The sequence below is a fragment of the Eptesicus fuscus genome, chromosome 2 (genome assembly GCF_027574615.1).
Source record: "Eptesicus fuscus isolate TK198812 chromosome 2, DD_ASM_mEF_20220401, whole genome shotgun sequence".
Lineage (NCBI taxonomy): Eukaryota > Metazoa > Chordata > Mammalia > Chiroptera > Vespertilionidae > Eptesicus > Eptesicus fuscus.
Window position 1 is genome coordinate 91,389,837 of NC_072474.1, and position 60,948 is coordinate 91,450,784.

General features: G+C 46.1%; 1 protein-coding gene across 2 annotated transcripts; it reads left to right on the top strand.

Annotated features, from left to right (window-relative positions):
* Nucleotides 1–21,082: 21,082 nt before the first annotated feature.
* BEND4 (BEN domain containing 4) lies at nucleotides 21,083–54,691 on the top strand. 2 transcript variants are annotated; one of them, XM_008140260.3, is made up of 5 exons: nucleotides 21,083–21,554; nucleotides 29,532–30,101; nucleotides 43,543–43,634; nucleotides 49,889–50,129; nucleotides 54,245–54,691. In XM_008140260.3, the coding sequence occupies exons 1-5, from the start codon at nucleotides 21,083–21,085 to the stop codon at nucleotides 54,460–54,462; spliced, it is 1,593 nt and encodes a 530-aa protein (XP_008138482.2). In that variant the 3' UTR covers nucleotides 54,463–54,691. The 2 variants fall into 2 exon arrangements, with proteins under 2 accessions (XP_008138482.2, XP_027999526.2); XM_028143725.2 differs by having other exon boundaries at nucleotides 49,889–50,058; nucleotides 54,245–54,323.
* Nucleotides 54,692–60,948: the final 6,257 nt, after the last annotated feature.

Genomic DNA, 60,948 nt, shown 5'->3' on the forward strand with positions numbered 1-60,948 from the left:
ACACAAGCACTGAATGAAAGAAGCTCTCTTTGCAGGGTACTCCACTGAGATTGAGGGTAGCTGTGTGCTCTGACAGGTAGACAGAGTGGATCTTCAGTAGGAGAGAATGAGGACAACACAAAGAGAAACTGATGGAAGCAGGGATAAAGAGTGGGTGGGAAGGAAGAAGTCCTGCCAGCACTGAGAACTTGGTTCCAGTCGCCACAGCCTTGACTTCCATAGTTGTAGGAAGCGGTTATAGGGTTAAGCCTCGGACTGACCTGCTGGCAAAGTCACAAACAAGTCCCAGCTTGGAGGGCACAGTCCTCTAAGCATAATTAAGCTTGATCTTGTGACTGCTCCCTAGTTCTTTCCTGGGTAGCTAGTGGGCTGTGGGAGGGGCAGCAAGTGCTGCCAAAACAAGTGAAACTTACAAGAACATTGTAGATTACCTTGTTTACCCCTGACTATAAATAAAGCATCAGCTTTGCAGTCTGGATCTATTCTGTGGCCTCAGCCAGGCACAGAAGATCCACCTAGACCCAGCTTATTCTCTTTGTCTTTTTCTTCATCCTTCACCAGCCCTCCCTCAGGCTCGCCGAACCCTTGGCTGTGCTGGCGTGGCACACATAGTGACTCTGTTACCTCTGTAACCTTCCCAGGAAGTCAGTCAACATAGCCCTTTGCTCCTTCAATGGCCTGAGTTGGGTTTATTGATGACACTTCTACCCAAGCATTCAGCTACAATAACTATTACCAAAGAGACACTGGATCCAAACCGAGGTTTCTTTGTCATAAAAGAAGCCTAATTAGTTTATCTTTCATTCAAATCCATGTTGATCTTCCACAGTTTCCTGTTCTTCGTCTACCTTCAATTGGTGTTAAAAGGCCTCAGGATTACAATGACACATCAAATAGAGAATGTAAACATTTTGTCATCAGGCCAACCATTTCAACATTTCTCACAGCAACAATTGTTGAGATAGACTCACGTTACCTCTGTGGAATTCCCTGGTAACTGAGCATAAATAAAGAAATCAGCCATGGGAAGGGGGCATTGTGGGCAGCTGGGGTGGGGAGGGATGGAGCTCAAAGCTCCTATGAGAACAGTGTTTAATGTGTTACCTCAAATACTCGGGACCTAACAGGAGTGCAACCTTGACAAATATGCAGAGTGTAGTCTCTCACCAAAGGAATTACCAAAGAAGCTAAAAGCAGAAACATGCGCTGCATAATCTCTAACCTCAGGGGACAACGAAAACAGAGAATTGCTGTGTCAATCCCATTTCCTTGTTAGCTGCATCATCATAAGTGCAGGCCTTTCTTTCTGAACAGACACACTTCCCTAACATTTACCAGACTCTGCTTTCTGACATATTAAATTCCATAGTAATTTTATTTTTTGCTTTTGATATTTACTGCTTTGCTCATTTATCCATAAACATGAGCTATTGAACTGAGTTTAAATTAAATAGTTAAAGTTAAAACATGAGGCCACCAGATACCACTAAGCCAGTAGCCCAAGAAAGGAATTCACTATTGAAGTGGGTAATAATAAATAACTAAAATGTCCTATCTTTGGATACCTCCATGTTAGATTATTTTATGACAATCAATGTCTTGATTTATCTTGATGTTCTAATAAATCAAGAGGAAGGGAAGGGAAGAGATGTATATGGCTTAAGGATTTTCCTGGGTATGGATAGTAAGAGTTCTCATGATGTGAATTTTATAAATCCTCCTTTTTTGTCAAAACGCTCTTATAGGATGGTTCTGTAAAAGGAAAATTGCTAGGACTACTCTGCAAAACAGAACTTGTATCACTTGACGAACTTTAAAAGTAGCTTATCCAACCAATTCTGGCAACCGAACTATTTTCTGAAATCCAGAATAGCAAAAACTTGAAAGCAAGAAAGGTACAAAATGGGAGATTATTAAAAACAAATCACAATGCATTTTAGGGTATCTTCCGTCTATTGAAACATTACCAGTGGGGGGAGAAAAGAGAGGCTGAAGTGTAACTAAGCCGATGGTTGCTCATGGGTGCTGCGCCTGGGGCAGCTGGTAAACGTGGTCTCTTTGATCTGCCCACTCAGCAGAGACGTGAGGTCAGTGTCATTATCTTGGTTTCCCAACGGGACTCAGAATTGTACTGTTTTTGGAGAAATGTGTGGATGGCCTTTCTCTGTTGCTAGTGGGAGTGGGGTACTTGGGGTACTAGTGGAATAAGAATTTCTGGACGCCTTCATGAGGTGATGAGATGTTGTAGAAAGCTTTATTTGCATGGAATTATATCCTTGGGTTTCCAGAGTTCCACTTCCTTTAATCCAGTCCTGGAAGATATGCGGCTAGAGATTTAGGAGAGCTCGAAGCAAAGCCAGTGTCCAAAGTCTCCTTTCCATGTGGAATTGGGTCCAGTTTAGCATTAGGCTAATTGTGGTCCATCAGTCATTGCATGGCATCCACAAGGCTGTGGGCGGTGCAGGTGAATGCAGGAGCGTGAGAGCCCCTGCATGCCAGGAGTCAAGCATACTAGAGCACAGGAGGCAAGAGAGTGAACTCCTTTGTTTAGGAGCTTAAGTATCTCAAATTTTCCCACCCTTACAGTGGCCACACCTACTCTGGCCAAGGACCTGCTCCCAGGTGTGACTGACAGACAAGTACCTTCTCTAGTTCACTCAGACTTTACTGGGCATGCCCATAATACTTGGTCTTCCCTTTGTTTCTTTCCAGTTACTCATAACTGGGTTAATTATTCCCTCCTGAGACAAAAGGAACCTCTTGTAATCTTACAAAGGAGAAACAGAAGAAGGTCTCTGTCTTCTTGTAACTGCTTCAAGCTGTCAGAAGGGCGTAGACCTGCCTATTCCAAGGTTCGGAGGTTCTCCCTGTCTAGAAGAGGAAGGGGAAGCAAAAAGGAAAAGGAGTCGCATGTAGGGGAGAGGGATTCTGCACAGTCCAGGTCAGTCTTGTGTTCCTGGGAGGTGATATGGGTGATGTCCAGGGGAATGATGCGGTGGAAAAGCTGTCGTCCTTGTTGTAGTCTGGAAATGACCAACTTGAGAAGAAAGTTAAAAAGCATAATTCAAAAGTGAGGAGACTCATAACAACTAAAGGTCTAGTGAGAGGTAAACACCCACGTGATAAATGGAAAGACTAACTTACAGTGTCCCCGATTAGGTTGGAAGAGTGGCTTCCTTGGTGACAGGTGTGTCACACCTGTCTGAAGCCCTTATGTCCACCATACTTAATCTAAATTAAATTAAGGTAAATATCCTCAGATTTCCCCCATGAGAAACTGTGGGCCTTTTTGGTCTGACCCAGAAAAGGGAAAGCAGTTCATTACAATGGTACCAGTACAACGTGTCCACCATCTCAGAGCCAACAAGTGGTGGAGCCTACATTTGGGTCCAGGGCTGCTGGTTCCAAGGTCTGTGCTCTTCACATGGCTTACAGTGAGGCCAGGAGAGGAGCCTAAGCTAAAGATCCCTCTCCTGGGCCACTGTTCACTTGGAATTAAGATATACACAAAGGATTTCATTTAATGATCTAAAGACGAGGAAGACAATGATAAGCGTTAAACGTTATGGAGTGCTTTTCGTGCACCAGGTTCTGTCTGTGTGGCACGTATTCATTTCTTTCACCCTCAGAACAATGCTGCCAAGAGGGCACTATTCTTATCCCATTCGACAGATGGGGAAACCAGATACTGAGAGCTAAGCAACTAGTGCAAGGACACATAGCTGCGAAGTGGAATGGCCAACATAAAACCCACGGGACTGGCTCCAGAGCTCACGCTCCTAACTTCTATGCTCTCCTGCTTCTCAGACACACAGATAACGGTTAGTTAGCACAGCCTCCAACTGCATAATTCCACACTGTGCCACTCAGACTTTAATTCAGAATAACACTCATGCTACCCTTCAACTGGCAAAAGTGAGACACTTGGGGACATAGAGCAGCTTACATGCTTTGAAGAAAAAAATAGGTTCTCTTTCAACTTCACTCCATAGAAAAACAAACCTATACTTGAAGAAAAACAAATCTATCTTTGAGCTCCCCAAAGCAGGGCTCACACCCAGAACACCTGTGATAGTTTCAAAGGCTGAAACCACATTGCCCCCACAGGTTCAAGATGGAGGCTCCACAAGGCAGGACTCACATCCATGTGTTTGTTTATATCTTCCGAATTTGTGGGTGACCTTTCTTATGAAGCCTGGAGTCCCACTTGGAGAAAAAACAGCAACAAACAAACAAAAAAACCACTAGGTTCTTTCATTAAAAGGAAAGTAACCCAAGTAACAGACGTTGTCATACGCATTACAGAAAATACAGTACTTGCTTTCCAGAGCAGAATGTGTCCAGAGTAAGTCCAGTTTGAATAGGTGTATCTGTCTATGAACAAACATCTGATGTCCAGATCAATCCTCTTAACTTTCACCAACTAGAAAAGAGATAGCAAAGCATAAAACCATCTGACCCTTGCTTTTGACATTCAACAATGTCTTCCTTTGCCATTTCATTTTTCCCTTACAATTCCAAAGGCTTTTTCCTTGATTTAAGGACCATGTTTATCCCACAGTGGTTTTTGTTCAAGGTTGAAAGAGAAGCTTGCTAGTTCATGCTCCAAGATGCAGTAGAGAGCAGTTGCTTCTGTCTACCTAGCATCCTTTCCTTAGGGAACCACTCCCCCATGTGGTACCAGTGGGTGGCCCTGGGACCCAGGCCTCGCTCATAACAGCACGCTCTCTCCCAAGCAATAAAGATTGGTCCAAGGTCCTAGGGTTTGGCTCAGGGGATAGAGCGCCAGCCTGCTGACTGAAGGGTCCCAGGTTTAATTCCGGTCAAGAGCATGTACCTCGGTTGCAAGCTAGATCCTCAGCCCTGGTCGGGGTGCGTGCACGAGGCAACCAATGGATGTCTCTCTCTCACATCGATGTTTCTCTCTCTCTCCCTTCCACTATCTCTAAAAATCGATGGGAAAATGTCCTCAGGTGAGGATTAACAACAACAACAACAAATTGGTCCAAGGATAGCACAGGACAGCTGTCTGTCTACTGTGGATTTTAAGCTGGCAAGATGACACTTTGTGTCTACTGGCCATCTTTCCTCCAACATGGAGAGAGGAGAGTTAGATGGACAGAGAAAATCCTGGAACCAGTGAGTCCCTTTTTCTCTAATTCTTGCAGTCCTTTTTCCTTCCCATGAGATACCTTAGCAACCTTCTGAGTTGAATGAGCCAATAAATTTCCCTTTGTACTTAACCTGGTTTGAGTTGGATTTCTGTCTCTTGCAACAATAAATTGAAGTTTAAATAGAAGTTTAAATCGCTGCCTTGACCACTCACAGCAGGTGTCCACCTGAGCTGAAGGTATTTCCCTCTCACAAAAGACTGAGTTTTGTACACAACAAACTTGTCATCTTGCTAGTCTCCATCATCTTCTGCATTCAATCCATTTCTTTCTCTTTCACTCCTCACTTAGCCTGGACTTCAAGCGGATGTGATTGTTCTCTAATTGCAGTAACTTAGTCTGTCTTTGAGGAGACTGGGAGATACCCTATTTTGCTCATAAACAGCAAAATGCTCAGACATCCCAAAGTGGACTGCTCTTCCAAGTGGTTGTTACCTTGATACCATGATGTGTTTATTCCAGTCACACTGCCATTACTTCAAGCAGTGGTGTTCAAGAGAGCTATATATTCAGATCACCCAGAGATTTTAAAAACACCAATGAAAGGTCTCACCCCAGAGATTCTATTTTCTTTTTTTAAAAAAATAAATCTTTATTGTTCAGATTATTACAGTTGTTCTTTTTTTCCCCCATAGCTCCCCTCCACCTGGTTCCCACCCCACCCTCTCCCCTTACCCGCCTCCCCACTGTCCTCATCCATAGGTGTACGATTTTTGTCCAGTCTCTTCCCACACCCCCCACACCCCTTACCCCTGAGAATTGTCAGTCCACTCCCTTTCTATGCCCCTGAATCTATTATATTCACCAGTTTATTCTGTTCATCTGATTTTTTATTCAATTGATTTTTAGATTCACTTGTTGATAGATATGTATTTGTTGTTCATAGTTTTTATCTTTACCTTTTTCTTCTTCTTCCTCTTCTTAAAGAATACCTTTCAGCATTTCATATAATACTGGTTTGGCAGTGATGAACTCTTTTAGCTTTTTCTTATCCGTGAAGCTCTTTGTCTGACCTTCAGTTCTGAATGATAGCTTTGGTGGGTAGAGTAATCTTGGTTGTAGGTTCTTGCTATTCATCACTTTTAATATTTCTTGCCACTCCCATCTGGCCTGCATAGTTTCTGTTGAGAAATCAGCTGACAATAGTATGGGTACTCGCTTGTAGGTAACTAACTGTTTTTCTCTTGCTGCTTTTAATATTCTCTCTTTGTCTTTTGCTCTTCACATTTTAATTATGATGTGTCTTGGTGTGGTCCTCTTTGGATTCCTTTTGTTTGGGGTTCTCTGCGCTTCCTGGACTTGTAAGTCTATTTCTTTCACCAGGTGGGGGAAATTTTCTGTCATTATTTCTTCAAATAGGTTTTCAGCATCTTGCTCTCTCTCTTCTTCTGGCACCCCCATAATTTGGATGTTGGTACACTTGAAGATGTCCCAGAGACTCCTTATACTATCTTCATATTTTTGGATTCTTTTTTCTTTTTGCTTTTCCGATTGGGTGTTTTTTGCTTCTTCGTATTTCAAATTTTTGACTTGATTTTTGCAATCCTCTAGTCTGCTGTTGGATCTCTGTATATTATTCTTTATTTCAGTCAGTGTATACTTAATTTCTAGTTGGTCCTTTTTCATATCCTCAAGGGTCTCACTAAATTTCTCAGAGGTTTCTAGAAGATTCTTGAAAAACCTTATAACCGTGGTTTTGAACTCTATATCCAGTAGTTCGCTTTCCTCCATTTCTGTCATTTGTGACCTGTTTCTTTGTCTCCTCATTTTGGCTGCTTCCCTGTGTTGATAGAGTGGCTTTGTGTGCTAGGTGTCCTATAGGGCCCAGTGGCTCAGCCTCCCCAATTACCTGAGGTGGACACTCTTGGTGCACCCTTTTGTGGGCTGTGTGCACAGTCTTGTTGTAGTTAAGTCTTGATTGTTGTTGGTATCACTGGGAGGAATTGACCTCCAGGCCAATTGGCTGTAATGATCAGCTGTGTCTACGATGGGAGAACATCTGTGCTGGAGACACCCTTATGGGGCAAGACTTGCTTCAGTGGGGCTTTGGTACTCACTGAGTCTGCCCCCTGAGTGTGTCCCTTATTGATGTCAGGAGTTGTAATCTGGATGGTCCCACTCTGACCACTGGGTACACTGGCTCTTGGATCTCCAAGGAGGTGCTAATTTCGCCTTTGCTTGAGGCCATCCAGCAGGAGCTACAGAAAGATCTTCAGATTCCTCTTCTTTGTTTGGGGTTTGGAGGTGCCCAGATTAGGCCCAGCTGTGAAGCAATGCAAGCTGCCGTGGGGCCTTGGGCCTTCCTCTGGAAGTTCTGGGGCTCTCTGACCCAGCTACAGTTGGTTAGGTAATTTTAGATTGCAAAGGTCCAGGCCATTCATATGCAAGCACCTCTGAGAGAAAGCTGCCCTCAAGTTCCACCAATTTCAGGTGTTTACCTATGCCGCCATCTTGGTTTCTCCCAGAGATTCTGTTTACGCTGGTCTGGGGAAGGACCTGGGTATCAACATTTTCCAAACTTCACCCTGCCAAGGTTAAGTCAGCAAAGATTAAGATTGGCTGGCTAAAAATATACTTATCCACATTTTAAGTAATTTTTATGTTTGATTCAACCAGAATAACTTGTTGTCTAACCATAATTTGGGGTTAGGGGGGCTGGAGAAGGCATGGAGGTGTTACCCTTATGTAACTTTCCTTCAGCATTTCCTGGGCTATGCTTGAATTCATTAAAGCATATTGGATATCTCCAAGGGTGTGATGTAAATTATCTAAAGTCCCTGTTCTTAACAATCACTTACAAATTGGCTTTGTGGTCTGTAGCCTCATGAGAACCCACTGTTTGTGCCCAAGAGTGTCTATCTGTTGTGTGCATTTAAGTCTCTGTCTATACATACTAATCCATACAATTCTGGCAGACTTGTTTTTAAAATATCAAATACTTGACCTTTATGACATAACACATTTTGGTTCATAGAAATTATCTAACCTACCTCTATGGCATATGTACCAGTTTGCTAGGGCTACAGTAAGAAAGTACCACAAAGAAAAATTTGGACACATAGGCAGGTACACAGGGAGAACACCATGTGAAGATGAAGGCAGAGGTGTGGATGATACTTCTATAAGCCAAGGAACCCCAGAGATTTCCAGCAAACCAACCACCAAAAGCCGGGGAGAGTCATGAAACAGATGCTTCCTCACAGCCCTCAGAAGGAACCAATCTGGCTGACATATTGATCTCTGACTTCTAGCCACCAGAACCACGAGACAATACATTTCTGTGCTGTAAGCCACCCAGTTTGCCATACTTTGTTATAACAGCTCTAGGAAACTAATACAGACCCTTACAGAAAAGTCTATGATTCATTAATCATTTACCTTTGATGCTTGTCTGTAGTGTTGGGGAGAAGACCCAAAAGTTTGAATAACCTGAACAAGTTAAAGGGTCACTGCTGATCATCATGCAACACATGAAGTTTATCACCAGCTGCTTTTTAAATACAAAAAAGAGAAAAATAACAAAACTTTCCTCTTCCTAGCCTAGAAAACAAAACCCAAAAAGCCCAGCTGCCTAGACATTATAGCAGTTAGAAAATTGTCACAATTCTTGCAGCAAAAACATATGTCTATTGGTTTTCAAAAATGGGTATTCACAGCAGCTTTGTTAGCAAACCATGAAATCCTCCAGGCACCAGACAAATCCAGTTGCTTTCTTGGTTGGGTACCTATAGGGTGGATTAATCTGTAAAAATTCCAGTAAAGCATATAGTATGTGATCTTACAAAATCTCAAGTTGCCAATATTTAAGATTGTGTTTCACTGGCTCAATTCAGAACCTTCTCCGTGGAAGCTGGTCCTCCTGTGGTTCAATGGAATAAAATGATGGCTTAGTCACTAATTAACATTATGGACTGATCATTTCCTATTGCAATATAATAATCATAGAGAAAAAGTTATTGAGGGCAGAATGGAAATTGATCCTGCTGGTGGAGACTGCATACTCTTCTTAGAAACTGAATCACCCACAGTTTGACTTGTTACTACATTTCCTCAACTTTCTCTGAATTATTTCCCCCCTCCAACTTTATATTCAACTTTATTCTCATAAACATCTAAAGCATATTCTGTCTAGGATGCTTTCAGCTCTATGGGAGAAATATTCTTTTAGAAATTGAAGGAAAGGAAAAAAAATAAGAAAAGTAAAGTGAAGAAAATTAAAAAATAGAGAATAAAATATTAAGTTTACTAAGTTTGACAAAGAATATTTCTTGATGTGAGTTCGATTTTCTTCAATTCCTTTTTTTTAAAGTTCTTTTAGGGTTGCCCAGCTGGTGTGGCTCAGTGCTTGAGCATTGACCTATGAACCAGGAGGTCATGGTTCAATTTCAGGTCAGGGCACATACCTGAGTTGCAGACTCAATCCTCAGTGTGAGGCGTGCAGGAGGCAGCCAATGAATGATTCTCTCTCATCATTGATGTTTCTATCTCTCTCTTCCCCTCCCTTCCTCTCTAAAATCAATAAAAATGTATTTTTTTAAAGTTCTTTTAGCTTTAAGGGAAACAGTCCCAACATCATAACACTGGAAGGGTCAATGAACAAATAAACTAATCCATTATCAAGAGCCAATTAGTCAATGATGGTCAATTCTGGTGCTTTTACTGGAGCTGATAGGAAAGAGGTATTCCATTTTGACAGAGGTGGCAAACTGCTGGTGGCCAGGTGAGTACCACAAAGGAAGAGCCTGCCAGAGAATGAATGAATACAAAGAAAATTGGTGACAAGAAATGGAGAAAGGTGGATTCCTAATAACACCATGAGCCTCCATAGCTGCTCTACACCAGATACACTTCTAGTCTTCAGGGTCCTGTGAGCTATAAGCACCTTTATGCTTAATTCATTTGTGCTGTGTTACTGTCACGTGCTATTAAAAGAGTTCTAATGAATATAGAACCCTATTAGTGAGATAAATAGTAATTAATCAAAGATGACTGTCCTTTTCTACTCTTTGAAAGGATGTATCCATTCCAAAAATGTTCTAGAAACCATCACTGGAAGGGAAGAAAAAACTTGTAGATTTATTCTGAAAAGAGGCTGGGGAAGGGGATTAAACTTCTTCTGAATAGCCGCAAGGGTCAAGAGTTGGGAAGCAAAGAAGCCAATTTGGGTTTAAGGCAAGGAAAATCTTTCCACTGTTGAGAGCTGTATGAAATGGAATGGACCGAAGGGGAAATGGAATGGACCACCTCTTGAATACATTCTACATAATGTCTACTTTCTTCCATTGTCACTATAGCTACACTGGTCTAAGCAGGCCCAGTTCTACTGTGATCTACCAGAGCCTCCTAAAATCATTCATGCTTTCAACAAATGTTTGTTAGCCTTTACTCTTCCCCAGGCACTATTCGAAATGCTGAGGACTCATAGGGTACAGAACAGACAAAAATCCCTGCCCTCAAGTAATGTACATTCTGCCCTAGCCGGTTTGGCTCAGGGGATAGAGCATTGGCTTGTGGACTGAAGAGTCTCAAGTTCAATTCCGGTCAAGGGCATGTACCTTGGTTGCAGGCTTGATCCTCAGCCCGGGATCAAGCCTACAACCAATAGCTGTATCTCTCTCACATCAATGTTTCTCTCTCTCTTTCTGTCTCTCCCTTTCACTCTCTCAAAAAAAAAATCAATGGAAAAATATCCTTGGGTGAGGATTAACAAACAAACAAAAAGAAATGTAAATTCTAGTCAAACAAACAATAAACAAGTACAATGTACAGCATGACAGATGGTGACACGTGCCAGATAGGAAAGGAGAAGGGAGTACCACATGGATAGGTCCTTGGAAACTGTGACTTTAAGCAAAATGATGTACAAGGAAACCAATTCTACCATAGACTAATATAGACGAGAACGACTGTAGACTATTTCTGGTCACAAAAGCATCATCAAACTTCTAAATAAAGAACCAAAACACTTCTAATATTATACATTAAGATAAATGTAAGCTATACAAATATTTAAGAATGATAAAAACAAGTAAAATCATTATTTTCCACCCCACTTATTCCAGTTCAGGGTTGCAAATGGCTGGAGCCTCCCCCAGCAGCTCAGGGAGCAAGGCTGGCACACACCCTGGACAGCAGGATGCCCTTCTATTACAAGGTCTCTCTCTCTCTCTCTCTCTCTCTCTCTCTCTCTCTCTCTCTCTCTCTCTCTCTCTCTCTCTCTCTCACACACACACACACACACACACACACACACACTCAGACTGAAACAATGCCGACACTCAAGTTAACCTCATGTGCACATCTTTAGGATGTGGGAAGACAAGGAGTACCCCGAGAAAACCCACACAGAGATGGGGAACATGCAAACTCTACACAACAGGGCCCCCTCCCCTCATCTTTTCCCCTCATCAACGCTATAATGAAATGAGGTTGAATGACTTGCTGTATGGGACGGTGGAGTGCAGCTGTACATAGAGTAATCAGTGAAGACCTCACGGAAAAAAAAGATACTACACCTAAGAATGGAAGGAGATAAAGTAGGAAGTTACACAGACAACTGGGGAAAGAACATTTTAAGCAGAAGGAATACTGAGAGTAAGAATCCTGAGGCAGTACATTTGGGACCTGTTCAAGACCAGAGAGGCTGGAGTGGAGTGAGGAGGGAGGGGGTGGGAGGAATGAGCTCCCAGAGGCAGGGGTGGTGGTAGATCATGAGGGGCCTGCAGTAAGCAATTGTATGAACTCTGGATTTTACTCTAAGGACGAGGGAGACAATGGAGCACCATGGAGAGACATGATTATATTTTATTTTTTTATGTCCATTTATGTCAAAGCAGTAATAATTTAAAATTATAAAAACCTCCCCACTGTTGAGCATGTAGAAGGTGAGGTTAGAGACAAATGGGACAGGATGGGGGAGGCTGGGGACATGGGGCTCAGGGTGGGGGCAGCGGGACACGTGCCCAGCGCCCCTCTGTGCCCAACCTCTCTAAGGATGTCCCTGGGAGAGGGCCTCGCTTCCTCCAAATCCTAGAGGCAGTGGCTCCTCCTTGTCTCTGCCCACAGCAGGGGGCACAGCCAGTGGCACCAGAGTCTGGAGTCCGTGGGAGTCAAGGGGTGGGAACGTAAGAGACGTAATGATATTTTGAAAGGGTCACTCAGTTACTAGAAAATAAATGGTCTCTCTGCTAACTATCTGATCCTCTGCAGTCCATTCGTTGTCCACAAAGCCGAATGAGTCTTTTAAAACACCATAGAACAGCCCAGCAATCTACCCCTGGACCTTTACCTGGTACTTCCAGACAAACAAAACACAACCACACAAATACAGGTTCGCAACTGTTCAGAGCAGCCTTACTTGTCATAGCCCCAAACTGAAAACCACAAAATGTCCTACAATAGGTGAATGGTCAAGCAAACTGTGGGACACCCATACCATGGAATACTATTCAGCAATAAAAAGGAATAAACTATTGATACACACAATATGGATGGATCTCAGGGGCATTAAACTAAGTGGGAAAGCTCAAACGATCACATATTGCATGATTCCATTTATATAACTAGTAGGGGCCCAGTGCACAAATTCGTGCATCTTGAAAGGAACTGTGGGCAGCGAGACTGCGGTGGGCACAGGGAAGGATCTCAGCCCATCCTCCTCACCCCTGCCTGGCCCCTGCTGCCATGGCCCCCAGTCCCCTGTCTGCTGGCAGCTCCGCTCCGGCCACCGCTGCTCACACCCACTGACGGCGTGGAGCAATTGGGGCCGGCACCAGCAGTGGGTGTGAGCGGGGCCTGTGCTGTCAGCAGGTGTGAGCAGTGGCTGCTGCCCCTTGGGAGCAGGGGGAGGTGGAGAAGCCCTGAGGGGCGATTGGGGCCAGCAGCTATTGCAAGTACCTGCTGATGGCACTGAGCAATCAGGCCCAGCCTGCACCCTTTCCAATCTGGGACTTCCCTCTCACAATCCAGAACTGCTGGCTCCCAACTGCTCACCTGCCTGCCTGCCTGATTGCCCCTAACTGCTTCTGCCTGCCAGCCTGATCACCCCCTAACCACTCCCCTGATCGACGCTTAACTGCTCCCCTGCTGGCCCAATTGTCCCTAACTTCCCTCCCCTGCCAGCCCAGTCACCTCTAACTGCTCTCCCCTGCTGGCCTAGTTGCCTCCAACTGCCCTCCCCTAAAGGCCTTGTCCCCCCAAATTGTCCTCCCCTGCAGGCCTGGTCGCCCCCCTGCAACTGCCCTCCCCTTCAGGCCTGGTCCCTCCTAACTACCCTCCCCTGCAGGCCTGGTCGCCCCCAACTGCCCTCCCTTACAGGCCTGGTCCCCCCAAACTGCCCTCCTCTGCAGGCCTGGTCGCCCCCCCCCCCAACTGCCCTCCCCTTCAGGCCTGGTCACCCTCAACTGCCCTCCCCTTCAGGCCTGGTCCCTTACAACTGCCCTCCCCTGCTGGCCTGATCACCCACAACTGCCCTCCCCTGCAGGCCTGGTCACCCTCAACTGCCCTCCCCTGAAGGCCTGGTCCATTCCAACTGCCCTCCCCTGGTGGCCTGATCGCCCACAATTGCCCTCCCCTGAAGGCCTGGTCCCTTACAACTGCCCTCCCCTGCTGGCCTGATCACCCACAAATGCCCTCCCCTGCTGACCATCTGGTGTCCACATGGGGGGCAGCCAACTTGTGTGTTGGAGTGACAATCAATTTGTATATTACCTCTTTATTATATAGGCTAGATAGTTACCAAAAAAATGGACCCATTGGAGAAAATGGATGAAAGGTAATGGGAACTCTCTGCACTATGTAATTTCCTGTGAATCTGTAGTTATCTACACTAATAAAAGAGAAGTATGCAAATTACCATCACTCTGCTACACTACCAGCCAATCAGAGTGAGTATGCAAATTAACATGAAAACATGGAGGCAACTCCACCCAACCCCTACTGCTCTGGGCCTGTGGGTGTCGGAGAAGTCAGGCCCCAGCGCCTGAGGCTGGCTGCAGCCAGAGAGACAAAGAAGCTGCCTGCCCCCTGATCCCAGGCTGCAGCCCAAAGCAGAAGCCTCAAGTCCGCCTGCCCCAAGTCCTGGGGAAGACAGAGAAACCAGGCCCCAGCACCTGAGGCTGGGTGCAGCCCAGGAGACAAAGAAACCGCCTGCCCCATGATCCTAGGCTGCAGTCAGCCGGAGAAGTCACCCACACTGCATCCCAGGGAAGATGGACAAGCCGCCCGCGTACAGTCCAGGCACCAGCACCTGCAGCTGGCTACAGCCTGGTAGACAGAGAAGCCACCCACCCCGCGGTCCCGGGCACCAGTACCTGCTGCTGGCTGTGACCCAGGAGATGGAGAAGCCACCCACCCACGGTCTCAGGTGCCAGCACTTGCGGCTGCAGCCCAGGTGAAGCCACCAGCCCACCATCCCCTGTGGCTGCAGCTGGCCTGGGTATTAATGGCTGACCAGAGGGAGGGAAGCCTGGATCCCAGGTGCCTGTGGTTGGCTGGAGGAGGGAATCCTGTGTCCCGGATGCGGGGCCGAGGCAGAGGTGGTTAGGGGCAATCAAGCCAGCAGGGGAGCAGTTAGGGACGATCAGGCTGGCAGGCAGAAGAAGTTAGGGGCAATCAGGCAGGTTAGCAGTTAGGAGCCAGCAGTTCTGGATTGTGAGAGGGATGTCCGACTGCCGGTTATCCCCTGAGGGGTCCAGATTGGAGAGGGTGCAGGCCAGGCTGAGGGACACCCTCCCCCACACACACACGAATTTTGTGCACCAGGCCACTAGTCTACACTAATAAAAGAGAAACATGCAAATTGACCGTACCTTCACTACACCTACAGCCAATCAGAGCAAATATGCAAATTAACCCAAACAAAGATGGTGGTTAATTTGCATATGCAGGCACTGAGCGGCCTGGGTCCCAGAAACATCCTCTGGACCCAGGCCACTCCTAGCCTGTAGGCCCGCGCTTAGGTCCTGAGCGGCAGGGGTCCCAGAACGCCCCCTGGCCATTTGGAGCCTATGGGTACAGGCGCCAATCGGCCTGGCAGGGCAGGAACATCCCTGCCCCGCCCCCAGCTGCTTGCAAATGCTCCAGCACCAAGCAGCGGCCTGGGTCCCAGAAACATCCTCTAGACCCAGGCCGCTCCTAGCCTGTAGGCCTGCGCTTAGGCCCTGAGCGGCATGGTCCCAGAATGCCCCCTGGCCACTTCGAGCCTATGGGTGCAGCCGCTTGGGAATGCTCCAGCACCAAGCGGCGGTTTGGGTCCATGCCCCCAGCCCGGCGCCCACGACAGGGGGCTGGCTGCTGGCCTCTGGGGTGTGTGGAGACCCCGGGGGCCACCGCTGCGTGCAGCCCAGGGGTCCCTGCATGCCCCCCAGCCTGGCGCCCATGGTCAGGGCTCATGCAGGATGCAACCAATCAAAGTGTCCCTCTCACATTGATGTTTCTCTCTGTCTCTCCCTCTCTCTTCCACACTCTCTAAAAATCAATGGAAACATATCCTCAGGTGAGGATAAAAAAAAAAAGAAATGTCATATCCTATGAAAGATACATCTTGAAAATGCCTAAAGAAAGTTGTCATTTTTTCACAGTGAAGGGACTAGAGTCCGTGTTGATGAAAACACTTTGGTGGCTGCAGTGGCTGGCAGTGGCTGCAGCAGAGGGGTAATGGGGCTGGTGCCTTCCCTTGATCAGCCCGGTCGCCTGAAATCCCTCGAGGGGTCCCAGATTGGAGAGGGTGCAGGCTGGGCTGAGAGACAACCCCCCCCATGCACGAATTTCATGCACCGGGCCTCTAGTTTCTAAATAAAAAGTGTTGTTTAAAGAAAGCATTGTAGAAAATAAATTGTTTCACTGGAAAAGTATGCATTGTCTACATACAGCATACGGTGCCCAGTTATCTGATTCTACTCCTTCCTTTGAACTATTTTTACAACTTTGAAAGTTTAGATAGGTAACTGATAAACATGCCGACTTTCTGTCTGTTAGGGATTCCCTTCCCCCTTTCACCCACAATCCCCGTGAAAAAACCTGTTTACACATGCAAAAAACATATATGCATTCAAGTGAACATTCCTTTATTTCATATCAATTTGTGCTTTTTTGACTTCCCCTTTGAATAATACGAGGACATGGAACAAGTTAAATAACATTTTCAAAATCTGTTCATTTCTATGTCTGTATAAGAGCCATGATTGTACCTTTTCTGAAAATTATCTTTTGAGAACATAAATTGGTCATTTCACTCCTCAGTGTTACAAGCTTCCCGTTGGATTTAGAATAAATCCCAAACATTTCCCCGGGTGTACAAGGCCCTGCACGGCCTGGCCCCAGCCTGCCCCTCGGGCCTCATCTCCTCCATTCTGCCCCTGGCCAGGACACGCTGACCATTCACCCTTCTCTCAGCCCTGAGAACATCAAGCTTGTTCCTGCTCATGGCTCCCACACCTGCTCTCTCTCACCCTGGGCTGCTCATCTCATGGACGGCTTTTCTTCATAAGCATAAGTAACTCTCAGCTCAATTGTTCCACACACACACTGCCACTACCCTGATTTCTTTTCAAAAGCCTGGACTTACTGGCAAATTATTTGAGATCTTCCCAAACTCTTTCAAAAATAACATCCCCACCCTATTTCTTCATCAGTTATTTCTACCTGAAATAATAGCAGTCTTATGTAGTATATGTCATATATTATTACATTTATTATAAGTATACTACATTATAGTTCTTATAAATTATATGAATATATTTATTATATATTATATAAATATAGGGTGTCCCAAAAATGTATATACACATTTTGGATTATTATAAAGGTAGTGTTTATTAAAATACATTTCATTTTCAAAATTGCGCTATCAGCTGTTACAGTGTGTGTACAGTTTTTGGGGGACACCTGTATATTAATAGTGTTCAGTTAGTTACCAGTTTGTTTATTATCTGCCCACCCCAATTCCATAATAGTAGGATTTGGGAATCTGGTTCCATTATACCCCCAGTGCTTGGAAAGGTACCTAGCATACGGTAGACAGTGAATAAATATCTGTTGAATAACTCCCTGAGTAAATGATGCTTCTGGAAGTAGCGAGGTCCCCGTCACTGGAGGTTTCTAAGCATCTGACAGGGTCATAGAAAAGCTGTAGGCATAAGCTCAGTCACACGACGAAAAGACTGTTCAGGTTCCTTCTTGCACTATCAACCTATGGTTGTATGGCCACCACCCCTTTCTGCTATGCACTGAGAAACGCAAAGGAGCATTCCTCAGTCATTTTCCACCAAATGACAGAATGTGCACCCCTGTTCCTGCTGCAGTATCATCTCAGCATTAAAATGTTGAAGCTAATCAGACATTTAATTTCAAAGTGGAAGGTCATTATCTTGTCACAAAATTTTATTCCAATTACTTTTTCCCTTATTTTATGAAATGAATTAAAAGTAGCACAAAACATTGAGAGATCAAACAGTCAATCAGAAGCTCATTAAATATCATTGAAATTGGTGCAATAAAAAGCATTTCCCATGGCTGACATTATTTAAAAGCCATATTCTGGATGGCTCAAGAAATTGACATGCTGCCAATCAAAAAAATCACCCCCGTCCATAAATAGCCACTTCCCTTTTAAAAGTTTACTATCTATTTTTTCTGAAATACAGAGTAAATATCTACAAGGATTTAAAGCATGAGTGCAATTGCTATCCTACCAGCCCCTAGGAGACCCTAAAGAGAAGCTATCAGTAAAGTCACCATCTGATCATGTGGCCCAGCGATTTTCAACCAGTCTTTTTAAAATATGCAGTACCTGACTGTTTAGTCAGGGGCACTGACTTCTTTTCCCTTAGATTGTCCAATTTAAAAAATGACAACAGCCAACACAATAGCCGTCCGGTGTGAATGAGTCAAAATTATACCTATATTTTTTTGTTAGATCGGCAAAAAATATACTTTTTGGTGTGCTGCAGAATTTTGGTAGTTTATGTATGCCATGAAAAGGGTTGAAAATCACTTATTTAGACTGTAAGCTTACAAAGTGCTACCAGTGATTTTATAAACATTTCAATACATAGCATTTATGTACAATATTCAACTAAGTACAACCCCAGGCAGGAATTAGTAAATCAGTTACATTTTTTAAATTGAGTTCAACTCCACAGTTGGAATAAATACCCATTTTCTTTTCTAAAGAGTGATTATTAAGCACTTCATTTTTCTATGGGCCCAGACATAGGTGACTGCTAGCATGAGGATCTGAAAGCTGATCATTTTTAAATTTATTATATTTTTCCTTCTAGGAGCACTCCACCCACTCTCCCACCCCCCACACGTTTTTTTAAAAGCGAAATCACTAATTTCAGCATTTAGTTTTATAGAAACAACCACTTTTTGATATACAGGATGGCAGGTCCTTTCAGTTGGAAAAATATAACAGAAGTATTATTCCCAGTCTCTTACGGTGATTTAAGTGATGAAGATGATACAAATTAAAAATGCATAAGCAAAAGAGGGAGCTCTGGGGATAGGAAATTACTTCTTCAGTAAAAATTCTAACATCCCGCCCCCCCCCCCCCCCACCCCCGACACACACACACACACACTGCCACTACCCCGATTTCTTTTCAAAAGCCTGGACTTACTGGCAAATTATCTGGGAGTAAAGTGGGAGGGAAACATTTCAATGCAAAATTCAGAACTGCTTTACAGAAAGAAGAGTGTGGGGAGGTTTGTTATCATTTATTTCCTCCGGTATATCATTCAATTTCAGCTGTCTCGCATCTCAGAAGCAGCTCCCCCATTTCTCACTTATGTGCCTAAGAAACATCTTCCTGGCATCTCATTCTCTCTCCCTGTCTTTCACCAGCATTTCATTATTTTTTAACTGTCCCTCTCATGCTTGTCTCCCTTTTTTCCAGTGATCCACGTGTCCTCATTTAGCAGATTTCAGAAGCCAGGGAGAAACGTTGCAAATAATGTTAAATATGATTAATATCTTGAATTCCTTGAAATATGACATGCATGAGTTACAATGAAACCTCTTTTATTTCCCCATGAAATGCTTTTGCATAATGAGAAAGAAAATGTCCTCTATGCCCTAATCAGCCCTGACAGTTCCTGGACTCCCAAATACTTTTATTTATGGCATTATTTATTTCATCTCTAATAAATGGAGGTTGGGTAGGAAGCACAGCACGGTCTGAGGCTGCAGGAGAAAGGGAGACTGTCCAGGGTGGAGGAACACAGAAGCTGAATCAGGAAAGAGAGAGAAGGATTCGAAACACGGGAGGAGCTGCGGGAGATGAGAAGCCATAGACCCGAACCCCCAGAAAGAGAAAAATGAATGGGTTATTCCCCAAGGCTAAAAGGAAAGCTATGAAAACCAACATAACTTCCCAGTGGAAAGATGAGGGTCATTCATCAAGGAGAGGGTCATTCCAACCTGGAGAAAGAAGATTGAAGAATGGGAAAACAAACCTGGAAGAGGGTATGCTGGTCTTGGAGTTGGCCTAGCGGGAGGGGGATTTGCTCTAAAAAGTGGCTGGGAGACATCTCTAGCGCCATGGGACCCTCCTCCAAACCACAGAAGCTCTCCTCTCATTGGTGTCCTCCAGAAACCGTGGCCTGGTGGCCCAGATGCAGAGAGGAACTGCCTGCTCAATGCAGAGTGAGAGCTCTCCGGCCAGCTTGGCCCTACAAATATATGTATATATAGATATAGATATAGATATAGATATATAGATATATACATACATACACACACACACACACACACACACACACACACACTTTGGGAATAATTATAAAGGTAGTGTTTTATTAAAATACATTTCATTTTCAAAATGGAGAGCTATCAGCGGTTAAAGTGTGTATACATTTGGGGGGGGTGGGGGTGGACACCCTGTATATCAAATAACATTTGAAAGTATCTGATCACCATCCCAAAGGGAAGTGTCAGGTCATATTTTACCCTCAATTGCACAGAGAGTCTATCTGCTACGGAAAGAAGTGAGGATGTGAATTCAGACGATCTAGATGCACTTGTGTGGCTTTGAGCTTCTTCCTTGAGGAGCCTCGGTTTTCTCATCTGTAGAATGGGGAAATGATTCTGCTGTGCACTCTCAGGGCCCCTTACAGAGAACTAACGAAATCATGTGAAGATGCAACGCCCTGTGCACTCTTATGACCAACATGAACTCCAAGGCCCCTTGCTGGGTGTGGGCAGAACCCTGGGCGTGCAAACAGGGCGCAGCAACCCGGGTCAAGCCCTTCAACATGCGCAAGGCTGGGGGGAGGGGGGCTAATTCCCGATCTGGGGAACCGGCTGGAATACCTTTGCAAGGCGCGCACGCACGCACGCACGCACTCTAGCCACCCCGCCCCGCCGAGCAACGCCAAGAGTTTGGGGTAGTGTGTAGGGGTGCCAGGAGCTACTTCCCGAAACTGGACGCCGCCAGCAGCCCAAGCCTCGACTCTACATCTGGGACTCCGAAGTCTCACCTAGGCTGAAACCTCCCGGTCACCAGGTCGCCCTCGGGGGGGGGGGGGGTCCCCCACTGTCCCCATTCCCCTTCCCCCACCCCGTCGAAGGCGCACCCCGCGGGCGGCGGCGGCGCCAGGCCCCGCCCCTCCCCCCTTATCATTAGCAGCTATTACCCTAAACACTTGCTCTTGACTTCCTTTCTCCCTCCAGGCATTGGCGAGGCGGCCTGTCAATCAGCTCTCGGGCGGCAGCCCCCCGCGCGGGGGCTCAGCGATGCCAGGCTTAGCGACAGGCGGCAGTGACGGCGGCGGCGGCCACGGCACAGACACACACCCTCCCGCACGCGCGCGCTCGGGCAGCGCCGGCGGACGGGCGGCGGAGGCACCCTCGGAGCCCGGCGCCGGGCGGGGAGGGGGCGTGCGACCGGGGACCGGCCCCGAGGCGCAGCATGGAGGAAGACCTGCAGCCGGCGGAGGAGGGGCCCAGCGCCCCCAAAATCTACAAGCAGCGCAGCCCCTACAGCGTCCTCAAGACGTTCCCGGGCAAGAGACCGGCGCTGGCCAGGCGCTACGAGAGACCCACCCTGGTGGAGCTGCCGCACGTCCGGCCGCCCCCGCCGCCCTTCGCGACGCGCGCCGCCGTCTCCATCAGCAGCAGCGAGCCGCCGCCGCCGCCGCCGCCGCCGTTCCAGGCGCAGAGCACCTACCCCCCGGGGCCCGGCCGGGCGGCCGCCGCCGCCGCCGCCCCCTCTTCGTCATCGCCTTCCGCCGCCTCCCAGGGCCACCTGAGGACTCCCGCCGCCCCCGCCGCATCCTCATCTTCGTCTTTCGCCGCCGTCGTCCGGTACGGCTCGGGTCCGGCGGCCGCCGCGGGCAGCAGCAGCGCCGGCAGTGACGGTGCGAGCCTGGAGCTCAGCGCAGGTACCAACTCTTCCGCGCAACTTTCCTTCCCGCTCAGGCCGGGGGGGAGGGGTGGGCACCGGGGAACGGGGAGCGAGGGACGGCGCACACCCTCCCGCGCCGCGGGCCCGGCCGGCGGGGCAGGAGGGATTGGGGGGGGGGGTGAACACCCAGCTGAGAGGCGCGGCGTCCGAGCGCACCCCGGAGGCCTCCCCGCGCGGGCAGCAAGTTCTGGGGGGCTCCGCAGCGTTGCCGCCGCCGAATTCCGGGCTTCCGACGGCGCGCGCCTCTTAACAGGTGGCTCCGCCGCTCGGATCCGGCGTGGCGCCCGGGAAATGCCCGGGTGGCCGGGCGGCGGCGGGGATGGGGCGGGGACGCGGGAGGCGGCCGTGGCGCCGAGGCCGCAGCCCGGAGTGGAGACCGGGACACCCGAGGGTGACAGCCGCGGCCGCTCCCGGAGAATCTTGAGCTGCTCCGGCGATCTGGGGGGACACCCTCCCTTCCTAGCCTCCGCCGCCGCGATATTTTTCCTTCCACTTCTTCCCTTCGCCTCCCTCTCTCTCTCTCCGTTTGTTTTTCCGTCTCTCCCTCTCGTCCTCTGCCTTCTGGTCCTATTTTGCTGCTCTTGGATGCACTCTGCGCCGCGGTCTGCTCGGCTGGCTCTGGTGCGCGCGTTGCCTCTGCTTCTGTGTCTTTCTCTCCACCCCCCCCCAAAGTCTCAGCCCGGCCCGTGGGCTCCTCTGCCCCCGCCACCAGGTGGAACTGGCGCTCGACCCCGCGGCCCACCTCCGGGAAGGAGGCATCCTGCCCCCTGCCCCCCGCCCCAGCCCCGAGAGCCCGGGCGCTCCCGGCCCTGGCACACAAACCCCCACCCCGCGCGCGCTTCCCCGCCGTGGGACCCTGCTGCGCCGCGGGGTCTCCCGCCCCGGAGCGTCTGGGCCGGGGCCTGCAGAAATGCCTCGGGGAGCGGGGTCCACCCCAGGGTGCCAGGTTCCTCTCCTTCACCTGGAGCCTGCGGGGCGGGGTGGGGGAGGAGGGGGAGCCCTGGGGAAAGGCCAGCCCTCCTGCCTGGCAGCGGGAGGAAAGGTGGGCCAGCATAGCCCGGGGCCTGCGAACCAGGGCCCTCTCTGCTCCCTGAGGACATGCAAACACGTTTTTCTGGCTCATCAGAACTAAAAGTTCCTGCTCGGGCCTTTCAGGACACTTGAGAGGCCCCTTGCCCCAAATTTTGCATATCAATGAGTCCAGGGCTTTATTTCTAATGAAAATCCGAGCATTGTCTCTAAATGAGTTATAGGTCCCCGACGCCCATGTTCTGTTGTTTGTCAATATTTTGACACTTGAAGGATTGGTTTTGAGAAAGAAAATCTAATTACAGGTTTTAGTGAAGACTTGTTTTGTTACATACCTCACTGATCTGGAGATGTTTGGCTGCTTTGAATGGGGTTCTTCTGTGGGTGTCCTTGTTGTTCACTGTGGTGGTTTGTTTGTTTCCGTTGCTCTTGGCCCCAGTGTTCTGTTGTGTTTTTAGATTCATTCTCAGGTGACTTGCCCACTTTTATTTTCCTCCTCATTCTTCTGTTTTACCCCCGGAAGGGGTTTGTGTTCTTTCTCCCGGGACTTGATTTGTTCGTGCCCATTTTTATTCCCCAGCGCTGCTTTATCCTCCTATATTTTTATTTTGTTTTTCACAAGTTTGAGTCCTTTTCCTGTTTTCTATATTTTGCTTAACTCATTTGCATAACCTCAGTTCCACCGTGTTCATTCGGGCTTTTCCCTCTCCTTTTTCTGTCCTGGTTAGTCTGCTCTCATCTTGCTTTCTCTTGTCAGTCATTGCTGACTTTTAGTCTTCTACTTCCTTTTATACACAATAAATCTGCCCCTCTCATTTCCACTTTTACCTGTAGTTTTATTTTAACCTTGCTTTTTCCTTCTTTTCTCTGCACTAGTCACTTGCTATCCTGTCCATAGTCTTTCCTACTCTGGCACTTTCCCTGCTGCGTACATTCACAAGTAGTTTTGTGGGGTTTTTTTCCTTTCTCACTGTGTTCTAAATGCTCTCTTTTCTTATTTCTTCTAATGTCCTATTTAGTCTACTGTGTCTCTGTCCCCAGGTGGAAATCACATCACTCAATCTAAAGAAGTGAAAAGGGGCTTGTGGATGGCCCCTTTCTTTTATTTTCAAGGCTTCTTTTTTCTTTCTTTTTTTTTTTTTTAAGAGGTCATAGAGTGGTCAGTTTGACAACACCAAAGGTCAGGATACCACGTGCTTGGTCTGGAGGGAAAATATAGCCCATGGTACCAGACATCATGAGTTGTGTTCCTATTAATCACTGATGGACAAGGCCATCTCTTAACAGGCACAGTGATGTGAGTGACCATCAGAGGGACAGTCGCCTGAGGTGCTGATTGGCTTGTTGATGAGCTAGTGGTTCCACTTTGAACCAATGAGCATGTGTGCTCAGAGGGATGACCATTTAACCATACTGGGTGGGGGCGGGGGCGGGGGTGATCACTTATTTATTGCCCCCCAACAAAAGTGTTATTGCAATTTCCTCAAACCACCTGGTAAAGAAAACTGAAAATAGTCAGAACATCAGTGTGATTAAATGAGTCAAGGATAGAAGAAGAGAGATAAGTGTGTCCAGAGTAAATGCAGTGAAAAGGCGAAAGGGTTGAAGTGAATCTTATGTATGGGCCATAAACCATTGAGAGGAGAAATATGTGATTAAAAATAAATTTTTTTCAACATTCTTATAAAATACCATGAAGAGTGTAATTTTCCTTAAAAGGGGGGGATATACCATGGTTTTAAAACATATTTTTCCTCTGTGGGAGGCTTAGAGTTAAAACCCACGTAGATCTTGATATGCAGCCTAAATTTGGCATCAGGAAATGGGAAATTGCATCTTTAAGCAGAGTACAATCAAAAATGAATTACAATAAATCCTATATAATTGCATAGGTCATTCTCTTTAATGAGATTTTATTAACCTGACTGTCAAGCTTTTGAGTCAGGCAGATATTTTATCTTCTTCAACTGATAAAAGTGTCAGCTATAAACCACCATATAAATATTCATAAATCTACACATCTGTGGCAGCCTATCAGCATCATTCTTTTGGACATTAAAAGCATTCTAATTACTTTCTGTCTAGCAGAGCTGAAATGCTGCCTGTTATAGTATGTGCTTGGCAGGCATGATTGCTTTTGTTTGCCATCACAAATAGCAGCATCCTATTTTATATACCGATGGTCCAGAAAATATTCAGGGATTGACTGAGCAGGATGAGTATTAGGAAGCACCATCTGGTTTTGATAGCACCAAGTATATTAACTCATCTGTTAATTTTTGACACATCATTGATTTATTTATTTAGAAAAATTGCATCCTGTTTTGCTGTGTTGATGTTTGCCATTACAGAAAAAAAAAAAATAGGATGACATTTTTTTTAAAAGACATAGTTCATTGATTTAAGACAAGGGTGATGCTTCCAAATAGGCTTTCATTTTCTAACTTCCTATGCCATGACGTCCCTTCTTAAAAAGAAGTTATATTAATGTTTTAAGGAAATTAATCTATTTTGAACTAGCTGGAAATCCTTTGGGTAGGTATACTGTATTAATACATAATAGTAGGTCACACAAAAATTTTTCGGCTTCTGCATTTTTAATATTAATAGATTTCACCCTTCGCTGGGCTAAAATCAAAAGGTTACCACTAATCTCAACTGCTGTGATCTCCTTCATAGAAACAGAATACTCTTGGGGGTATGCTGTGATGGACAAATTCCACCCAAGGCTTTGCTTACAAAGAAGGACATTAAAGTAGGGGCCCTGTGTTTGATTGCTGACTTCCTATCCGTCTTATTCACTTACAGATTTAAGATGGATTAAACCACTTAAATTCAGAAAAATTCTAGAAATGAAATTTTGTAATTAAAAAAATAATCATGGGTTCAGATTCTGGAATCAGATTAGGTACAATTTGCAGCCTGATATCTCCCAACAGACTGCACAATAAAGCAAAATAAGTTAGACAGAAGTGGTCATTTTAGGGTGGTTTGTGACTGACATTTTATGTGTCTATCAGAGAAGTTAGGGATAAAATAAGTAGTTTTAAAGTCCCTTTGTAAACTGATGACTTTGTACTTCTCGGCCATCATCTGAGTGGAGCATTCTGTGACTAGGGGGGGGGGGAAACAGTTTAAAAATTCCAAATACACGTTCATACTTTGCACAATTAAGAATCATGGATCAGTGGCCATTCAAATGTGTGCATATGAAAACAACTTTTCTCCATTTCTTAGCGATAACGGGCATAGCACAACACTTGCATTTCTAATTACGTTCTGTCTGGAAAGCTGAAGTATTGCTGGCTGCAATATGTATTAAGTGGAAGATTTACTGTTTTCTACCAAGTGTAATAGTAATATTTTTCATCACACTCTTCAATGTATTGATATTAAAACTATTCAAATATTTTAACATACTGAAAAGAGAAGAAATTCCATTTTAACGCTTGTAGTTGCTGTTTTTGCATATGTCAAGTCTGAGAATGAAGCATTTAAAAAAAACTGCAGGCAGAAACTTATTTATGGTTGTAGCTATTCTCTGATATTCTGAGTGCACTTTAATACATTATCTTCATAATGTAGAGTATTACATAATGATTCCTTTTTCAGCATATTACGAGTTTATCCTTCAATTAAGAAAACAAATCATACTTGTCCCTAAGTCAGATTCTTTTCCCTTAAATCTATACCCTAATGTGATTTATCAATATGATTAAAACTACTGAGTCTTATTTAGGAGAGTGAACAAATATATTGAGCAATCTTTTCTAGACAATTCTACTTTAGCCTTCCCTTTCATATTTTGTTCCTTTCATCAAGGTTATGTTAACAGTGTATAGGCTGTAAATCAATTGGGACTATGCTGATTAAAATGCAAACAGTAAATACAACTTCAGGTCTAGAATGGGATTATAGGATTAAAATGAATGAAAACTGCTAGCGTGCTAGAATTGAAAATTCCCAATCAATATCATCCTTTGATTTTACTAATAAAAGAACAAAAACCCGGAAGTAAAGAAATGAGGGGGCAACATCTTAACCTTCCCCATTAAATGGTTCAACTGTTTACTCTCTTGGTTTTGGTCATGGTGAAGAAATGATACCCAAATATTTGAGGTCTTTCCCCCATTAAATTTTTAATCACGGGCTCAGTTCTTCACTCCACCTGGCAGGGGGCGGAAGCATCGTCAGTCAGTTCCAGTGGTTGGTGTGTAGAGATACTTGCCATGTCCATATCCCTTTTCTCCAGGGCAGGAAACAGACTACCTTGGTGGCTTCTTCAGCCAAGTTCCCAGCCCATCTATCCATTCTGGCTTGAAACTATGCCCGGCATCTGGTTCCTTCTTTAGCCCTCAAACTAGTGGTGTAACACAACAGACCTTTGTCTATTATTTGTGGGATTCGGGGCAGGAGTACAAATGCAAGCCCACATACCATATATCTAAATAATTAAAAGACCTACTCAAGCTGACAAACAAAAATATGTTCTGTCTACCCTGGCAAAGACACCAGCGTCATGACCACGTTTGACTTGCAGCCAGCCCATGGCCTTCTGTTGCCGCCCCCAGTGTCATCTTCCTGTAGCCGGGACCTCATATGCGCACACGTATGGATGCCCCAGTTGAAACTTCCAAGCTCCGGCACCATGGTGTGTCTTCGGGAAGATGGCTCAGGGAAGAGACCAGCCCTTGGGGCAGTTTGACTAGGGAATTCCATTCCTCTCTGTGGGGAGAGTGTGGGCTAGAGGGGGAGGGACTAGGCGGGGGCCCTCCTGCCTGTGTCTAGGGCAGTACTTCCTCTTAGTGAGGAAGCACCAAGCCAAGAAGAAAATACTACTGTGGCCTCCCAGCCCGCTTAGAGTGGTCTTGCCACCCCCACCCAAGTAAATCTCACACTGCCCTGAACTAAGAGCCTCTGTTGGTTTACAGGGGTCCCTCTTGCATTCAGTAAATAGTATTTCTTGAGGTACTATGCCGGCCCCCGGACCCCAGTGCACTCCATCCCACTGTGCTCACAGAAAGTAGTCTCTGTTCCTCTCCTGAACCTGAGAGCGCCGGCCTCTGTGTGCTGACTTCTGATTGTTTCGGAGGGATCTGGGGACGGTAGCATTGTGTGGATTTGGGAGATATGAGGGGTGCTTCCTGTATGCCAGGTAAATGGAAACAGGAGACGTGGACCCTATCTCCCCCCGCCCCCCCCCTAATTCTCCCAGTATCTTAATTACTTCAGGAAAGAATAGTAAGAAACAAGCACCCTAGCGGGTTTGGCTCAGTGGATAGAGCCGTGGACTAAAGGGTCCCCGGTCCGATACCTGGTTGCAGGTTCGATCCCCGGCCCTGGTCGGGGCGCGTGAGGAGGCAACCAATCCAATCAATGAGTCTCTCTCACATCTAAGTTTCTCTCTCTCTGTCTCTTCCCCTCCCTTCCACTCTCTAAAAAGAAAATCAATGGGAAAATATCCCCAGGTGAGGATTAACAAAAAAAAATAAATAAAATTTAAAGAAAAAAGCAAAGTGGAGCATGGAGGTTTCTGAAGGGTGGTTTCATTGGTCATATATCCTGGATTTCTGGAGAAATCAATTTCTAATCACAACTGTATGGTTCCTTGTTCCCATAGAAGCCCTGGAGGATCTCACCATTTTTCATTTTAAAAGTTGTGGGGGGTTTTGTTTACTTGTTTATTTTCAGGGGGAAAAAATATAGCTAGTCAACATTTTCAGAGACAGCAAGTAGCTGGTTACACTTCTTTCATAAACAACAGTTAATTGACACCAAAAATCTACAATATTTTGTTTGTTGCCATTATTCGGGGCGGGTGTGTGTGTGTGTGTGTGTGTGTGTCTGGGAAGGGAGAGGCTTCCTCATACCACTCCGAAAGCCCTAAAACGTGTCTGTCTGTGTCTCTCTCTCTCTCTCTCTCTCTCTCTCTCTCTCTCTCTCTACTTATAAGTAGCTCGTCCATGCTGGGTGGTGGTCAGGAAAGAAGGGAATCTACCTTGTGACATTTATATTTAGATGAATTTTCAAGACATTTAGACAATATTAAATCACATTTCCACAGTTTTGGGTGTTTGTTTTTTTCAGTGAATTGATTGCTTCCTCTTTGCTCTTTGCTTTCACCGATTAACAGTTAATATGCTTTAGAATTCGTGTATGTGAGCAACTGGCATTCTCAGCACATGCCATTTTAGGAGATGTGGCAACCTGACGGAGGAGGCACTACTGCTTTTCAGATGACGCTGTTATAGATCAGCCTAAACATTGGCCTTGACGAGAACTCCAAGTTGGCAGAGAAATTAGAAGGAGCAGTGGGCACAGATAGTGGACGGCGCGTACAGTGTTGCTCTGAGGCTCCTCGTGGTATGCCTGATGGGCCCACTCTCTGTTTTATCTTAGGTGTCTAGTGAGCTCTTCAAAAAGACTTATCTTTCTTCTCCATTGGTATCTGGGAGCAGCGTACTCTCGGCAGGGATTGTACCAGCTGATTAATAGCAAGGGCGAGAGGGCACTCCAGAAATAGAAGTAATGATTGCTCTAAGCCCTCCTATCAATGAGAAATCGAGTCTGCAGTGGCTGGCTCGATTCATTAGAGGAACGACATTAATGAAGCCGTAGGTGTGAGTTCAGACCTGTGCAGGCCAGTTAATGCCACAGGGAGGGCAATCTCTCCGCGGGGCCCAAAGGCACACCGGCCAGCTGGTTCCCAGAGGAAGGGGCTGGGGACAACTCCTCAGGCACCCCACCAGGCAGAACAGCAGGAAGCTGTGCATCCCATAAAGAGCGCATTCTCCAGGTCACCTTGATACGTGATGGTAGAAATGCATATTTTTAACACTTTTTAATGGTAAACTCAAAATTGGGGACTTGGCTTATCTCTTGTCTTTGGCTGCTGGTCTCTAATGTGTCTCTTCCTGTGTTTCAGAGAGTCGCATGATCTTGGATGCCTTTGCCCAGCAGTGCAGTCGAGTGCTTAGCCTCCTAAATTGTGGAGGCAAACTTCTGGACTCCAGCCATTCTCAGTCCATGATTTCTTACGTGAAGCAGGAAGGCTCAAGTTACACGGAAAGGCAGGACCCGTGTCACGTTGGGAAAGGGGTCCACAGTCAGACTTCAGACAGTGTAGACATAGAGATGCAATATATGCAAAGGAAACAACAGACGTCTGCCTTTTTGAGAGTTTTCACGGACTCCCTACAAAATTACCTGCTCTCGGGGAGCTTTCCAACCCCAAACACCTCATCGGTCAGCGAGTACGGCCACTTGGCCGACGTGGACCCTCTGTCAACCTCTCCCGTGCATACCCTAGGAGGCTGGACCTCCCCGGCAACGTCTGAGTCCCATGGTCACCCGTCGTCTTCCACGCTGCCCGAAGAGGAGGAGGAGGAGGAGGAGGAGGAAGGCTACTGCCCCAGGTGCCAGGAGCTGGAGCATGAGGTCATTTCCCTGCAACAAGAAAATGAAGAGCTCAGAAGGAAATTAGAGAGCATCCCAGGTACCCTGTCATGTTACTTACAAGACAACTGCAACTTCTTTCTTTCCGTTGTCTCATCTGTGTGTGTGTGTAAGCATGCACGTATACATGTTGTTTGTTTATTTGTTTTTGGCCAGCGATGTAGAAAAGTTGGAAAAACAGGTATGCACAGGGTACCCTTAGCCTGCCTGTGTCAAACAGAAATTTCAGGATGAGCCACTAGCCTTGTCCTGTCTGTGTTTAAGCCACCAAACTCTTGGGTATAGGCCTGAAGGCCATAGTCACATTGGAAGATGTCTCTGTGGATATAAAAGTGATCCCTAGGTGTGGTACAGTGAGATCGGAACAGGCCGAGTACTGTGAGCCTGGGTTTCCTTAAAAAAAATGACCTTGTTCCTTTTGTATTTTTACAGACATTGATATGTGTGTTTTATTAATCAGTGATAGAAATTAAAATGAAATGATACCTTCAGAGAGACCGGGCTCAAGTAGTAAAGAACAAATGAACTCTTCTAGTCCATCAGTTTCTTACCTTTCTTGTGAAGTTTCCACAGGCAGGGTCTCTTTTTAGCATGCAAACTCCTCCGTAAAGTTAATAAGCAGCTGTAAACTAAAAGGAATAGATCGAAGACAGACCAGTAGTTAGGCTGATCCCAAACTATTTGTGCCCCTGGCAAAATATGAGGCATTTTCTGCCTCTTAGAGATACTAGATTTGCACAAAAGTAAAAGTCATCCTTATGGCAAGGTACTGATTTTGCTTATGTATTTGAATTCATGCCTGCATGTCTGTGGCTGACAAAAGATATTATGCCCTGGCCAGTGTGGCTCAGTTGGTTGGAGTGTTGTCCTGTGCACCCAAAGGTTGCTGGTTTAATTCTCGGTCAGGGTGCCTTCGGTCAGAGTGCGTATGGGAGGCAACCAGTCGTTTCTCCTCTACCCTCTCTTCTCTCCCTTCTCCTCTTTCCCTAAAAAAAAGAAAAATATATATATACACGTTTTTTAAAAAGATATTAAGATCATTAGCTAGAGCAGTATCTTCTAACCTCTTTAATTACACAGCCATTGATAAAAATTTTTGAGCACCAATGTACACATTTATTGGTTAATTACATAGTACGTGTTCTACTATACTAATACATTGTGTTCAAAACAAAGCATACATAATAAATTTAAACCTTTTAAAATCCTCACTTGAGGATATGTTTCATTGATTGTTTTAGAAGGGGCAGGGGGAGAAACATTGATGTGAGATAAAAACATTGATGGTTGATTCCCATATGTACCCACAACCTAGGTAAGGGATCAAACCTGCAACCTTTTAGTGGTACAGGACAGCTGAGCCACCCAACCAGGGCTACATTTAAATTTTTGAAAGCTGATACATAAATATAAACAGAAGTTACTTTTTTTCCGAACTCAGTGTCTTTGTGCCACCCAATTACGCGGCTGAATCTAGAAAGGGCATGTTGAGAAAAGTCACCCACTTGTTTATTAGTACACGCAGGAAGCAAAAACAAGTGTGAAGAATTGCCAAATCAGAAATTTATTTCCTTTTTATCTAAAAGAAATTTTCAAGTAGACCTAAGGTTTGGTTCAGAATATTTTGGAATTAGATTTAATACCGTAGTTTTATGGGAGAGAAGCAAGAGGTACAGTAAATCCATTCTCTCTCTTGTGTTTGAGCCCTGGGGTTAGATACAGAGTCACGGTGTCTGTTGCCAGGTTGCCAGGTATTCCACCAGGTTGGCACTGACTGCAGGAGAGAGACTGAGTAGAACTCCAAGTCTGAGAGAGATGGGTGCAGCTAACACATTGTGGGATTTTACAGCTTTCACAGTTCCAGAAGTTATGGTCGATTAACCATGGGTTTTACCCCCAAAGGGGTATTTTCCATTTTACTCCCCACTCCTTCCCTTTCATTGAGGGAGAAAACCATGACCTGGAGACCACCAATTGTGGATACTTATATCAGCTGTTCAGAACTGTGGGTAAGAGTTCTAGAGTGCAAGGTCAGGTGACATAAATGTCCAGGGTATTATTGCCTAATTCCTAATCCTAAATATTTGGCAAACCATCTGTCCTTGGCAAGTTCTAAGCAAATAGGGGGTTTCAGTCCACCTCTCATCTCCTGAATCTGTCCCAGATGGAATGTCTGTGTTTGGGGGTAGCTCATCACAGACCTGCCACTAATCATTGTCCTTGTCTACGTCCCAGGAAGGCAGAAATGCTGCAATTTCTTGAGCCCTCTTGATGCTCAGACATTGAATAGCACAGGTTGATATTAGCTAATTACTATTACTGTAAGCATTTCAGCCCTGTTGATAACCCTGAACTTGAACCAATAGACATCTTACCTGGAGAACAATGATTGCTTTAATGATCTATACTGAAACCCAGCTATAGAGATGAAAATCAGTTTTGACTATTATGAATAGAAAATAATGACTGTGAAGTGCAGGAAATAATAATTTATTTGTGATTACTTTATGCAAGTCCTCACTACCTGCGGACACCTTACCATTGGGCATCAGGTTGAACATGTCACTTGGAGATGAAAACTCGACTCAAAAAGGGACATCACTGCCCTCTTGCCTTCATCTCCCAACTTCTGTTTTGACTAAACAACCAACCAGGCTGATGATCACCCAAGAATCCACTTTTCACTCTATTAGCTATCTGTTTTGAGGGGGGAAATCTGTTCTTTTTAGATACCTACTTGAAGTAAAATGCAGCAAGTAGTACTCTGGGTTTGCATGTAACAAAAGTATTTTGTAAGCAGTAACTTTCCAGTGTAATGTGGGATCAGTGTCACGCTTCCCACTGGCCCCAGCAGGCCTCTGTTGTCCTGGAGGCCAGTACATTTGCATGGAAGGACCTGGGACTTTCTTCTGGTGGAACCTAGTTACAGCCAATCAGAATGGATGATTATAATGAGACTAGGGGCCCAGTGCACGAATTCATGCACCTTGAAAGGAACTGTGGGTTGTGAGGTTGCAGTGGGCACAGGGCCCATCCTCTGCGCCCCCGTCCTGCCCCTCCCGCCATGGCCCCTGGTCCCCTGTCTGCCGGCAGCCCCGCTCCTGCTGCCTCCGTTCCCACGTGCTGACAGCATCAGCCCCACTTGTACCCACTGATGGCACAGAGTGATTGGGGCCGGCCCCAGCAGCAGGTTTGAGCGGCAGCTGCTGCCCCGATCACCCCTCAAGAGCAGGGGGAGGTGGAGAAGTCCTGAGGGGTGATCGGGGCCAGCAGCAGGTGCGAGCAGTGACTCTGGCGCCAGCAGCGGGTGCAAGCACCAGGTGAGACCGCGGAGAGCAGGAGCAAAGAATTTCCAGTAACCACCAGAGGCTCGCCCTGATGACAGCGACTGGCGCCCCGCCTTGGTCTGGCACCCCTGCTCACCTGCTCCACCATCCCGCCGCAGCCAACACCTGCCATGTTCCACTCTCTGCCCCCTGCTGCCTACGCCCACCATGTTCCACACACACCCCCTGGTGGTCAGTGTACATCATAGAGACTGGTTGTTCGGTTGTTCCACCATTCGGTCTATTTGCATATTAGGGTTTTATATATATAGATGGTAGCATCCAGCAGTTAGCAGAGGAAATAAGGTTAACAGGGAGATGGGGGCACCTGCTCTAGGCCAGAGCCAAGACACTTTCCTCAGCCACTTCTCTGCCTCTCCACAGTCATGCTGGTGAGCAGCACTGAGATTCTTGTTTTCATGGTTTTTTTTCCTGAAATAAAGCATTCGTACCTGAGAGCAGTTCTTGATGTGAAAGTTCAAAAGAAATGAGCCTATTAGTTTATAGGAAGAAAAGATTTTGCGTGGGTAACTATCAAAGGGGGAAAGGAAGGTGGTAGATCTTACCAAAAGGAAAGGTTGGGAGAGGTGTTCTTTCCAGCACCACTTGAGAGGGTCTTTGTTACTGTACTATTTGTGAAACATTCAACAAAGTCTTACTAATTATCAGCTACCTGCAAGCAAAGGGCTCTGGACAATACGCGCTAACTTACGTTCCAAAGTTAACTTGCACGTGTAGGCAATTAAATATTTTATCCCAAAGACGCATTAGCACATTTTCTTCTGTGTTAGATGATCACACTAGAAATTAGACAGTCTGTATAAAAGTTTAAGTTTTTTAAAGTAAAGTGAAAACAGGTTAAAAGAAAAAAAGCCACAAAAGGAAAAGATGTTTGGATCAGGAATACAAAGAGCTGCGAGGTTATTAAAGGAAGGAAAATGGGCCCTAGACAGTTTGGTTCAATGAATAGAGCATCGGCCTGCGGACCAAAGGTCCCGGGTTCGATTCTGGTAAAGGCCACATACCTTGGTTGCAGGTTCTTCCCCGGCCTGGGCCTTGGTCAGGGCTCGTGCAGGAGGCATCAATTGAATTGTTTCTCTTACATCAATATTTCTCTGTCTTACTCTCTCACTTTCACTCTCTCTAAGAATCAATGGAAAAATATCATTGGGTGAGGATTAAAAAACAACAACAATAATAATAATAATAAATGAAGGAAAATGGTGGGGAAACTTTTCGTAGAGAGGGCCTCAGCTTAGAGCACTCACATTTATTTAAAAAGCTTACCATCAGCACTACGTGACAAAAAAATCATAAGGGAGGATGGATATAAAATATCATTATTTCATGTAAATTAAGACCCCAGTGAATGTAAGGCACACCAATACTTTATGTTCTGTTACGAAAGAAGAAAAACACTGCAAATTGTAATTGCAGATTATAATTCTCTTCGAATACCAAGTTCAGAGATTGTAAAATACGAAAATACAGGTGTTAGGACCATAGGATACGGTCATTTAAAAACAACTTCTTAAGTAAAATTATTAGGACACATTTTAGGGGAGAAATACTTGTTGATATTTTTAAAGAACTTTCTACTTTTTAAAAAGTATACTTAATATCTCAGTTTATCCTCGGAACTCCAGTATTCCCAATTTACAGACAGAGGTGTTGAAACCTGGACAGGTGATATCTGTGGCAGACCTAGGAGTGCAACCCAGGTCTCTACTCCAGATCTGGTTTATTAGCAGCTTCCACCCTCAGAACAGTCGATTCTCATTTTCACGGTAGTTATGTTCTCTCAAGTTGCCGTGGACACTGAATACTGAACCATTGCTCCTAGGGGAAATGCAGAGCTAGGTTCCTGTGAGCCCTTGGTCACAGCATTTTTATCAGCCGGTTAATACCTTATTTTATGTTTGTTTTTATTTAAGGAGACCTTATCCTATGTAATAAAAGCCCAGCGACCGAAACAGTGGAACGACCAGAATGACCAGAAACCAGGGCAATAGGCAGGCAGGCGAGTGGTTAGGGGCCATCAGGCAGGCAGGCAAGTGGTTAGGGGTGATGAGGCAGGCAGGTGAACAGTTAGGGGCGATGAGGGAGGCAGGCAGAGTGGTTAGGGGCAATCAGGAAGGCAGGTGAGTGGTTAAGGGTGACCAGGCAGGCAGGCGTACAGTTAGGAGCCAACAGTCCCAGACTGTGAGAGGGATGTCGACTGCCAGTCGGACATCCCCCGAAAGGTCCTGGATTGCGAGAGGGTGCAGGCCGGGCTGAGGGACCATCCCCCGTGCAAGAATTTCGTGCACCAGGCCTCTAGTTTAATATATAGTGTTGACTGATTAACATTGAACTCACAGCCAACAGCACTATAACTCGTGCCTGAATGAAACTGACCTGACACAGATTTTCTCCGTAAGGGACATCACAGCCTTTTTGCACTTGGCAACACTAGACGGCACTCAGTTGTACATTTGGAGTACATTTTAAACAGCGAAATCACCAACAGTAAGCGCAAAAATGTGAATCATGTGGCACCGAATGGACCATGAAAAGGGCACTTGTTTGTAGTGTGAGAGCTGAAATAGGCGGAGCGTTACCTTGCTCGGCCTCAGCTGGGAATGTGTGCGTGGGCTGCTCAAACTTTTCAGTGACCTGCCAATGACCACACGAGCCCCATGAGTATTGATTTGACCGTTAGAGAGCAGGCAAACTTGCAAAGACAGAAGCCGCAAATAAAGAGGATCGCCCTGCTACAACCTGGAGAACTAACCCTGGATTGTGCAGTTCTGATCCTGGTAGTCCGCAGATGTCATTTTCTAAGTAAGATTTTTAAAAGGAAATCAGTGTCAGCTTTGGGGTAATAGTAATTTTGCCAGAACAAAAAGCCCTTGGAGTGAATGCAGTGTGGATTCGCTAGTACCCTCCACTGCTCACACCGCCCTCCAAACTCACATGTGCCCAGAAGTGCTTGTGGAAGAATGCTCGGGCCGACTCCTGGGCCTGAGAAACACACTGTGATCATGTCTGTAATGTGTGTGTGTGGAGTGGGGGAGGGCAATGAATACATGTAAATTTTTCATTGTAACAAAATTAGAGGCTGCCGGTGTGGCTCAGTGGTTGAGTGTTGACCTATGAAGTAGGAGGTCACGGTTTGATTCCCAGTCGAGGGCACATGCCCAGGTTGCAGGCTCTGTCCCCAGTGTGGGGCGTGCAGGAGGCAGCTGATCAATGATTCTCTCATCATTGATGCTTCTATCTCTCCCTCACTTCTCCCTTCCTCTCTGAAATCATTAAAAATATATTTTTTCAAAGTTAGAGCATATGGTATGAACAGAGAATCGAGTTTTTTTACTTAGAACTTGGTAAAAGTCGTCACACCCCTTGTTATAGCCGTAGGTGAGACTGAAGGACACAGAACAACGTGAGGTGAAGAGAATAGATTTCAAGTCAAACCTGAGTTTGGATTTCTGCTCCGCTGTTTGCAGGCTGTGATTTTGGGCAAATCACTTAACGATTCTGACCTCAGTTTCCTCTTTCTGTAAAGTGAGGTGAGTAATACTGTAGGAATGTTGGAAGTATTGTGTTCATTAGGTAGCAACTAGTGCCTGCTAGGTCTCCCAGTAGGCGCTCAGTAAATGGTGACTTTAAGGACCAGAGAGGGAAACTTCCTTGCCTAGTAAGACAGAAATCTTAAGTGGTCTTCTTAGACCATAAGTGGCATTCTTACCTTGTAGTTCCCCAGGTTAGGAACCTCAGATCCGTCCGTACAGCATCTCTCTCTGCTGCTCTCAGTCTCCTCCTGTGGATTCCAGCTCCGACATACCCATCAGTTTGGGTCCCTCCTCTCGCCCTCTGCTTTCATGGGCCTGTCTCACAGCATGGGCTGTTGCAGTAGCCACTCAGCTCCCCTCCCAGGCGCCAGGCTCTCCCACTGCTGAAAAGCCTCTAAAGGCTTCACACGGTCAAGGCCACCACCCTCCGTGCGGCACGCGCGGTCCTTTGCCGCCGGGCCTTTCCCTGCCGGTCTCTGTAGATTGACTCTCACTTCCCACCATGCACCCCAAGTGTCCCAGCCCCACTGGACAGTTTGCCATTCCTGAGGAGCCATGCACTTTCTGCCTCTGGTCTCCCCTTATGCCTGCTGTTCCTTCTAAGAACACATTGTCCTTTTTCCCACTTGAGAAACTCCAGCTCACCTTTCAGTATTCCGTTCAGGTGACACTCCTCTTCAACAAACCTCTCCCACGGTTCCCAGGCAAAATCAACCACTTCCCATCAAGCCTATTTCTGGTAACGTCGGTATCAGGGGAAGGTTTTACTTTTTGTGTGTGTCTCTCTCCTGATGGCCTGGAACGGGAGAGGCGGGCCATGTAAGGTCCTTGAGGACGGAGACAAGTCATCTTTGTATTTCTACTTTCTAGCCCAGTGTCAGGCATGTGGCATCCACACGTCAATTAGATTACACAGAATGTTGTCATCATCAAAAGCATAACCATGCATCTGATGGCTGAGTAACACTTAAAGCTCATTGTTTATTTCTAGATATTTACAATTCAGGAGCTCATACTTTACAGCGACGATGTAAATAGGACACTCAAAGATGTTACCAGCGCAGATGGCATGGTCGTCAAAGACTGAAGAATGTCGGTCTTCCTGTGAAATTGTGTGTGGTGTATTTTGAGATCGAGTTTTGAGGTTTACAAACAATTATATAGCAAGGTGGATTACATAATGCTTTGAGGAATGAGAAGAGAAATTCTGATCGAGATTTTCATACAATAATCTGCATGAAAATTAGACCCTTGAAATCCAAGTGCCCTTAAAACAGGCAAAAAAGAGAATTGCAGCAGTTCCTGGGAAGAGCTGTACTTAACAGCTGTCACTCAGACTAGACAGCAGCCAAGTCAGCAGAGTCAAGTAAGTGGCCTCTCAGGAATTCACTAGGCTCCAATTCATGAAATAACAATAGCTTACGTTAGGCAGTATGTACTGGGTGCCTTCTGCTTTACATGCAGTTCAGTTAGTTCATGTATGCAGTAAGTAATAGCCCTTTTTTTTTTTTTTAATCCTCGGTATTTTCCATTGATTTGTTTCTTTAATATGTTTTTATTGGTTTTAGGGAGAGGAAGGGAGAGAAACATCGATGTAAGAGAAAAACATGGCTCGTTGCCTGCCTCCAGCACACACTCTGACGGGACCACACTCACAACCTGAGCATGTACCCTGACCAGGAATCGAACCAGCAACCTTTAGGTGCATGGGACGGCTCTCAACCAAGCAAGCCACACTGGCCAGGGCTCCATTGATTTTTTTATATATATAGAGAAAAACAAACATTAATCTATTGCCTCCCAGTGATCAAACCCCCAACCTAGGTATGTGCCCTGACTGGGAATCAAACCTGCAGTCTTTTTTATGTGTACAGGATGACGCTTAACCAACTGAGCCACCAGGCTGGACATAATATTCTTATTTTACAGATGACGTAACTGAGATAACAGAGGCTAAGAGAGGTTAACCAGTTAACTGTCACGATATTTTAAATTTAATTTAAAAAGGTTCGCCGCTTGCGTCTATAGACGCTTATGGTGTACAAATGGTTAAGTAGCTTGCCCAGGATCGCACAGTTCAAAAGTGCCAGAGTCAGTACACAAAGGGAAAAAAATAGTACCCAACAATTACTTTTGGACCAATTCCCCAGCCTTTCTGTCAGTGAACTGTTACATACTAGTATTCTCTTAGACTGTCGTCTTTTTTTAAATATATTTTTATTGATTTCAGAGAGGTAGGGAGAGGGAGAGATGGAGACATCAATGATGAGAGACAGTCATTGATCGGCTGCCTCCTGCACGCCCCCTACCCGGGATTGAGCCCACAACCCGGCATGTGCCCTGATTGGGAATCGAACTGTGACCTCCTGGTTCATAGGTCGATGCTCAACCACTGAGCCACACCAGCTGGGTCTCTCCGACTATCTTGAAGACCCTGTCTGTGTGGGTTTGACCAACTTTCCCTGACCGTGACGTAAATAATCCACCCAGGCCAGGGGCATCTTTGTTTTGAGAGCAGCACATTCAGGTAGCTCAGGTATTTGCAACCTGATATTGGCAACCGACTCCTCTCAGTTTGGACTTGATTGACGCAAAAGATCTTTCTACTTTGCTTTCTCCCTCCCAGGTATTTTATACTTTTCCCAGAATTGTCAAGTATACATTTTAAAATGTCACTATGTAGAGGAGGGGAAAATGGTAAATGTCAATATCAGGACAGGCAGTAGGGACACAGGGTACCTTCATAGCCTTGCTTTCCTTTACTAAGAAGTTGCTACAGTTTTGGTTCCTCATTTGTTTTTTTTTATTAAACCTTCTAGATCAGTGGTCGGCAAACCGCGGCTCGAGAGCCACATGCGGCTCTTTGGCCCCTTGAGTGTTCTAACGCCACTTCTTCAAAATAGACTCGCCCAGGCCAAAAACCGGCTTCTGCGCATGGGCCACGAAGTTTCAATCGCACTGTATGTGCGCGCCCGCACGTGTATTTTGTGGAAGAGCCACACTCAAGGGGTCAAAGAGCCGCATGTGGCTCGCGAGCCGCGGTTTGCCGACCACTGTTCTAGATGGACCTGACTCTCTCTGTCAGAATGCGTGCATGAGTGAGACCTGCCCGATGGGGCTGAGGGTGGTGGATTCTCCATCAGCAGTAACTCTCTTGAAAGTCATCATGTGCGCCAGGAGACAAGTAGATGCGAAGGCCTCTGGAGCATCAGTCAGCTCCTTGGGAATTCTGTGATCTTTCTGCTGCCGTAAGCCCTGACCTCTCTCGCTCTTTCCTTAGTGGCCAAAGAAACAGTGTCAGGCCGGGACTGCACAAAACCACATAGGACGCCCTGGCCCTTCACTCCCTGTCCGTGAGGGCCCCACGTCCTCACTCACAAACCCGTGTGTCCACAGAACTGTAGGTAACAGAACAAAGGGCAAGAGGACAGCGGGTTTTCCACCGTTCTGCTCAGCGCCCTGTGTGCCCCGGGCAGGCGGCATGGGGCCGCTGTGGGCAGGATGGTTCTTCCCCGTCCTCTCTGCTTTAAGAGACACAACTACCGCCACTCTCCAGGCTGACTGGTTCATTTTTTTTTTTTTTTCACAGAAAACATTTCACTTGATTTTATAGCTTCCCTGTGTAAATCTAAGCAACTCTCCAAAGAGCCCTCATTCAGGGGTGATGTCCCAGATCGGTGAGGGCAGGGGCCCTGGGGAGAGGGTCCTGAGGCCTCTGCCTCCTGAGGACCAGGCCTGGGAGTTTGCCATGGGGGGCGGGAGGGGCGGGGCTGCTCCGGGGAGTGGTTATTTCCATTTTTTAGCGGTTGGCTGAATCTGAGCCGATATTATATCTTCCTGGCCTTCAGCCTTGTGCCAGGCACCAACCGACAGGACCCACTTGCCCAGGGGTCCTCAGACTTTTTAAACAGGGGGCCAGTTCACTGTCCCTCAGACCGTTGGAGGGCCGGACTATAGTTTAGAAAAAAAACTATGAACAAATTCCTATGCACACTGCTAAGTCGGCTGCTAAGCAGGACAGGCAGCGGCGGCAAAAACACCCGGCGGGCCGGATAAATGTCCTCGGCGGGCCGCATGTGGCCCGCGGGCTGTAGTTTGAGGACCCCTGCGACTTGCCTAAGTGGAGCCCCTTCAGTGCAACATGTCTGAAGCAGCTGACCTTGCTCATAGCTCTTCGTACTGCTGAATGGGAGAGTCGACCTCCAAGCCCTTCCAGGGCCCGTGATCAGCACTGAGGGTAACAGAGCAAAGGAATGGAGACATCCCTCAAACAACTGTCAGGGTCTTCTAATACGTGCCCACTGTGGAAATTGTTTGAAACTGGTGTTTGCAAGCGCGATAAAGGATAAATGTAATAACTACACTAATCCTGCTCCTAAAATATAATCATGGTTAATTACTAATTATTAACACTTTGGCTTATTTCTTTCCAGTCTCTTTCTCTAGACACATAATTACTTGAACAAGGTGGAAATCATACTGAATATTCAGAATTTATTTTATTTTATTAGATGTATTAGGGCAACATTGATTAGTAAGATTATATGAGCTTTGAGTGTATCCTGTGCTCACCACCCAAAGTCTAGTCTCCTTCTATAACCATACATTTGACTCCCTTCCTACCCTCTTCAACCTCCCCCCACCCCCTTTCCCTCAGGGACCACCACCCTGTCGTCCGTGTTCATGCGTCTGTTGGTTTGCTGCTTTCTGTTTTATATTCCACACGTGAGTGAAATCACATGGCTCTTGTCCTTTTCTGTCAGACTTACTTTGCTTAGCGTGATACTCACAGGATCCATCCTATTCAAATGGCAGTATTTCATTTCGTTTTGTAAGCATTTTGTGCTTCGTTTAAACATTTCTTCATAAACATCTTAATGGCTGTAAAATATGGGTAAGGGATCAAAAGAAGTTTTCATTCAAATCCTAATCCATTCACCGGTATTGACAAATTTTACTGAAACTTTCAAACTAAATCCAGAGTAATACCTTGCCCGTGTCACTTGGCAAAGCAGTGACATCTGTCTAGTTGCGTTCGATTCTAACCACCAATGGTGAGCAGAGTGCTGCTACTGGGGTCCGCCCGCCCAGCCTGTGCAGAGCAGGCTTCCACACCGTGAGTCACGTGGGTCCCAGAGGATCACAGTCAGGGAAGACCAGAACCAGACACAAACCTGTGTTCTGCCTCCATTATTCTCTAGTCTGTGCTTTCCCTCCCGTAATTAATGCCCACGGCGAGATTGGTTCTCACTCACTGTGGAATCAGTTAAGTGGGTTAGACTTTGAATAGGCAGGTGACCTTGGGGATACTTGACTGGCCTTATTAAACTTTGGTTTAAGGAAAGTCCTACTTCAGACTGGTCAGACTGGTACAGGTACGCCTTCTTTTTGTTGACTTTTGAAGAATATATTTAAATGATGATTCAAGAGTGGCCTGTGGCACAGGACTGTAAGGCAGCAGCCTATAAAGATGGTTATTTAAGAAAAAAATTTTTCGGCAAGAAGAAAAATTTCCTAACCCACTCCTCCTTCCTGTCATTCAAATTCTTCAAAGGGTGTTGATGGGGTTTTTGATTTGTTATGTCAATGTGATGTTGCCTAAAAATCCCAAAGCTGTTAGCAGTGAATAAAGATAATCATTTCTGTTTGCTTTCTTAAAGAAAAAAAAAAAAAGGTGGTAAGAAAACGTAAAGAAAGCCCAGTGGTGGTATTTTAAAATTGGAGCTTAGGTTAAATATTTCTTATTTTCTCTAAAGTGACAAAACCATCTTAAGAAAACACACAGCTAAGACATAGTGGCAATAATTCGTATAAATGAGGCTATTAACTGAGCTACCAAGGCCGTTAAAAACAATTAGTTAGTACTCCTGAAAGGCCTCTGAGAGAAATCTTAAGATGTAGGAATTGCTTATGCAATGCTACAAAAAATGCCAGGCTCTATGTTGGATTACTGTCTGGTCCGTTTTATTGTAATTATTCAGTGATTCTGTAAGACTAAGCCTCAAAACAATAATGAACAGTTAATGAACTACACAATAACCAAGTCTGAATTGGGCCAGGTCAGTTGAGTTTCTTGAGAGGAGAGAGAATAGGACACCTAAGTGGGAACTGTGTGGGCAGGTGTATTCCTGTTAAACAGGACTAAATTGCATGGCAGTCCAGCTCTCTGAAGAACTGGGTATAAATCTGTCATTAAAAATTAGTGTTATGTTATTGATTAAAAAGTAGTAAAGTATTAGCTTCCAGTATTTTAATTTTAAAGAGCATCATTGGGTACAACTGTTACAACTTGAGTTAAAGAAGACAAATCATGTTCCTTCCGTGAGATGTTCCTTAAATTCATCTTAGGTTAAGTTTGACTTGAAAGTTTTCAGGAAATGGTGCTGAGCCTAAAAATTCCCCCCAAACCTTAGCATCTGTTCTGTATTCACAAATGGAAATAACTACATGTCAAATGCAAGAAGATTCTATTTCCTTTAGACAGTGTCTTTTTTTTTTTTTTTTACAAGTTTACATCAAAAGTCTTTTTAGACCTTAAAAGTGTTTTGTTTCCTTGTGGCAGGATAGCTAATGTATAATCATTGCAATTTCTCCCACCCAGTGCCCTGCCAGACGGTTCTAGATTACTTGAAGACGGTGCTACAGCATCACAACCAACTCATGATCCCACAGCCGGTTGAGCAGCCCTCCGAGGTAGGTCTCCATCTGTTAGAAGGTAAATGCTGTTCCATTGGGAACTTCCTCAAAAGGAAGCGCCTTGATGGCTTACCCACATACACCAGAACAAGTTGGCTAACAAAATACATTTCTGACTCGCTGAGACTTATGGGTCTATCACCTGTGAGTGTGTAGACTGTGACAAAAGATGATGGATGATGCGTGTATTTAACTCACAGAGTCAGTCTGTACTCTGGGGGCAATACGAGAGAAATAGCAGTTTAAATAACGTGGGAAGTTTTCCTACCATTCTTTTGGCACAGAGGGGGCAGGAGATGGGAGTCACCACCTGTTGTTCCTCAGGCAGAGCCAGGGTTCCAGAACGCCTCTTTCTGTGAGACGTCACCCAAGCTGAGGTTCTCAAGTGTTCAGGTAGATATTTTCTGAACATTAGGGCCCCTGAACGTGAGCATTTTGTTCCTCTGGACCCCAGTGGAAGAAACCACGGTCTCTTCCAGCGTGTAGGAGAAGCCGTCTGTCTGTTTTGATGGTAATGGTTCTACCTCTTAAACCACAGTACATTTGTACAGGCTCTAAGGCTCAGGTTTCTGGGTGTGTTATTTTCATCTTGGGGACTTTAGAACCTAAATCCAGTGAGAGAAGCCACTGCACTGTACCTTACGGGGGTTGCCCATGTCTAGGATTGATAACAGTAGATTGAAGTAGCTCAGTTTTTCCACTTGGCGGGGTGAGTTGTCCAAGTTAGTAACCGTGGGATGTTGACCCACTCCGTCATCTCGTGGTCAGGCATCCATCGGCATTCCCCGTGTCCGGTTACATAACATTGAAGTACCCTCTCCGTGCTTACCATTCAGTAGATCCTGCCGCACACCTGTTCCCACCTGACCCCCGTGCCTCTCTGCCGAAGAAATACAAGGCCACCGGGTGATCCAGTTCCCCGCTCTGTGAGGGACGGGATGAAAGGGGTGGCGTCATCTCGTGCAGACTGAGACTCACGTGCCTTGTGACCTGAGACGCTCCCTTTCCCTGAAATTTGGAGGAGGGGTGTCAGAGGTCTGGCGCTTTCCGGCAGCCGCGGCCTATCCCTAGTCCCACCACACCCCCTCCCTCGAATTCAGCAAAAAAGTAAGATACCAAGTTGAATCCAGTGTACTGCCTTCTGCCACACTTACTTCAGCCTTCGTCATACCCCGCACCCCCATCGAGGGCAGTGCCCTTGCCAGCGCCGCTGGTCCACGTCTGTTTACCCAGCGCCGCCTCCTTCCTCTAGGACCTTGTGCCATCCTTTACTCTTTGTCTTGTGCACTGACTTCTCTCGTTTCTGGGCCATTCTCCTGAGTATCAAACACACTCAAGTCTTCCCACCCTGACAATAAGCCTTCCTTTTCTTCCTCCTTGTCTCCACCAATTACTATCTTTTCTTTCTCCTTCCCTCACCCAAAGAATCCTCTGTCAGCACGTTCATTCTGCACCACAGCACATCTCCCTCCTCAGAGCCTAGGCCCGATCTCATCCCCATTAGCCCCCCGAGTGCCTACCATTGAAAGCACTTGCCAAATGGTGACCTCGTCTTTTAAAAGTGACTAAACATTCAAAAGGCGGGTCTCTATTCGTCATCTCCACCCTCTTAATTTCCACTTGCTCTCCCACCACCTGTAATCTGTCTGCAGCTCCACTGCGTGTCAGAATGCCCTGTAAGGAGCCTCAGAACTGCCCCATTGTCCAGTCCGGGGCCCTTTCTCAGCCTTCGTCATCCCCAGCACTTCACCCTCCTCCACTATCTCCGTGGCCTTCACGTCAGGACTCTCTTCTGGTTCCCAGCCTTCTCCATCTGGTGTTCACCAGAATTTCATTCTGCATTCTCTCTCTCTCTCTTTTTTTTTATTTTCTTTCTTTCCTTTTTAAAATATATTTTTTATTAATTTCAGAGAGGAAGGGAGAGAATCATTGATCAGCTGCCTCCTGCACGCCCCACACTAGGGATCGAGCCTGCAACCCAGGCCCGTGCCCTGACGGGGAATGGAACTGTGACCTCCTTGTTCATAGGTCGACGCTCAACCACTGAGCCATGCAGCCGGGCCTGCATCGTTCTCTTGCTCTCCATGGCCCTTTCCCGGTCAATCATGTTCTCTCTCTCTCTCTCAACATCAGCCTCCTCTAGGTTAACGAGTCCCTAATCCAGCTCCAGACCCCCAGTCCCCAGGACTCAGCTCTGGACCAGGGAGTCCAGAGCCTGACTAGCAGTGGAATGCCATGCACCCCGAACTTGAGACACCTTTGCCCATCTGGGCTCCTGCTTTATCTACAATAAAAGCAGCACTGCCTGGCTGGCGTGGCTCAGTGGTTGAGGGTCCATCTGTGAGGTAGGAGGTCACAGTCAGGGCACATGCCCAGGTCACAGGCTCAATCCCCAGTCGGGCGCATGCAGGAGGCAGCAGATCAGTGATTCTCATCATCGATATTTCTATTTCTCTCTCCCTCTCCCTTCCTCTCTGAAATGAACAAAAATATATTTTAAAAAATTTAAAAAGGCACCAACCCTAGGCAGAAATTTCTGGGGCATCACTGACTCCTTCGTCATCCTCATTCCTGCCATCCACATGTTTGACAGCCATGTTGAATAGTCTCTCTCCTTGTCTCTGGTTCACGCTCATCACTTTTCACCTGGACTGTTGACAGTAGATTCTGCCTTCTCCATTCTCCACACTGAACTTACTTTTCTAAAGTACAGATACAAAATGAATGTCACAGACTTGATTGCTCCTCAGAATAGGGCCCACGGTTTCCTAACGTAACATTTCTCTTGTACAAAAAGCACATCTGAAAAGCCCGCTTTCTCCAGGAAGCTCTCTCTGATTGCCATACCCTCTCTGCTCCAGGAGCACATGGTTCATAAGGTGAATTCTGCACTTACTGAAAAGTCCGTGTCCACCTGAGTCTTCTGTTTGGTTGAATCTATGAAGACACAGAGCACTGTTCATCTTGGTTTTTTCAAAGTTGGCTCCGCAGTAGGTCAGGGTTTAATAACCTGTGGGTGGCTAGTTGAGGATAGTATGCAATCAGAATTCTATGAAAACATAAAAGTAGGGGAAATACCTACCTTTCCTCTGCATAGGACTACTTAAACTTGACCTGTCATCATTAATGCTATGTTATTTTTATTGTCATGTCAGACATATGAGCATTTTCTCATTGGTATTATTTACTACATTTTATTTCTATTAACTATGTACGATAAATCTCATCCACAACACAGAGCATTCTGAGTTGTTTTGAGCTGTAAATTACTTTCTCTTTTTTCTTAAGAAAATTGCCTCCAAATGCTATTTCTGTATTTTGTGAGGGCTACATTTCAAAGAAAGGTGTCTGAGTATATTTTGTAAGGATTTGAGAAAGCTCCTACCTTGTATTGTCGCTCCCTAATCTCAAGTACCGCCTGTCTTCAAATAGACTCAACTCTGGTCCGAGAGACGAACTCTGAATTTGGGGGCATGGGAGACCATGGGAGAGGATTTAACTTAGGAGACCACGGGAGAGGATTTCACCCCCTTGGCCACACAGCTCTGGGAACCCTAGCTTGTCAGATGAGCTCACACACCCAAGGGAAAGCCCTTGTAAAACCTGTGCCGTGTTGAATGACCACAAGGTTTAAAAACTAGCTGCACAGTCTCCTTTTCCCAGGCTGACGGGTACTTACAGGGACCGCGACTGAGAAGCTGGTTTTCACTTACGGAAGGTGGGAGTCCTCTGTCTTCATCGTCCTTTTCTATGGCCCTCTGACTCGGATGGTCTCCTTACAGTTTTTTAACTTTGCCAACTTATTAGAGTCAGAAGCTCTTCAAGAAGCCTGCATTGCAGCGCATTGCTGAGTGTCTGCCGAGTGCTGGCCACGGTGGCGTACGCTGCGTCGTTAGTCACAGATGTTGATCGCACCTGCTCTCTCGTGCACTGTTCTCGGCCCTGGAAGAAGGCACAGACTAAAGCAGATAATCAGCCCAGGCCCGTGGGCTTATCTTCTGGTGGGGAGATTGGTGGTCTCCTCCCCATAGACCCGCAGGCTGGGATTATTATCCTTATTGGGGCAGGAGAGGGCTTCAGTGGAGAGAACTTGTCACCTGGCCGGGGCCTGCGCCACAGCCCACCACTGTGCTCGCACCAGCATCTCGGCCTGTGGCCAGGGGTACAGAGTGCATGTGGCAGCCTGGGGCGGCTCACCCGTGCTCGATACCTGGTGATAGTTATCAGTGAGGCTCTTCCACGGGAGTGCTTTTGACACAGTTCGTGGTCTGAGGCCACCAGCCTTGGATCCCACCTTCCCCAGGCCCCAGTGGGCTGCGCTCAGGGCTGACGGGTCAACTGATCAGAACCCTGTGACCCCTTCCCTCCCTGTGCAGGGGAAGCAGTGGAATTCTCTTCCTTGCTTCCTGCCTCTGTCTCCCCCCAGACATACCCTCTGATCCTTATCTTTGTGAAGGGCACCCCACTTCTCCTGGGGATCATCTCGACTCCCCAGGCCCCCATACCGTGGCTCTCTGAACTGCTTGCCTGACCCCCTTGAGTCTACATCTTTCATGCTGGTTTCTGCAGCTACACTGCCACAGAGTCGAGCCCTTCCTCCATCTCACCTCCCCCATGAGACAGCAGCCTTGGCTGAGGTGCCCTTGGTACTCTGGGCTCCTGCCCATCACTTGATCATTTGTTGTTGTAATACACAGAGTCAGGGTTGATTTATGCTCCCAAATACTCGTATCTTAAACCTATGATAATTTAGTTCATTCCTTCCATTTTACAGTTAGGGAAACTTGGATCCAACAAGTTGAAGTAATAACTTGCTCAAGAAACACAACAAGACCCGGAGCCAAGATTAAATTAAAACCCAAATGGAACCCTGGCCAATGTTGCTAAGTGATTAGAGCGTCAGCCCATGGCCCATGGGTTCAGTCTCAGTCAGGGGCACGTACCTGAGTTGCAGGTCTGTTCCCTGCCCCCCAATCAGGGCACGTGGGGGGAGGGAACCAATTGATGTGTCTCTCTTACATCAATCTCCCCCCCCCTTCCACTATCTAAAAGCAATAGAAAAATATCCTCGGGTGAGGATTAACCAAAAAAGAACAAGGTGACTTTAAGTTCAAATACAAACCATGTGCAACATCCTCCCTTAAAATGGGAGTCACACTGCTGAGTCACGCTACTGCTAATTCAAGAAAGGATGAATGCTGTGGAGATGAGTGTGATTCGGTGACAGCTTCATAGCCACATCTGGCCGTCCCCTTCCTGTTGGCGTCTATGCCGTTTGCCCTTCTCAGCGCTTAACCGCACAGAGCACTTTTTGAAATAAAACCCTAATAGACCCAAACATTGTCAAATTTATAACCTGTAGTAAATTTGCAGAGTTGTAAAACGGAATGCGTTTTCCCTTCTTTATTTGGTACACCTTAATTACTGGGGAAGGAGTACATTAAAACTGAGATCATGGGTTAATTAATTGTCCTGGACTGTAGAATTTTATGGACAGCCAGAACTAAAGTAATGGTTGTGTAGGAGCAGTTGACTAAACATGGATTATAAATGTTACAGAAATTCCCATAATTAGTCCCACGGCAGCTATTTAGCTTGGGAATTTTATAGCAGACATAAATTATGAAGGTGAAAAGTGCGAAAAATTTTGAGTTGACATAGTGGCATTTGCAAAAGCTATAATTTGAAGGAAAAAAAACACTTTTGTACTATTATTAATTTTTTTTTCAGTTTCCACAATTCCCCCTTTTTAAATTTTACTTTTTAACGTTTCCACTATAATGTAATCAATGGCTGTGAGGCGTTAGGTGCACACGCACAAGTGATACCTCATGAAAATAGACCCCCAGCATCATTTCCACAGGAGGAAGGGGCCTATTTGATCACACTCTTCAAAGCCATTTCTGCATATTTTAATAAATTGAAAAGGAAAGTTACGGGTTCTATTTAAATAGTGTTCCCTGTCATTGGATCCTGACACATTTTAACCTACCTGTTAAAATGCAAGTTATAAATAGCTCCTCTCTCAAAGGTGTTCATTATACCTCATTGGCTCTTGTTATAGAAAATGCAAATGTAATTTGAAAAGTGCCCGTTATGAGTGTGAGCAATTACGTGGGCTCTCCAATACCTGGTTCATTGTCAGCACACAGCCACTTGGTTAGAAAGCACGTTTGCCTTTGAAATGGAGATCGCCTCGGCTTCTGGCTGGCTGGCTAAGTGGGTAATGAGAAAATATTTCGCTTTTCCAGGGAAGCAAGCAGCTGTTGAACAACTATCCTGTCTACATAACGAGCAAACAGTGGGACGAGGCTGTAAATTCTTCAAAGAAAGATGGGAGGCGGCTCCTGCGATACCTCATCAGATTTGTTTTCACCACCGATGAGCTTAAGTACTCATGCGGCCTTGGGAAAAGGAAAAGGTCAGTGCAGTCAGGAGAGACAGGTCCCGAAAGACGCCCTCTGGATCCAGTTAAAGTAACATGCCTCCGAGGTACTGCATCCTTCCGCTCAGCGTCGCCATCTGTGATCTCATTTCACCGCATTGGCTGTGGCTCGCGTGCAAGTGTAGCCCTTCCTTTTTTTTTTTTTTTCCCCCACTGAGACCTCATAGGCTTCATGCGGCCCATCTACCGGGTATCGACAAGCTCTCTTTTAAACATCCTTGTTTGCTTTAGCCTTGGTGTTGTCCCTGAATGGCACGTAGCACTGCATAGCACCTCATGTTTCACGCTTTACGTTCCGACTTGCTCTGCTGCCGGAGGAGGCCGTCTCCAGCCACCCTGGAGCCGTGGGACAGGCACAGAGGAAGGAAGACGTGAAATGGTTTGTTTTCATTAGCCAAGTGGTAGGTAGAGCCCATTGTCATTTGCAGCCTGTAGCCCACCCCCTCCCCATCTAGCTTCCCTCAAGAATACGTGCCCCCCACTCCTTAAATTTATTTAGAATTCATTTTCCTCAGTGCCTAAAGTATTACTTGGCCCTATCCAACTTTATTCTGTTAGTTTCAAAAAAAGTCCCTGTATTAAAAATACTACTTAGGTAATACTTGATCAGTATTAATAACTGGTTACTTTGCAGCTGATCCACACTTGGTAAGCCAGGCAGGGGTTGAGGAGGAAGAATCAAGGGATACACCATCATTCATGCAGCAGGTTCAAATAAACAGACAGACATTAGACAACTAGGAAGATTAGAGAGCCAACAAAAAAAAAACGTTCACACCTGAAAAATGTCATACTAAAAAGCTCAACTGTTCACCTGGATAGGTCAGTAGTAAGTTAATTGGTTGGAAAGATTTCACAGTGACTTACCCTGGACATGGATCAAATATTTCCTGACGAGGAAGCCACAGGGAAAAGCCTGAGCACTGAGCAGGCCTCGGCTGTACCCAGGACACACTCCTGCACGCCCTGCTGGGGTGCCCACAGTGGCTGTTAGTGTGTCTAAGCGCCTGTGTAGTATTTGTTAGCAGCCGAGTCCCCCACGCCCATCCTGAGCGTCTGATTCACCTGGTCTGGGGCGGGGTTGGGGAGGCCTGCATTGCTGTGCCTCAGGACCATCCCCGGTGATCCTGATGCCAGTGGTCCTAGTGGCCCTTACTTCAGAATACCACTGGCATGAATACGCCCATATTAACCAGGCACAGGTGCTCCAGAGCACCCCCTGTTGGCAATTCTGGAAATTCCACTTGCTCAGAGTGGGTACGATGGAAATTTTCAGGGTCTTTTCTGAGCCATCTAGCCATGATGTCCGATATTTTCCAACATCATCAGAGCTGATGGGATACTCACCACGAGGACCAGAGGCAGGAGCGGCCTGGGACTGCCCTGAACGTAGGCTCCATGTGTGCTGCAGAAGCTGCCCTGGGGCTACGGGACTCGGAATAAGGGGCCTCAAGTGGTGTCCCTTTCCAGAAATCCTTATGAAACACTAGAGGCCCAGTGCACGAAATTCGTGCACTCGGGGGGTCCCTCAGCCCAGCCTGCGCCCTCTTGCAGTCCGTGAGCTCTTGGGGGATGTAAGCCTACATGGAGCCTACGTTCAGGGGAGTCCCAGGCCCGCTCCTGCCTCTGGTCCTCGTGGTGAGTATCCCATCAGCTCTGATGATGTTGGAAAATATCGGACATCATGGCTAGATGGCTCAGAAAAGACCCTGAAAATTTCCATCGTACCCACTCTGAGCAAGTGGAATTTCCAGAATTGCCAACAGGGGGTGCTCTGGAGCACCTGTGCCTGGTTAATATGGGCGTATTCATGCCAGATGTAAGCTGGCAGTTGGACATCCTTAACGCTGCCGCGGAGGCGGGAGAGGCTCCTACCACTGCCACTGTGCTCACCAGCCGTGAGCCTGACTTCTGGCTAAGCGGTGCTCCCCCTGTGGGAGCGCACTGACCACCAGGGGGCAGCTCCTGCGTTGAGCATCTGCCCCCTGGTGGTCAGTCCATGTCATAGCGACCAGTTGTGCTGCCATTCGGTCAATTTGCATATTAGCCTTTTATTATATAGGATTTTACATGTTAACTAGCAAGTATGTGAAACAGGGGCATACGTCCCAAAGCACCAGTGCCCGTGCCCTCACGATGCTGCCACACCCATTGTGACACTAACGCCGGCCAGGCTGCCTGAGCAGAGCTGCCTTCTCCAGCTGGTGCCCACGTGGGGCCATGACCTCCACTGGAGAATGTGTGGGCACGGAATGGTAGTTGTCTGTCCAGGTCAGCTGGTTAGCGCATTTATATGTCTGTCCCAAAGGCTGCAATCCAAGGACCCTCCTGTGACCTAGGTGGGATCCCCTCCCTAAAGGTTTGGGCCTGGTGACTCCCAGGGGTGGTGAACAGGATTACCGCGGCCAAGGAAGCCTCAGAGCACGGGACACTCTTAGTGATGGAAAGCAGGGAGCTCGGGGAATAGAATCACAGCCTGGGCTGGCCTGCTCCCGAAATGCTTCCTATCTGTTTAACAGAATGAGCTCTACCTTTAGCTTTTAATAGTCTGTCAGTTTCAGGGAAAGTCCTGTCACAGCGGTAGATGGGGAGCGCGTGAGGCGGGGGAGTGTCACAGCAGCGCGTCCTCATCCATTAGCCTCTCTTTCCTCTCGCTGATGCTTGGAGTCTCTCATTTCCTTGGGTTCATGTGCGAGTGGGGGATCTGAACAGATAGGGGGATTATTTAAACAGTGTTGAATGCTTACTGAATACAGCAGGGACGTGAGGAGGACAGAGAGGAATAGGAACCAGTCCCTGGCTTCTGGGGCTAATAAATAGCCCGGCTGGCGATGACTGGAGGACAGTGGTGAGAGAATAAGGTGTAGATGTTGGAGTCCTTGAGGTCCCAGAATACCTCCTTTCTCTGCCCGGCACTGTGATGACCTGGATTTTAGAATCGCCCTTCAGTGTTTCCCAGGCTCGCACCCCAGGATGGGCCGTCAGGTTCCCAGCAGTTTGCAGAGGGAGGAGCTGAATTAACAGAGCGCTTTCCCCAAGGAGGGCCACCAGGCCTGGGACTGAGGGAGGCGAGTGAGTATCTCACCTCAGGCAGAATCCGAGGGTCTGCCAAGCCAGCAGCCTGGGTGGTGCCTCTCCCCCCCCCCCCCCCACCCGCTTCTCTCAGCTGGAGTCCGCTGACGTGGGCACAGTTCAGGACGAGGGAGTTCGCTGGTCCAGGAACTCAAAGCATTAGCTTCTCCCCAGAGCAGATAGAGTGTGGATTTCACAAAGCAATTTCAGACCAATCCAGTTGTACAGTCAGAACTATCGTCCTGCAGAGGGAGCATTTCTGGAAAGGAAAAGATGTGTGAACAGCAGTCATCCTGAACTTGCAGTCAGCTGGGCAGAAAACACAGGCGACTTACAACTTTCCCAGAGCGGTCACTGCATTTTACAGCGGTTCCTATTGAAATAGCTACGTAGGGACGATGCAGGTGCCCTCACCCCCTGAGGAAACAGAAAGGGCTCATTTGGGCTCATCCACAGGAGGCCAAGTTGGTTTCATTGGGGGCTTAGCTATTTTTTATGTATTTCCTCTTCCAGGCATGCTAATTGCTTTCTGGTGAAACTAAATATTTAGAGGAAACCTCATTTATAAAATATTTGTCAGTGCATATATAGGCAAATTAGAGAAATCAGTATAATCTATAACATTTTAAGATTGTGCAAACCTCTTCTAGAAACTTAGGCCATTTCTCCTTGAGATTTTGTGATTTTATGGCACTTAATCTACAAATTAGTAGCTGACTGAAGAATACCAGGTGAACAATTTGCTCTGCTTCTGGAGATAGTTAACATCCTAAAAATGTGAGGCAGTAACAAGGGTTTTAAAAATGTGGCTCACTAACTTTTACCAGGCATGGCGCCTACCACGTCTTACAAATCAAGTTTACTTTCCATTTCAATAGCAAATGGTCCTTAGAATTATGGGACTTGACTCTTGCGCATGAGTAGGAAACTTATGGTTTAATGAGTGACATCATCATGGCATTGCATTGGAGTTCTCATAAAGCTTTTCTTCAGAGCTTCCGTTAACGTATAAGCAGCCTCTTCTACCATCTTCTGCAAAAACCAGCTGTTTCTCTCTCTCTCTCTCTCTCTATTGTGTCTATTCCCACAGAGTTCATTAGGATGCACTGTACCTCCAACCCCGACTGGTGGATGCCCTCGGAGGAGCAAATAAACAAAGTGTTCAGCGACGCGGTGGGTCACGCCCGGCAGGGGCGCGCGGTGGGGACTTTCCTGCACAACGGTGGCTCGTTTTACGAAGGGCTCGACCACCAGGCCTCCCAGGACGAAGTCTTCAGTAAGAATTCCCAGGACGGGCCTGGGGATTAGTGGACAAAACCTTTCCGTCGCAGCAGCCGGTCCTCTCCAGAGTCGCCATTGTGACTGTCCTGTCTCCATCCCTGTAGAGCCCACAGCATGGCATCTGTCAGAATGCACATCCTCAGTCTTCACCCTCTTGACCTTCTGCCGCGGTTCCCAGGCGGAAATCCATTTTGGGGTTGTTGGGGAGGTCTGTGGAGCCTACCACAGGTTTTCAGAATACTATATTATAAAATGAAAAGGCTGTCATTGACTTGAAAAGATTACCTGGTGAGGATGAGGAGGTGGAGACAAACGCCTGGTCACCTGTCTGAGATCCTCACATAAGTTCTGCTTCCTGCACAGAGCTGGTGCCCATGGAAGACTGGGCTGCGTTCCTGCCCACGAGGGAAGGTAGAGACATGGGTTACTTAAAGGGACAGGAACAAGCACTCTCTTTAATTCAAATAAGTCGTCTTTATGTTTTCCAAAGACTTGAATTCATGCTTCTCAGCAAAGACATCAGATAGGTGACATAATACGCTCTGTCTCCCATCAACAGAGCCTATTATTAAATAGAAGCCAGAGAACAGAGGCCATCTCTAGACAGTGATTAGTTGAAAGCTATTTTTCTCGATTATTTTTACCAAAAAAGTCCTCTACCGTGTTGATCAGGAAGGTACTAAGTGATCTCTGGAGTTTACAGACAGACAGAGTTTTCATTATGTCAGTCAAGAAACATCCAAAGATCCCAGCCATTGTAAAATGCTTGACTTTGTAGGTTCCAATAACCTTAAGTCAGGCTTTGTTGACACAATGCCATAGTGGCGGGTTAAACGATGAGAATTGCAGTCAGTCAGTCGTTTGGTGCACTGAAGACCAAACAAGTGGTGTGACTGATGGCGTCGACTGAGTTGACCAGATGTCCTGGAATTGCATACACACAGCTTCAAGGCCATTCTGACAACTATGCAATGGGCTTGTCTAATTTCTCTGAAATTTGAGGGTCTTTCTGTGCTCCGTTGATCTCTAGAATTTGCATAAAACTTCCATTTCTCGTTGTCACTGATGAAAATTGTTTCTTCCCAACTGTGTGTGCCTGCTTCCCCCAGTATTCCCCTGAGCTACCAGCTCTGTTGACACCCACCGTCCCTGGTTTAATTTGTTGAGTCCCATGTGTGAATCAGTAGTGTCTTTAGAACCATGTCTTACCCAAATGCTGCAGAGAGGCTAGGATCTGTTCCGAGGGCCTCGGGTTTGGACCTCAGGAGAGGTTTGGACCTCAGACTAATGCCGATGCCACATCCTTTGTAAGCAGAGGGCTAAGTGGACAGCATTGGTTTTGTCTGTTTGTTTGTTTTGGGGTTTTTTTTGGACAGCATTGTTGAAGGCTGTTAATGTCATCTACAGACACGACTATAAAGATTTTGGAAATTCATTTAAAGTTTATGAGCATCCGTTTATAAAGCAGTTATTTTTTCCATTTTTTGTTAAAGTAAAATATTCCTTTATGTTCAATAATTTGCATCAACGAAATGCACTGGCCTAGGAATAGGTCCTTCTTTAGCTTTTTAAATAGTTTTAACCATTGAAAAGTTTAATGTTTATAGAGATGGTCATTTGTCAGATCTGTAAAGTTGTGGGGGGAGAACTAATATTTTGATCCTATATTGGAAAAGTTACCTAAAATCTTGAGGGTTTTTTTTGTTTTTAAGAAATGATAAGGGCAAAAGAGATGTTGTTTATGGGAACCATGAGACTAATATTTGGCTATACAAAGAAAAAGATACTTCTGAAGAGTTTTAGAGGTCTAGGAAATCAATATTTTGTAAGATTCTTTGGTGACATGAAATCCTGGCCAGAAGAAAAATAACTACCATAACCTTATCTGTTGATCCATCTTTCTTTTTCTTTTTTTGCATTGGATTTTGTTATCCATAGTGCTGAGTGCATGTCCCCTCCCCACCCCCTCCTTTTTTTTTTTTTTTTTTTTTTTTTTTTTGTATAGCAGCAATATTTGACCACTGCTTTTATTTTTTAGAGAGTGGAAGGGAGAGGGAGAGACAGAGAGAAACATCGATGTGAGAGGGGCACATCTATTGGTTGCCTTCTGCATGCACCCCCACCAGGACCAGGGAACCTGCAACCAAGGTATGTGCCCTTGACTGGAATTGCACCCTGGGTACGCTCAGTCCACAGGGTACGCTCTATCCACTGAGCCAAACCTGCTAGGGCTGCCCACTGCTTTTAAAAGCAGTCAGCTCTTAGCATTTTCCTAAACTCTTGAGAACTGCACACATCTTCACATCTCAGCATCACTTGGTGTGTGCCCACCTGTGCTGTGCTGGTCTTCGCTGATGGTGACGATGAGAGCACGTCTGCACTCCCCACGGCCTCATGGCCAGCGTGCTAATGACCAAGTGCTGACACCCTCCCGTTACCACCCCCTGAAGAAGGCGGCTGGGAAGGCTCTGCTCCCCAGCCACCTGGCTGCACACAGCCTTGCTCCAAAGGCTCCCCTGGTCTCTTGCCCTCATCCCCTTCCCAGGTGAATTATTTCGGTATCGGCTGTTCTCCGATATTTCCCAATTTGCAAAATGCTGGAACTTCATGTTGGCCCAGAAAGATGACTGAGCATCACACACAGCCCGTTCGGATGCCTCTCCTGGAACTAGGACCTACCGCCCCCCCTGCCCCTGGTCAGATGTTCTGTTATGGTCTTCACTGCCCGTGTATTCATATTCCTTTAGCCCAGCCCACCCAGGTGCTACAGCACGCCTGGGCTGTGACACAGGATCTGCTTAGATATTCTGCCGTCTCCTTGGTCCATGTCCCATGCCATCCTCGAGGCTTCCCCTTTAAGGCTAGTATCTTAGCTGGTTCGTGGTGTTGCCTGCGTGGTCAGGGCTTGCAGAGATGGCTCACTTACTTTTCGGCAGGACCAGCATGGCCGCTGTGTAGGACGGTTAAAAGCTCGCTGTCCCTGCTGTCAGCCTTTCCGTTGATCTCTTTGGAGACCTGAAGATGTATCTTATTTTCTTGATTTAATTTTCTGCATCTTTGTCTGGAATTGGACAAATTGTTCTCGTGACAAGAAACGTAGACTCAGCTTTTAGAATCTCCCTTGAGTCGGTGGAGCATGGGTATAAAACAGACCGAGGTGACACAGCTCCGCATGCAGCCCGGCTCCTCTGCCTTGGCGAGAGGAGGGGCTTACAGGACTGGCCTGCCACTGACGACTGCCGTGATGTTTCTGTCAGTGACCGGGTGTGGGCCGTCACCCGGCTGTCAGAAGCGCCCATGCCTTCCAACAGTGACAGCGTCTTGATGTGTCCCGGGTTTTTCCAAATTAAAATCTGTCACAGAGCGTACCTGCTTTCACAGTGACCTAGAGTTCCGCTGGGCTCAGGATACTAGTTCAGTGGTCTGCATTGGAGGACACGGCCAGGAGCTTGTGGGAACTATAGTCTACGCGGAGTTGCTAAAGTCACATTTCTCACTGTCTTTGAAGGTGCACTGTTCAGAATTTTAACGGTTAACCTCAATGCCAAGTGCTTTGGAGATGAGCATTAAAGTCCGCACCATCCCCTTCTGCTTGAAAGTATTTCATCCAGCCCTCGAGCCCTGGCATCACTCTCGTTCCTCAGGTTCACCACAGTTTAGGTTATTGTCACCGTTGGTGTTTCATAGGCGTCGCTGGGAACGTAGAGGATAATACTAGAGCATCTGCGGAGGATTGCTGTCACCCCCTTTGGTAGGGGAATCAGAGGTACATTTGGCTGCTTCGCAGCTTTAGACGTGGATACTTTTATAATCTGGGTCTTTCTTAGCCCTGCCTAAGTCATAAAAACATTGACCTTAGAGATACCTTCATTAGGACTATAAGGAGGTTTAATTATTACAATATATTTGATCTCACTACTCCATGTGTCCAATATCAGTAGAATGGTTTCTTCAGTCCAGTAAATATCAGATGCTTTCCCCAAATTTGGACAGTACTCCAGGCTTGGGAGTCGACAAGTTCATGATTTCTGCATCTTCCTGCCACCTTGAATGGCTTTTCCTCCCTTCTGTTGCTGTCAGAATATGGATGAAGCATCAAATAAGATGAAATGTGCACTAGTTTCAGAAAAGCAAACATAACATAGCCTTTATTTAGATTCTGTCATTTATTATATGCTCTAGAACTTAAACCTATTACCCACTGACTACCTCCTTATTTTTTTCTTAGATTTTTAATCATTTAAAATATCTCATTCTTAGGTAACTTCATTTTTAGAAAATATTTAAATGTATAACTTCTCATTCAGTACTGTGTCATTTCACAGTACAGAGCTGTGTGATATTTGACAGCTCAGATACAAATTTTTAGAAATGTAATAGAAAATGATTTTGCACATATGGTGCAAGTCTGGCTGATGTCTGTTTAATGTGGCAACACTTAACCAAAACTGCCTGGCAAAACATGTCAAACGGAATGCTTGAGTCAGAATTCTAATGTAAATGTGTCTAAACAGCAGTATGTATCATTATGATATATTTTTGTAAACATGCTTCTTGCAGTGGCATAAGTACTGGATAAAAATAACCACTTTGCTTGGAATAATTAGGAAAATGTCACCCAGTCAATGGCCCTCTTGCATTGTCAGCCAGTGGCATTGGCTCTGATATTTGTGTTATTTTTTAGAGGAGAATGAGGAATTGATACCAGACAACGTGGAGTGTAAAAATAATAACCCATCCATATTTGCCTCCTAATATGTAAAATTGAAAGCTGTAACATATATTTGCAAACGAGAGACCATTTTTACCCTCCACCGTAGACTCATTTGTAAAAAGTATTGAAAGGAAGGAGTGTGCTCATCTAATGACTAGCTTGATCAGCTTGGCTATTGAAACCTCTAAATTACCAGTATTTGTGGTAAACGTGACCAGTTTAATTTTTCTCGTGACCATCCATAGCTGGTAATATAAGGGCTAGATTTTCATTGAATCACACTTCCCCAGACTGCAATGGAAATACATCTGCTAATGAGACTTGTTCAAACACCAGTTCATTCTCAGAATAACTGCACCAATACAAGGGCCCCCATGGGCCTTCGCCTTGTTGGGAAACGGAGGCCCCTCCAGAACCGCTGACAACAGCAGGAATGACTATAGCTAATGGTCATTGGGTTCCTGTGTGCCAGGTGCTTTGCTAAGGCTGTTACTGTCATCACCATTTTATTGGTAAGGACACTGCCCAGGATGCTCAGCTAATAAGAGGATCAGTTTGGGCTCATTAAGCAGAATGCCTAGTTCAGTTTTCCCCGTAGTCCAAGTTCTCAAAGCCCAACCCTTTGGAATGGATTTGTTCTTTTATTTATGCCCTTGAGGGAAAGTGGATACGTGTTATTATTTAAAAACCAGCTTTTAAGTCCGTTGATGCTTAAGTAGGAGCACATAAACCATATATCCTCTGGGAGCTGCCAGGGTTTCTGCATAAGGATTCACTTAAGATCCTATGATGAAGAGTTAAAAAAAAGTCTTCTTTAAAAAGTAGTGAATACATTTAAATCTTTTATTTGTTCAGATTTATTCTATACTTTCCCAGTATAAAAATGCAGGGATATAAAAGCAAAAGTTTAAACTGAGCGAAGTGATATTTTGGGGGTGAACTCCTAGGTGTTAGAAACGGCATCAGTTAGCCAATGTTCCATTTGCTTCTCACATGTGTCCGTAGCCTTTGAACTGATGAGTCTGGTTGGAAAAGAGGGTTTTAATTTTTGATGTCACTGTGAAAACTGTTGTGGAGATTTTGTAGGAAAATACAGTAACCTGTCGATTCTTTCCTGTGGTGGTGGCGTTACCATCTCTGTCTGTGTTTTAAGTTCAAGAGCATGCCGAGGCCAGGAAGGCGTGGCTTGTGTTTCTTGGAGACAGGCATGCCAAACCCAGAGGTGGGTCCTGAAACGTTCCGAGTCTCTGGTCCGACTGCCCCTGCCCAGTTTGAGCATTGCCTTTCTGTCTCTCCTCTGGAACTTCATGGAGCAGCCTGGCACTGGGGCCAACTTGCCTTTACTCTGTTTTCTATGATGAACACTTGTGGAGAAACTGTGACAAATCCATTGATCCTGATATTTTTATTGTTGGAGTCTTGTTGATTCTCTATGAATCACTTCTATTTGATTGTACCGTGTAGCGTTAACGCCCACTAGGGACAAGTTAATAAAACTATAAATGCATAGTGTAATATAGAATAGCAAGATTTTTTTGTGAACAATTTATATAGAAGAGTAAGTTGTTTTTTAAGTGTTAGGCGCATTTCTTTTAGGAACTTAAAATGTTATAAGAGTTTTTTAAGCATTTAATATTTTTAATTATGAGAAACATTTGTTACTAGAGCCAGTTATTTCAGGTGTTCTAATTGGAGTATTGATTTTATTACCTCATATACCTCTAGAATGCCACATGTTCTGTTGGAGATAAAATTGCACAATAAATGTCAAGTCTCTGTTAAGTGTTTTAACTTGCTTT

Excerpts from the sequence above, each read along its gene's own strand:
- BEND4 (XM_008140260.3), top strand. The coding sequence starts at position 21,083 with ATGGAGGAAGACCTGCAGCCGGCGGAGGAGGGGCCCAGCGCCCCCAAA. Across the intron at positions 21,555-29,531 it reads GAGCCTGGAGCTCAGCGCAG|AGAGTCGCATGATCTTGGAT; the intron begins GTACCAACTCTT and ends CCTGTGTTTCAG. Across the intron at positions 50,130-54,244 it reads TAAAGTAACATGCCTCCGAG|AGTTCATTAGGATGCACTGT; the intron begins GTACTGCATCCT and ends CTATTCCCACAG.